Source organism: Malus sylvestris, chromosome 11 (genome assembly GCF_916048215.2).
Source record: "Malus sylvestris chromosome 11, drMalSylv7.2, whole genome shotgun sequence".
In the NCBI taxonomy this organism is placed as follows: domain Eukaryota; kingdom Viridiplantae; phylum Streptophyta; class Magnoliopsida; order Rosales; family Rosaceae; genus Malus; species Malus sylvestris.
In genome coordinates, this window is record NC_062270.1 from 35,216,157 (window position 1) to 35,276,349 (window position 60,193).

Sequence of the window (60,193 nt, forward strand, 5' to 3'; positions counted from 1 at the left end):
GAGCCTAAGTGATCTTGAAATTGAAGAACTGCAAGGGTTCAAGGACTTGGGGTTCACATTTGACACGAAAGAGTTGAGCCCTAATGTGGTGAACATACTTCCCGGTCTGCAGGAAAAGAAGAGGAGTGAAGATTTGAACTCGATACATGTTAGGAGGCCTTATCTTTCCGAGGTGTGGTTGGCGCAAAGCTGCGCAGCCCCGCCACCTCCAAATTTGGGTGCAACTATGTCTACTGAAGATATAAAGGAACAAATCAAGTTCTGGGCTAGATCTGTGGCTTCTAATGTGCGCTAGGGATTTTTTTTCTTCTGAATTTTAACTTGATTTACATGCTAATCGATTATGTAGTCCGATTCATTTAAAAAAGTAACATCCAATAATCTACCCAAACCAATTAATCCAACCCAATTTGGTCAATTTCAACAACTCGATCAAATTGGATCATTGGATTAAAAAAAAAAATCATGTGTGAGACAGAGAGGAAGATGGAGTTGCTATTGTATAATCTCAATGATCCACCCTCACGCGACACTTTCAATTGTATTATTTCACTTAACATACACTTATCGTTTTCATTTTGTGAAATAGTGTTTCAAAAACCAGTCCTGTAAAATGTTACCAAATGAGCATAAATGTTTCTAATTTACGTTCATGGGCATTTCTGTTTTCATAGAAAACAATTAGATGATCAAAATGTCTAATTTGGCTAATTCACGCATAATTTTCAGCTTTTCACACTCATCTCTTTATTTATCATCATCAAATTAAATAAATAAAATTAAAACAACTAGACATATAATACAAATACATATATATGGTTAGGATCCAGGGCCACTCTTTTAACACACATTTTTTATACACCTTTTTATATGGCTCACTCCGTAATATATTTATGCGATCAAATTTTTTAGTTTTATGTCTTACTTCAAAGACCATGTCTACTAAAATTTATCCAAAACCCAAACCATATGTCTATTGGATTGAATTTAGAGTTTCTTTGAAGAACCGTATTTTTTTTTTTTCAATACAAATGAATGTCTTAGTGGTTTTGGATTTGTCTAATTTTTTTGCAAAGATAACTAATGAATAATGTACTCTAAAATATAAGAGGTTCGAAATGTTGAAATTCATTACAACGTGAGCCCTACAATATATATTACAATGTTCACATGAAATATGGTTCAAAATCTGGAGGGGATAACAGATATTTTCATAAGCCCACCAAAATCCAAAATATGCAAAAGAAGATGTCATCTTTGGTTGATGAGAAACAAAAAAAACCAAAAAACACAGCCGCAACTGAACTCCTCAGTAGCTCAGCTCTCTCTCCCTCCCTAAAATCCCTCAAATGTTGCAGACCCAACACCTTCTCCTTTCCAATTTCCCCATCTTTCTCTCTCATCCCCAAACCAACTTTCTCTCACCTCCCAATCTCTCACCTTTTCCTCTCACTTTTCTCCACAAACCCACCAGTCTCTGCCCTGTCTCAGCCCATTCCAGAGCCGGACCCGAACAATGGCTAGCCGAAGCTCCAGAACCCACCACCGCGACCCCATACACTCCCTTAGAATTTGCTCCAGACGGTCCCGAAGAATTGCCACCGTCTTCTTCTCCAGTGTTTGCCACCAATGATGACCCTTCATCTCTCCAAGTGGCCACCAGTGTTCTTCTCACAGGTGCCATCACTGTCTTCCTCTTTCGCTCGCTGCGACGCCGTGCCAAGCGTGCTAAAGAACTGGTAAAGACTGTAGCTTTCGCTTCATTACTGTGTACAAATTACTGTTTTTTGTGTGTACTTATTGCTAAAGTTTCGAATTTTGGGAATTGGGTTTTGGTGGGAATTGCCTTTTACTTTCAATTACAAGTTTTTTGAAGTTTTGGGGAATGCTTTTAAATTTTATTACAAACAAATCACTACTCTAAGCTACACAAATTGGAGGGAGGGTTTGAATCCAGAACGTTGCAGGTTGAAGAGGAAGCCATATCTACCCGAGCGATCCACCACTTGCCAGGAATGATTTTCATTGATTATATGTACTTTAATTTTAATGTGTTAATTTTGGATTTTGAGAGATTGTGATACAATTTGCCATTCACTTTAAATACAATTTTTATGTGTTAGTGTGAGCCAATTTGTGGGCTTTGATGGAGTGATTTTGGTGCCTAGAAATATAGGTCATCTGGAGTGAAGAAGTCATTGAAGGATGAGGCTTTGGATAGCTTGAAAGCACTGTCTACAGGTTCTGTTGAAGCAAAGGGTCCACCGTCACCTGTTCAGGCGTTGTTGGGTGGAATATCAGCCGGCGTCATTGCACTTATTCTTTATAAGTTCACTACTACAATTGAAGCATCTCTCAACCGCCAAACTATTTCTGATAATTTTTCGGTTTGTCCCTTCATTGCTCGTGTCCTTGATTTTTCTGTTCTGGACATATTTTTGTTTAACTAACACAATGGTTCTTATGAGTTTACGCTACTATCACATTTTCTCTCAATTCCATAGGAAAGAATAATGATCCAGATAAAATCTATTGCACTTTTACTGCGTCTGAATTCTTGTTGCTTCATTTCTTGTGTACTGGGATTACCTGTGTGCTCTAAGTTCAGCGTAAATACAAAATAGAATTGTAGGGTTAAAAATGTTAAGTTTTAAATAGTTCGAACAATTGCTGGTGATACCTTACACGACTTGAGGCACAAAATGCTCACTCTTTTTTCTTCTTTTTTTGTCCAATTGAATGTGATGGTAGAAATATTGCACTCCAAGACCGCTTTTCATTTGTATTCTTGTTGGTGTGTGAACTTGGCTAATTTTCATTGAATCCATCCTGGCCTTTGAACATTGTACTTGTGTTTCTACTTTTCAGGTTCGTCAGATTACAATAACCATAAGGTAGCTCCTACTACTAATTCCTTCTGGTTTTCCTTGCTTTTAATCGATCAGAAAATGATCACCTTTTTTTTCTTCTGTTGGCAGGACCATTATAAATGGGTTATGCTACCTTGCAACATTTGTGTTCGGCATCAATGCTGTGGGTTTAGTCCTTTATGCTGGTCAGCTCGCCATCAACTCTATCATGGAAGATATAAATGAAGACACTCAGACTCAAGGTGAGGAGCAGTCAGGCTCACTGAATTCAACGGTTGAAAGCCCCACAAATAGTGGTGAGAACAGCAATAAGGATGATCAAGATTCAGATGGAACACAATAGAGTAGAACCAACATTGACGCAGAAGCAGGTTTTGTCATTTCAACTTATTTCTAGGTAAATATACTGTTTGAAAGAAATCTGTGCCATTTCTGGCCTTGTTATTTTTCGTGATCAATCTCTCTGCACTCAAGATCCTATTCAATATTAATATATGGTTGTCAAAGATGAAGCGGTTCTTAGCAGCTGCCATGAATGTTTGTGTATCTTTGCTCATTGATTTTTACAGAAAGAAGTAAACGAGAGTGCACAAATCAGTTTTCTATGCTCAAAAGTGTAAAAATGATTGAAATTACGAAAATCACCAAATCACATCACGTCAAAGTTTGCTATGAAAATTTTAAGATTGGAATTAGAATACAAAACATGTGATTGTCTCTCTCTCTCTCTCTCTCTCTCTCTCTCTCTCTCTCTCTCTCTCTCTCTCTCTCTCTCTCAATTGTTACTCCAAAATCTTCTGCTAGAGTTTAACTTGTTGCCTCTGAATCTAATCTCGTACTTGGTTCTGGTGGTTCTTGAGTTGTGCTTCCATGCATGTGTGATCTTTCTTCATGTTGCTCATTAGCCCTTTCGATTCTGTGTTTTTCTTCGTCAAATTTTCTGATCATATTATCACGTCTCCCAACTGGTCGGAACTGATGCAAAGGAGTGGAATTTGAATCAAGCCTGTGCAAAACCAACACCATGGTCACTGAGCAAACAAACATTGGAATCGGACCAAAAATCCAAAGCAGCAAAGTAGTGGCAAAGTAGATAGCTCTTAGCCCCAAAGTCCAGAACAAGCCTCCACTTATCACCGCCTTCTCGACATGCTCCTGAGGAATATCACTGTCTGGCATACTGATGAGGAAATTGGCATGAACAAAGTCTCTTATACAATGTAAAAAAGAAGCTAAGGCCAGCAGGAAGCAGGCCAGAATGCTAATATATTTGACGGAAACTAGCGTAGGACTTGTGTCGCCGTATGTAATACTGCTCGTGAAGACATTGTGCGAAGAGTTTCCAATCCATGCTCCGATGAGAGAGCTTAAGGCTAGAGAGGTTGAGGCTAAGAAATTTGCTGCTGTTGTGGTGCTAGAGATTACTGCTAGGGACATACCTCTGTCCTTTGCATCAACCTGCAATTAATTAAAGACCAAATAGAGTTATATACTGTGTTTTCTCTTGCCGGACTTGTCTGACAAACGTTGATATTGTCAGACTGTGAATCTGCATCCCGCATTCTAAGCAAAGAGAAAGATAAAAAGTGGAATATATACTGACCTGCAACATTCTCTCAACCCAAGCTTTTCTGCAGTGGTTTTCATTGCCAATGACTGTAGTTTCAGGATGTCTTAGGTATCTATACAGAAGAAAAAGATGGTAGCAAAGCATGATTAGCAACCCAGTTGGGACCAAGATTAAATCTAAGTATTCCTTCTTCCAAACCATTCTCTCTCTCTCTCTCTCTCTCTCTCTCTCTCTCTCTCAACTAATATGAACAGATTAATTGTTGGGTTTGGTTGGCTTTTTAATAAAAGTATATATATTATTCTGGCTAAACGTTAAACTCCACAAGTATAGTGGATTTGGTTAAGTAGATAAAATTGGCTTTACTTTTGAAGAAAGAAGTTGACCGACTTCTCAATTAAAAATTAATTAATCGTGTATATGATCCATATCGTGACTAATAAGAACTTAGAAATACCATGCATGCAGCTGTTCTTTTACTTCACGGGGAAATGGAAGTCGTACGAGAACATGCTTTAAGCTCATTGCATGGCGGTGATATTGTCGAACTCATCACGTAAATATTGTTCTCATATTTGAGTGGGCGATGTTACTCACATTTCGCTCTCCCTTCTCGACTCTTCTTTCTTTTATTTTGGAATGTTGCAAATGATTAAAATTGTTTGGATCACTAGATTAACTCTATAAAAAATCAATCAAATCAACAATTGTTTAATCATTTGATAAAATAATTAGTCTATTTATTGAATAACTATTTCATGAATACAAGATTTCGAATTTGGTTTAATTTTAGAACAGGAAATCTTTAAAGAGTGACCAAGAAAACAGACAATTTTGATCATCTTGCAACATTGTAAGATGAGAAGAAAAAAAAGTCAAGAAAGTAGAACAAGTAAATAAGAAGGTTGCTAGCATTTCCCATCTAAGTGAATCAAACCAAAGACTTTATCGAACAAAACATTGACAACTACTACTAGACCTTAGAGCAAGTCCACCGGAGTAAACTTTGCCCAGCACCCAGTCCAAATATCAAACTGAGGGTTAGGGAATTCATTCCAGCTTGTCGAGTTGCCTAGCACCCAGCCCAAGCCAGACAACAGACCAGCCCATTTTTTACAGACCCAAGAGCCGACCTATTTGGCTGGCGCGTGGACTGGACTGGCGCTTGGCAGCAAGTAGGGGACAAGGGGACAGGCGCTGTCAGCCCACTTGTGCTGCAGCGACGTGGCTTGCTCAGAGCCGTTGGATTTCCAACGGCTAGTTTTTCTAGACCGTTGGATTTCCAATGGTAACAAAAATTTAAATTTTACTTTTAAATTGGACCATCCGATCACTGATCAACGGTCCACATTTTTTACCCCAAGATAAATAAATAAATAAAAAAAAGGGCCCAACGGTTAGATTTATGACTGTTGGCCACATGGCAGATCCTTGGCTCTTGGATTTGAATATTTTTCAAATCCAACGGTCCAGATTAATTAACTACATTAAAATTATAAAAAAATACAGAATTTTTTTTAAAAAAAATATAGTAAAATTTTAAAAAAGTTATTTTTTTTTCCTATAAATACCTAACCCTCATTTTCCACCTTACACCACATTTCAATATTTTCTACACTTTCTATACTATCTACATTTCAATATTTTCTACACTTTAAGAGACAAAATGTCTTCGTGGAAATCTATTCACAAAATAGAACGTTCGGATAATGACACGTGGTGTAACGAGATTGGTTAAAAATCTTATCTGAAAATAAACCTATTTTATTATTTTATTCTTTTAGAAAAAATTTAAAAATATTTTAAATGGGCTAGGTGCCAGCGCATTTTGTAGGGGTGGAGATCGTTTGTGCCAGCGCATTTTTTAACTGGTGGAGATCCTTTGGCTTATTACTGTTCATTGGAGTCTATTACTGTTTATTGAAGTGGATAAATGGGCTAGGTGCTAGCACAAGGTCCTTAGGGGTGGACTTGCTCTTAGGAAATTTGACCTACCAAAATTTTTAAAACAGTGCATTTTTTTAGTAGGATTACATTTCGGCCGGAGGTACACAGGGCTCAAGGGAATTTCTGTATGGGTTTTTGTGAGCAAGTGTACTGATTAATTTGTATATCTTTCTACATTTGTGGAACAAATCAGTTTAGGGGTCGCCATGGAAGATTTTGTGAGAAACCGTATTGAACTTCGAAGGACCACCTTCACACGAAGGATATGGATTTGGTTTGACGGACTGCCGTGCATACAATATTGGGAGCTGTTAGTATTCGGAAAAAAAGTCATCATGCACGTTAAATTTATAAAAACAAAAAGAAATACGTGAAAAAATAATGCAGAATGACATTTTTGAAGAATCAATAACAAGACCGTTATACATTCTCTCAAAATTAATTTCTTTTTGAATTCAAAGTTCAAGTGGAAGAATGATACAGTTTTCTATATTTGGGCTGATGATACAGTTTTCTTAATTAATATGGTAGGCTTAGGTGATCTCTTTCAGGGCCGATTCTAAGATTTCGGATGTTCTATGTGCGAAATTTTAATTAAGAACCATTTAAAAAAAAATATTACGAATTGAAGTGTGTATCGCCCGCACTCTCACATGGTCGGCCATATTCCCTTCGAATTTAGATCCCCTTCTCTACATATAGGTTTTCTTACTACTCTATTGTTGGGCTTGTCTATGTTGTGATATTTTACTTTTAACAAAGAAATTGTTATTAGCACACCAAAAATCTCATTTTACACTTCTCACAAATGTATTTTTCTTTCTAATAGAAAATTTGGAGTGCACAATAAAATTTTTGAAGTGTCAATAATAATTTCGTTTAACAAATCTAAACTGCGTGAATAGAGTTCAACTGCTCTGCGGGTGAATAGAAGAAGCGCATCTACACTAGCCAATATGGCTAAGTTGATATCTGCAAATAGCACAACATGTTTGTACACAAACATATTCAGTGTTAAACAAAGATACCCCGATGTGTTGTGTGAAACAACATGATACAACAACAACAACAACAACAAAGCCTTTTCCCACTAAGTGGGGTCGGCTATATGAATCCTAGAACGCCATTGCGCTCGGTTTTGTGTCATGTCCTCCGTTAGATCCAAGTACTCTACGTCTTTTCTTAGAGTCTCTTCCAAAGTTGTCCTAGGTCTTCCTCTACCCCTTCGGCCCTGAACCTCTGTCCCGTAGTCACATCTTCGAACCGGAGCGTCAGTCGGCCTTCTTTGCACATGTTCAAAATCACCGGAGCCGATTTTCTCTCATATTTCCTACAATTTCGGTTACTCCTACTTTACCTCGGATATCCTCATTCCCAATCTTATCCTTTCTCGTGTGCCCACACATCCCACGAAGCATCCTCATCTCCGCTACACCCATTTTGTGTACGTGTTGATGTTTCACCACCCAACATTCTGTGCCATACAACATCGCTAGCCTTATTGCCGTCCTATAAAATTTTCCCTTGAGCTTCAGTGGCCTACGACGGTCACACAACACGCCGGATGCACTCTTTCCATCCAGCTCGTATTCTATGGTTGAGATCTCCATCTAATTCTCCGTTCTCTTGCAAGATAGATCCTAGGTAGCGAAAACGATCGCTTTTTGTGAGCTTCGCTAGATTGCTCCGGTCATTAGTGTGGATAAGTATATAAATGGATAGAGATAGGAAAGCAAACACAAGATGTACGTGGTTCACCCAGATTGGCTACGTCCACGGAATAGAAGAGTTCTCATTAATTGTGAAGGGTTTACACAAGTACATAGGTTCAAGCTCTCATTTAGTGAGTACAAGTGAATGATTTAGTACAAATGCCATTAGGAAATATTGTGGGAGAATGATCTCGTAATCACGAAACTTCTAAGTATCGGAGTGTGGTGTCGTCTTGACTTGCCTTATCTGTCTCATAGGTAGATGTGGCATCTTCTCTGGAAGTACTCTTCCTCCATCCAGGGGTGGTATCTTTAACTGGTGAAGATGCACAAGGTAATGTATCAATTTCACTTGAAGCTTACTTGTAGTTTCAGGCTTGGTCAAGCGCGATACAAACCAGGTAGTAGGAGTCCCCCAAGTCGCCGAGCTAGGGGGTCTGCTGAAAGAGGTGACAAACAAGGTAAGCAATCAGAGCTCCGACTGATTGTTCACCTTCTCCCCATCTTGCAGCAGCATGAAGGATAAAGAGAAGAAAAATGAGAAGAGATGATATGAGATACTTTTGCTTTTGAAGAAGTAACTTTCCACAGGCTTATTCTTGAACTGAGCTGGAGGGTTTTCTGGTTTCCTCCAGAGTATAAGGCCGACTGAAGAATTTGAGGGTCAAAACAAGTCCATCAAATCTAGAGTACGTTCCACCCTGCTGATATGGGATACTTTTGCTTTTGACAGAGTAATGAATGTATCGGCACGTGTGCTGTTACGCTTGTCTCCACATGCTTCCTTGTATCCTTCGCACTTGCCCTATCTGTTCCTCAAGCAGATGCGGAATCTTCCCTGGAAACATAAGATGTTGAAGATGAGTACTCGAGAGCAATGCCAGGTAAGTAATCAGGTAAGGGGTTCCAGGCAGTCAGTTCCTGGCTGGAAGCTTGATTCCAAGTGCTGACTGATTGCTCTCTTTCTCCTTGTCTTACAGGTAAAAACAAGGCCAAAAGAAAAGACAGGGAAAAAGCATGATATGGGATACTCTTGCTTTTAACCCTGATGATATGAGATATTCTTGCTCTAGTATAGCTTGTTTGCAGAGGTATTATCGGGGGGAAAGAAAGCTGAATATTTCGAAAGGCTTCGTTGGGAGTGCCCTCTCAGATATGATGAAGGGTTGAGCATTTTTGCAGGTCTGCCTGTCCGTTGGGGATGGAGGTCGACATATATAGGAGTCTCCCTAACAACAAGTAGTAATGCTATTCCTTTACCCTGCTTGGTCATAGCACGGTAGTGGGAGCTGCCAGTTTCACATGTTTTAACTCTGTCAGAGCACTTTGAAAAATTGGTCTGTGGTATCTGGCTCTCGAGATTCGGAGAACGATGCCTCTTCGATTTTTGAGAAAGCAATCATGCTGGGGGTATGACTCTCGAGATTCGGAGAGCAGTGTCTCTTCGATTTTTTAGGAAGTAATCATGTTGGGAGTCTGGCTCTCGAGATTCGGAGGGCGGTGCCTCTTCGATTTTGGAGCAAGCAATCTTGTTGGGAGTGTTGTCTCGAATGTGAGTAAAGGTTGGGCATGTTTGCTAGTCTACCTTGCCACGAAGCACAAAGGTTGACACACAGGGACTTTCCAATTATCCAGCAATGGTACTGTTCCTTTACCCTCTCTTCGATTTTGAGAAAGTAGTCATGTTGGGAGTCTGGCTCTCGAGATTCGGAGGACGGTGCCTCTTCGATTTTGAAGCAAGCAATCTTATTGGGAGTGTTTTCTCGAATGTGAGTAAAGGTTGGGCATGTTTGCTAGTCTACCTTGCCACGAAGCACAGAGGTTGACACACAGGGACTTTCCAATTATCCAGCAGTGGTACTGTTCCTTTACAGTTGTGGGTAATAATATGGTAGCTAGACCTTCAAAATTTATGTGTCTAAACTTTTGTTAGTGCTGTTTCTTTGCTATTCTTTTACCTTTCTTGGTCAGAGCGATGTAGTGGGAGCTGCAAGCTTCACGTGCTCAACTTTGGCAGAGAACTTTGGCAAAGTTATTTGTGGTACCCATGAGCTATTGTTGCGTGTGGGAAGTGGGTGATTGAACAGTAAGATTCATGTGCTTTCTACTTCACCAGAAGTCTTCGACAGAATGCCCATAATTTCTGCAAAGCTGAGTGTGCGTGTGACAGGTGCTGACAAGGCTAGAAAAGTAGGTGCCTCTTCGATTTCTGAGATCGGCCATCGTGGTCTCTGAGCAGCCCATCTTTTGAGAAAGCGAGCGCCTCTTCGATTGATTCGGAGAACGATGCCTCATCGATTTTTGAGAAAGCAATCATGCTGGGGGTCTGGCTCTCGAGATTCGGGGAGCAGTGTCTCTTCGATTTTTGAGAAAGTAATCATGTTGGGAGTCTGGCTCTCGAGATTCGGAGGGCGGTGCCTCTTCGATTTTGGAGCAAGCAATCTTGTTGGGAGTGTTTTCTCGAATGTGAGTAAAGGTTTGGCATGTTTGCTAGTCTACCTTGCCACGAAGCACAGAGGTTGACACACAGGGACTTTCCAATTATCCAGCAATGGTACTGTTCCTTTACCCTCTCTTCGATTTTTAAGAAAGTAGTCATGTTGGGAGTCTAGCTCTCGAGATTCGGAGGACGGTGCCTCTTCGATTTTGGAGCAAGCAATCTTATTGGGAGTGTTTTCTCGAATGTGAGTAAAGGTTGGGCATGTTTGCTAGTCTACCTTGCCACGAAGCACAGAGGTTGACACACAGGGACTTTCCAATTATCCAGCAGTGGTACTGTTCCTTTACCCTTGTGGGTAATAATATGGTAGCTAGACCTTCAAAATTTATGGGTCTAAACTTTGTTAGTGCTGTTTCTTTGCTATTCTTTTACCCTTCTTGGTCAGAGCGATGTAGTGGGAGCTGCAAGCTTCACGTGCTCAACTTTGGCAGAGAACTTTGGCAAAGTTATCTGTGGTACCCATGAGCTATTGTTGCGTGTGAGAAGTGGGTGATTGAACAGTAAGATTCATGTGTTTTCTACTTCCCCAGAAGTCTTTGACAGAATGCCCATAATTTCCGCAAAACTGAGTGTGCGTGTGACAGGTGCTGACAAGGCTGGAAAAGGCTGGAAAAGTAGGTGCCTCTTCGATTTCTGAGATCGGCCCTCGTGGTCTCTGGGGAGCCCAGCTTTTGAGAAAGCGAGCGCCTCTTCGATTTTTGAGATCGGCCTTCGTGGTCTTTGAGCAGCCCAACTTTTGAGAAAGCAAACGCCTCTTCGATTTCTGAGATCAACCCTCGTGATCTCTAAGCAGCCCAGCTTTTGAGAAAGCAAACGCCTCTTCGATTTCTGAGCAGGCGCCTCTTCGATTTCTGAAGCTTCGTCGAGTGCAGATTTTTATAGGGGCTGGCATTAAGTTCCAAAGCACACTTGAATCTCCACCAGTAGAAGCTTCATTCTTGCACTTCTAAGATCTTGATTTGTCCGACCTCTTCTCTCTTCAACACCTTTGAAAATGTCTGGCCCCTCCGACCGTCGTTTTGACTTGAACCTTGTTGAAGAGGCAGCCCCGCCTTCTCCAGACAACATATGGCGCCCATCCTTCGTCTCCCCTACTGGTCCTCTTACCGTTGGGGATTCCGTGATGAAGAATGATATGACCGCTGCGGTGGTGGCCAGGAACCTTCTCACTCCCAAAGATAACAGACTACTTTCCAAACGGTCTGATGAGTTAGCTGTTAAGGATTCGCTGGCTCTCAGTGTTCAGTGTGCAGGTTCTGTGTCTAATATGGCCCAACGCCTATTTGCTCGAACCCGCCAAGTTGAATCATTGGCGGCTGAAGTGATGAGTCTCAAACAGGAGATTAGAGGGCTCAAGCATGAGAATAAACAGTTGCACCGGCTCGCACATGACTATGCTACAAACATGAAGAGGAAGCTTGACCAGATGAAGGAAACTGATGGTCAGGTTTTACTTGATCATCAGAGATTTGTGGGTTTGTTCCAAAGGCATTTATTGCCTTCGTCTTCTGGGGCTGTACCGCGTAATGAAGCTCCAAATGATCAACCTCTGATGCCTCCTCCTTCTAGGGTTCTGTCCAGTACTGAGGCTCCAAATGATCCCCCTCCGGTGCCTTCTCTTTCTGGGGCTCTACCGACTGCTGAGACTTCTCCTAAGCAACCTTTGTGAAGGCTCCCTCTTGTGTGCTTATTTTGACTCATGTATATGTACATATTTGTAGCTTATCGGGGATATCAATAAATAAGCTTTCCTTCATTTCAACGTATTGTGTTAAATACACCAAAACCTTCTTCGCTAAGTTCTTTGAATTTTCTTTTGTTAAAGCTTGTATGTTGAAGCTTTCTGAGTGGAGCATGTAGGTTGGGGTAGTGTTCCCTTAATTTCCCGAGTGAGGAAAACTTCTCGGTTGGAGACTTGGAAAATCCAAGTCACTGAGTGGGATCGGCTATATAAATCTTAGAACGCCATTGTGCTCGATCCTGTGTCATGTCCTTCGTTAGATCTAAGTACTCTAAGTCTTTTCTTAGAGTCTCTTCCAAAGTTTTCCTAGGTCTTCCTCTACCCCTTCGGCCCTGAACCTCTGTCCCATAGTCGCATCTTCTAATCGGAACGTCAGTAGGCCTTCTTTGCACATGTCCAAACCACCGTAACCGATTTTCTCTCATCTTTCCTTCAATTTCGGCTACTCCTACTTTACCCCGGATATCCTCATTCCTAATCTTATCATTTCTCGTGTGCCCACACATCCAACGAAGCATCCTCATCTCCGCTACACTCATTTTGTGTACGTGTTGATGTTTCACCGCCCAACATTCTGTGCCATACAGCATCGCCGGCCTTATTGCCGTCCTATAAAATTTTCCCTTGAGCTTCAGTGGCATACGGCGGTCACACAACACGCCGGATGCACTCTTCCACTTCATCCATCCAGCTTGTATTCTATGGTTGAGATCTCCATCTAATTCTCCGTTCTTTTGCAAGATAGATCCTAGGTAACGAAAACGGTCGCTCTTTGGTATTTCTTGATCTCCGATCCTCACCCCTAACTCGTTTTGGCCTCCATTTGCACTGAACTTGCACTCCATATATTCTGTCTTTGATCGGCTTAGGCGAAGACCTTTAGATTCCAACACTTCTCTCCAAAGGTTAAGCTTTGCATTTACCCCTTCCTGAGTTTCATCTATCAACACTATATCGTCTGCGAAAAGCATACACCAAGGAATATCATCTTGAATATGTCGTGTTAACTCATCCATTACCAACGCAAAAAGGTAAGGACTTAAGGATGAGCCTTGATGTAATCCTACAGTTATGGGAAAGCTTTCGGTTTGTCCTTCATGAGTTCTTACGGCAGTCTTTGCTCCTTCATACATATCCTTTATAGCTTGGATATATGCTACTCGTACTCCTTTCTTCTCTAAAATCCTCCAAAGAATGTCTCTTGGGACCCTATCATACGCTTTTTCCAAATCTATAAAGACCATGTGTAAATCCTTTTTCCCATCTCTATATCTTTCCATCAATCTTCGTAAGAGATAGATTGCCTCCATGGTTGAGCGCCCTGGCATGAACCCGAATTGGTTGTCCGAAACCCGTGTCTCTTGCCTCAATCTATGCTCAATGACTCTCTCCCAGAGCTTCATTGTATGACTCATTAGCTTAATACCCCTATAGTTCATGCAATTTTGTACGTCGCCCTTATTCTTGTAGATAGGCACCAAAGTGCTCATTCGCCACTCATTTGGCATCTTCTTCGTTTTCAAAATCCTATTGAAAAGGTCAGTGAGCCATGTTATACCTGTCTCTCCCAAAAGTTTCCACACTTCGATTGGTATATCGTCTGGGCCTATTGCTTTTTTATGCTTCATCTTCTTCAAAGCTACAACCACTTCTTCCTTCCGGATTCGACGATAAAAAGAGTAGTTTCTACACTCTTCTGAGTTACTCAACTCCCCTAAAGAAGCACTCATTTCATGTCCTTCATTGAAAAGATTATGAAAATAACCTCTCCATCTGTCTTTAACCGCGTTCTCTGTAGCAAGAACATTTCCATCCTCGTCCTTGATGCACCTCACTTGGTTTAGGTTCCTTGTCTTCTTTTCCCTTGCTCTAGATAGTTTATAGATATCCAACTCTCCTTCTTTGGTATCTAGTCGTTTATACATATCGTCGTAAGCCGCTAACTTAGCTTCTCTGACAGCTTTCTTCGCCTCTTGCTTCGCTTTTCTATACCTTTCACCATTTTCATCAGTCCTCTCCTTGTATAAGGCTTTACAACATTCCTTCTTAGCCTTCACCTTTGTTTGTACCTCCTCATTCCACCACCAAGATTCCTTTTGGTGTGGGGCAAAGCCCTTGGACTCTCCTAATACCTCTTTTGCTACTTTTCGGATACAACTAGCCATGGAATCCCACATTTGGCTAGCTTCCCCCTCTCTATCCCACACACATTGGGTGATTACCTTCTCTTTGAAAATGGCTTGTTTTTCTTCTTTTAGATTCCACCATCTAGTCCTTGGGCACTTCCAAGTCTTGTTCTTTTGTCTTACTCTTTTGATATGTACATCCATCACCAACAAGCGATGTTGATTAGCCACGCTCTCTCCTGGTATAACTTTGCAATCCTTACAAGTTATACGATCCCCTTTCCTCATTAGAAGAAAATCTATTTGTGTTTTTGACGACCCACTCTTGTAGGTGATCACATGTTCTTCTCTCTTCTTAAAGAAGGTGTTGGCTAAGAAGAGATCATATGCCATTGCAAAATCCAAGATAGCTTCCCCATCCTCGTTTCTCTCCCCAAAACCATGGCCACCATGAAAACCTCCATAGTTGCCTGTCTCCCTGCCCACGTGTCCATTTAAATCTCCTCCTATAAATAACTTCTCCGTCTGAGCAATTCCTTGCACCAAGTCTCCAAGATCTTCCCAAAATTTCTCCTTCGAACTCGTATCCAACCCTACTTGAGGTGCGTACGCACTAATCACATTGATAAGTTCTTGTCCTATTACAATCTTGATTGCCATGATTCTATCTCCTACCCTCTTGACATCTACAACATCTTGTACCAAGGTCTTGTCCACGATGATGCCAACACCGTTTCTCGTTCTATTTGTGCCCGAATACCAAAGTTTAAACCCTGAGTTTTCTAGATCCTTTGCCTTACTACCAACCCACTTAGTTTCTTGTAGGCACATAATATTTATCCTTCTCCTCACCATAACTTCCACTACTTCCATAGATTTTCCCGTTAAGGTTCCTATATTCCACGTTCCTAAACGCATTTTGCTCTCTTGAACTCTACCCTTCTGTCCTAGCTTCTTCACCCTCCCCCGTCTAATAGGATCAAAGTACTTCTTTTGTGTGTCCCGGGTAAAGTTGATAGGAGCATATGCTCCCAAACAACTTTGAGTGGAGTCGTTCGAAAAGAAGTTTCTATGGCCCCCTTGCTCATTTAACACTGCATCCGGGTGCCGATGGAGATACAGCGACCCTTGCTCACTTATCACTGTGCTCAGGCCACACAGCGCGCCACTTACGGGTGACGCCCTAGCTTTAGCGCGATTTTGTTCTGGATTCATTTTCATAAGGATTCGACGTGATCATGGAGTGCCGGCTGTCGACTACCTGACGCCCTCCCCCTCCTCCTTTATCCGGGCTTGGGACCGGCCATGTAAGACATAGGCGGAGTTGTGTGAAACAACATGATAAAACTTGAAAATTACCACTTGCTATGACTATGTCTATGTCTGCAAATCTCAAATGCTACTAACTCAACATGACAAAACTTGACCAATTAGCATATCGGGGTAGTTGTTTCACACTTAATTAGTGTAAGTCTCATGTTTGACTCACGTGGACGTTAAATTAAAATTATACATATTTGTGATGATTTCAAACATCTACCACTACGAGATTGTCCAATGGTTGGAGATAAATTCTAGGCCCGTATTTCACATGGCATATTCTAGGTTCGATTCTTGACGTTGTTTTAAATCACACAATAATAGATAGGAAGAGTCTAAAATGTCACTGTGAGTCTTCTCGACTTCGAAAGAATGGGTAGTGTTCTATTATAACTCTATATATATCTTATCATTTGTCACAAAAGAAATGGAAAAACATGACAAGACTTGTTGTCCCTCATACGATTGAGCATCCACCGATAAGTTTACTACATGATTTGTGGATTTGCAAGTAGAAAGTGAGGCGATCTGTCCAATTCATGGGGAAATCGCAGACAGATAATAAGGCCAACCAAAACCTGCTTTGCTCTTCTTTACAGCTCTTCCCATCGTAGATCTTCCCTCCCCAACATTTCATGTTTTTGGTATTATTCGTTAATTATTATATTTTTATACGTTTGTTGTTGGTGTAACTATCTATAATGGCTGTCAACTTTTTTTATGCCACCACCTACAACCAATGTGAGTGAAAACAAAACAACTTTTCTTCTAGTGTAATAGTATTGAGTGTTACGCAATTGAAACACTTGTGCCATTAAGTGCTACGTAGCATTGAAGTTAACTATGTACTTATACAAAATCTCACTTTACTCTTTACACTTTGTTATGTCTCATTTTACTCTTTACAATTGAAGGAGACACAAATGATGAATACAAGAAATATGGTAACACAAGACAAGAGTGCATGAGATAAAATAAAATTTTATAAAAAATATAACCAAAATTGTCTTATAAACTAAATATTTTTGTTAGTAGATCTCAGTCATTGAATTATTTACCCAACATCTAACATTCAAAACCATACCATAAAAATATATCGAAATATACTAAATCATTGCATAACACAAATTACATTGCTATAAGCTAAAAATAAGCCTAAATAAAATTTCCAGAAAATTGCAAGGTGGAGCTGAATTCCCCTATCGAAAGGGGACTAAGATTCTCTCCTCTCCTCTCACATTTTCTATTTTGTCTTTCTCTTTCTATAAAAAATTAATACAAGATGTTAACGTGACTGTTCAAATAGGAAGGAATGGAAGACGAGTAAAAAAAAAAGGAAGAAAATCCTACTCCAGTAGTTCTGAATTAACTTTGGCTGTAGATAAACCCGATTATTATAGTACACGTGTTTCACCACCGTTCACCATTTACATCATGTGTTTTTACTTTCAACATTCAATTCACCAAAAGCAGTAACAAATTTTACCAAAAAAAAAAAAAAAAGGCAGTAACAAAAATACAAACACCCATCATTTTGTGACACAACAACCCAAGCAATTGGTATTGGTTGTAATTTGTAATTCTACAAGAAAATGAAAAACATTAGAAGAAAAAAAGCTTACGACCCGAAAAAGACTTACATGGAATGATTTGTAGTCATTATGAAGTCTCAATTTACTAATACAAAGTTATATGTAAAATTCTCTGCACATAACATGTTATTGGTGACTCATTACAAACACGTTCCACACATATGCACCCGATCTCCAGTATGACTCCCGTATGACCTTGATAAGCTAACTCATTCATTTCAAAATTAGCTTTCCGAAACAGATTGGTTTGGTTGTAACTTGTATGGATGGATCATTTACTGAAAAGCTCGTCCAATTAATTTAACAGAACATGAGGATCGGAAATAAATAATAAAATTATAAGGGCAGCACAAAAATGAATTTATAGAAAATCATCCCTACATAAAAATGTACAAACGAAAATAGAGAGCAATAATTTAGCACTCTGCAAAACCCTAGTCACTCCCATCCCATACATATAATCGTACAAACTTCCTACATATTTTTTTTTTTTTTTCACAATCCAAATTAATTATCTCCGGCTCAAAACCCTACCCCAGCCGCGCCAACGCCCATCGCAGCCTGCCTCTGCTGCTCCAGCTTCCGATTCTTCCAAAAACACGTCTCCGGCGCCGCCGCTAGCTTAGCCGCCGACCTCATCGGCTCCGACTTGCAGCGCGTAAGTACAAACGGCTCGTAACCAGCGGACCCCACCAGCTTCTGTCCGATCATTGTCGCCATCGACACGGGGCCTTCCTGAACCGGAAATGAACAAGACGACCGCGGCGGCTGCATCATTACCTGCTGCTGAACCACCGGCGCCAAAGGAGGCTTCGAGTCGATGCTCACCCGCTTCTTCGCCTCATTCGGAACGTCGATTTTCTTGACGTGTCGCTCCGGCAGGCACCGGATGAAGTCCGTGCTGCATACCCATGTCTCCTTGGACACCTCCATCGACAGCTTCGGCTCGCACATCATTAGCAGCAGGCAGTCCGGCAAGACCGAGTTTTGACCGACCTGCTTCGACCCAGTACCCAAATGCATGTTCGGGTTTTCGAGTTCTGGTTCCGGCTCGGGATCCGATTCGGGTCTATCTGCCATCACTGTCTCTGTTTCTTCTTCCGTCGACTCCTCTGCAACTTCAGCCTCCGTTTTCTCTTCTTCTCCTTCCAGTTCTTCTGACTGTACAGAAACAATGGAAGGTTCTGGAATCTTCGCCTCACTCACTTCCTCCTCTTTCTCTTCATCTTCTTGTTGTTCTTCAAGTTCCAAAATTTCCGGATCTACGACAACTTCTGTCGAACACAAATCTTCCGACACTGCTTGCTGTCCCGTCACATCCGATTTTCGTTCCTCGTCTTGTTCGAAGAACTCTTCTTCCACTTGGCATTCGACTTTCTCTTTAATGTCTCGCACTTCCTCAGAAATTTGCAGACATTTTTCCGAGTCCTCATCCAAATCTTCTTTCCACTCCTCGTCTTCTTCGAAGCCCAAGCTTTCTACTAGTTCTTCCGAATCTCCATGCTCTTCGCCTTCGCGAACCCATTCCTCACACTCTCCATCCTCCCGCTCCGCCGACTCAGCCTCCGCCGCCGCTTCCACCTCCAACCCCGTTCCCATTTTCTCAACGACTTCTCCTCCAGCAACTTTCTCTGCTTTTACATTACTACCCTCATTGTCATCCTCTTGATCTTCTTCATTTTCCTCGGCAGCAGGCATCTCCCAGAATCTATTAGCAAGTGCAGCCATTTTAACCGGATCAGATCTACACCTCATAAGCAAAAGCGCATTCTTCGGAGGAACACAAATACTCACTCTCCCTCCTTCCTCCTCCACCGCTCCACCACCCCCATTGAATCTCTCTTCCTTGAACTCAATCCCTTCAAACACCTGCCTCCGCTGGCTACGGCCGCCGCTGCTATCACTCCCCCTCTCCGTCCTCTCCTGGTCGTCCCCCACCACCAGCTCAATCTCCCTCCCTTTCCCGTCCCCATCTTGCAACGCCACAAACCACCTCGCAAAAACCGCACCGCAGGAAGACGACCCTCCACTCTCTGATCTCACCTCCTTGCTACTACTACTACTCTCTTCTTTCTCCTTATCAGTCGCCAAACACGAAGACCGGTTCGGAAACAGGCAGTTAAACTCCGACCCGAAAGCCCTCAGGGCCTCGCAAATCGTCAGGGGAAGATGAACCCACCTCTGGTTTCTCTGCCTCATGCATTCCTGCTGATTATTACTATTGCTACTACTTCCATTGATCTGGTGATTCGGAAAGTGCAAGCTTTGGAAGTTGTTGTTGAAAAGCTCTTGACTTTGAGTAGCTGTATTGTTGTTGGAGCTCTCTGTTCTTCTGAAACTCGCTTCGGTTCCCCTGCGTCTGGATCTGGTAATTATCCTCATTCTCTTGCCCTGTTTCTTGGTCTTCACCCTCACCTGTCCAATGCACGTGACTTTAGGGGAGGAGGGTTCTGGGTTTTCGAAAGCGCACCCACGTTTTTTGTTTGTGCCCCCGTTCGGGAACATCGGGGAGGCTTGGCCGCCCTTCATGCTGCCGCTGGTTTTGAGGCGGCGGCTGAGGGAGGAGGATAGGGAGATTTGGGAGTTGGGGTCTGCTCCTCTGGCTCGGCCGGGGCTGAGGAGGGACTTGGAGGAGAGCTTCATGGAGGAGGAAGAGAGGCGGGATGTGGTGAAGCAGATGAAGAGCTCGCTGGTGGCCGTACTAGCGGTGCTGCTGCTGCTTTTGGTGCGATGGGGTCTCTGATCTGACTCCATTGTTTCTTCTCATTATAATTTTTACTGAGCTGTGGGGGGTGTGGTGGCCGCCAACGGCATAAACAGGAAGATATGGCTGTGACGAGAGGCTATGATTGATGAAGCTTTGTTTGGTTTGTATGGTGGGTTGTGCTGCTTTCCCTGCATATAGGGAGAGGGAAAGATTTATTGGTAATGGAAGGGTGACAGAATGGGGTTTGTCTTTATCATAATGTAACTGAGTGAGTGTAAGGATGTGGTTACAAGGGTGAAACTTTTTATTGTGTAAAAAATACGGTAAAAAATATCAAATGTTATAATACAATGAATAATGCTAAAGAAGATTAAATTTATAGACAAAATTTGCAACCTAAATGATGTGTCACCAATAAGAATGAACAAGTTTATCAATGCTTAAGTTATAATCTAATCATCAACTTTCATGTCATTTAGTTTATAAAATTTTATCTCCATAGTATTACTCTAATACAATTAGTTGAATGTTATTTTATTTTTTATTTAAGTTTTCAACTAATTATATTACGACACTTGGTGTTTAGGATCGTATTCCGGCTCAATACATGGGCTTCTTCTTGCTGTGTATGCTTTACAACTACACGACAATAATACCCTTGGTGGTGTTTTCATACATGCAATAGTCTGCAATACGGATTAATAGTATTCTTATTTATTTATAAGTGAAAGATCTTAAGTTTTTATCTTCATCAATTATTACGATAATCTCATTATGACTTAGCCCAAATCTTTTACCCCTTGAATATATATATCTCGCGGTATTCAAATTAGACGGTGTGATCAAATCCACATAATCCTATTGTAGTTAAACTTAACTTAGCTCGTATATGGATACTCTTGATCTTGTTGATTGAGTAATGCTTGTCATATGACATGTTTATATTCTCTGTGTTGTGGTACGTGCAAACGTCAAGTTAATTGATAATTTATTTTGATAAATTATCTCATTAGAGGTTAGTTAAAATATTAGTGTCACATCGTGTGAGATTATGTGTGATACAAATAGATCACTTTACTATTAGTACTACAATTTAACGGTATTTTTATTCATTTACAAATAAAGTATTTTAAATTCGAATCTCGTACATAATAAATTTGGTAATATATTCTTTCGCTCTATAGTGTGAATATATTAGTGCACAAAAAATTGTGATGCAAATATGTTGTAAGCTTAATATTACCCTCATAGAATGTCACTTAGATGCTGTGTTGAGTTGTGTGTAGGTAGATGGATAGTTGGGTAGTTGGAGTACTTTGGGTCGTTGGAGTACTTCATAGGTTGTGGGGGATGAGTGAGCATGCATGGGGGCGTTGCTTTTTAAATTTCGCCTTTAGGTGGAGAATCTTGGTACCCAAATGTGAAAGTCAAGGAAAAAAGGGTAATAACAAAGACCATCCAACGGACGAAAAAGTGGGGGAGAAAAGGGTAATATCTTACTCAAATGAGGGGCATATAAGCACAAAAATTCTTGAGTGTTTCCGAGCATTGTTCACTTAGTATTACGGTATATCAATATTCTTTTTTATTTGTAAATAAAATGTCTTAAATTTGATTCTCATTAAATGTGAATTTAAACTACATTATTGCTAACCCATTATGAGGCTTAACCCATTCTCATGTCCTATTAGTGTAGATAATATCGTTTGTTTAAACATTCAAATTATCTGATATTCACTATACATATTTACTATTTAAAAGCTCTATAATAATTCCACAAAGCATTTGACAACTATTTGCAGCGAAGTTATTAGAAAGTGGTGTGATTTGTTGGTTGGTTGTGGTTAGCTTACCGTTATTTTTTTTTAACAAACGATATTATATACATTAAGGGGATGGAGTGGGTTAAATATTAGAATGAGCTAGTAATAATATGGTTTAAATCCGTCTTTAGAGAGAATCAAAGCTAAGACCTCTTGTTTATAAGTGAGAAAATAACACTAGATCATAGTACTAAGTGACAATTTACCACTATAATATCAATATGTTCTGAGTTTAAGCTTTTACTTTTTCTTTTTCTTTTATTGTAACTTAATATAGTAAAATCACTTATAATTAAAAAATTTAGTCGAATATAACATGACAGGTTGGATTATTAGATATGTTATAGAATAGGTGGATTAGATTGAACTTGAACATATCCATAACCATGAACCCTAACACTTGGATTGAACCCTTAACCATGAACCCATAGCAACCTGGCTAGAACTTATACTAGGACATCAAAATTTCCCTAGGTCTAAGGACTCCATATCTTTTCTAATAGTCTCTTTAAAAAAATTTCTAGGTCTTCCTCTACCCTATTTTGCCCTGAGCCTCCATTTCATAATCGCATCGTCTAACTGGAGCATTTGTAGATCTTCGGTTCACGTGTTCAAACCATATTAACTAATTTTCTCTCACATTATCTTCAATTGTGGTCACTTGTACTTTACTCATGATATCCTCATTCTTAATCTTATCATTTCTAGTGTGCCTACACATGCAACGAAGCATTCTCATCTTCTACATTCATTTTTTGCACGTATTGCTTTTTGACCGCCCAATATTTTTGTGACATATAGTATCGATGACTTTATTGCCGTCCTACAAAATTTTCCTTTGAGCTTTAGTGGCATACGACAATCGCACAACACATCCAATGCACTCTTTCACTTCATCCATCAAGCTTGTATTCTATGACTAAGATCTCCATCTAATTCTATATTATTTTGCAAAATTACGTTCACTCTTTAGTACTTCCTAATCTCCAATCATAACCTCTATCTCATTTGAATCTCATTCCCGCTAAACTTGCAATCCATATTAATTAATTTAGCAATGGGTAGAGAGATACAGCATTATTTAAACTAGGATTTTAAACTATTATGCAACGATCTTTGTTGTTGTTAATACAATCATTATATACAAGGTCATAATTTTCAATGTGAGATTGACATTTTCAACATAAACACAAAGGAATAGCAAATTTGTGATGGAAAAGTTTTTCTCCTCTAATTATTTATAATAAAATATTCTTTAACTTAAACATACATGATTAATTTGAAATAACGTACCAACCCGATCTCCATGAACGAATATCTTCCAAAGTGATGAGTGTGATGTAAAAAAGGGTTCCTCAAGCAACGTGGAGAGATGATGGGCAAAGTAAAGGTAATAATAAAAATAAGAGAATTTTAACGAAATTTTTTTGGTATTATTTATTTTAACGAAAAATCATATTTTCATACTAAAAAGTCAACCTTGATATTATTCATTTTATCATTTATTTTGTTTTTATCGTTAAAACTCAAAGTTTTCAAACACTTTACACTGGTTTTTCACAAAAATAGAAGACAAGTGAGTGAGAGACAAGTGTGTCTTGAAAATATCAAATCACCAATTTCACCGTCCGTGTGGTGTCGCCACTTTCTCCTTTTTATCCCACACTCACTTGCCGTTTTGATTCCCTTCCATCTCAGCCTCGGCAGCTAGATGACAAGGATGCAGTGGCAAATCTTGATATTACATGAAAAAAGGTGGGCCTTTTTGAAAGCGAGATCACATGGGGGGCTCCACACAGGGAACGGTGTGAGAAACAGTGAAGAATCCAAAAGGGAGCACGTGACCGGAATACGATTACTATCATCATCATCATTATCAAGCTTAATTAGCTATCTTAATTATGGTCTATAATTAGGGTGGAAAATTTGTTGACCCACGCGAGAAAGTAGAGCGTGGACAACAATCTGTCGTCTGGAGTGTCTGTGTACTTAAGGATTCGGTTTTACGCGCGTGGGTTTGGAGAGTGGGTGTGAGTATTGCAGAGCCCAGGGTTCAAGTGTATATATTCTCACGCTTCACATAGAGAAGCGCACACAAGCAGCGCGTGAGGAAAAGAAAGGTAAATAAAAGATAAGGGTTATTATCCATTGTGGGAAGGACCACAAAGAATAATGATATACTTCTTTTTAATCATTAAATCAATAAACTCTGTAGAACGTGTGTTGACACAAATAATAAATCACACTATAAATCAGAACTTACACAACTTTATACTTATAATCAGAATTAATATATAAATCACTCTATACTTTTTTTTTATGGTCAATTTACAGAACTTTATGCTTATAATCAGAATTGATCTATAAATCACTTAATAAAAGTATCTCTACAAACAAATTAATTAAAACTAAAGTTGTTTTAGTAAATCAACGGTAAAAAATAGATAAATAGCTCGTAATACTAAATTTTTTGCTAAACAAATCATTTATCTATTTGCTACAGTTGATTGGTTAAACGAACATCATCATTGTCGCAGTCCCTATTTTCAAGTTGCCTCTACACTCCCACGATTACTACAACCACTACCATCACCATCTTAGAATTGACCACCCTCACCATCACCCTCACCATCTTTGTCACTGCCACCACCAGCACTCACATTCGTATCTCACAACCATAGATGCAGGTCAGTATTGTTTCTACTAAACCGTTTAGTACATAAAACTTTAAACAACATGTTAATTTAGTCATTACACAGAATCACAATACTTTTATATCAAACATTAACTAAAAGTCGTGGCATTGTGTTAGTGCATATATATATATATATATATATATATATATATATATATATATTGTGTTGAGTTAACATGGCATGTGCCTCTTGGATGAGTCTCAATATGATAGTGTAGCTTCTTCAACAGACAATTGCTGCAACAATTTTCCTTCTCTCATAGGCAGGCAAAGAATCTAAAATATAAAAAGGCCAAGCTGCCAACAAAGCCTCACAGAATCAAAAAAGCAAAAGCATGAGTCATATGATTAAGTTGGTCATGGTTTCTTCAAATGGAGGTGTTTGGTTTGACCATTACTATTAGCAGTACCAGAAGCAGACAAAACCAGTATCAAAAGCAGATTACGACTTAATTATTTCTTAATTTAAGCCCTAAAGTCAGGTGAGGACAACTGTAATCGAACAAATTAAAGCTTGGTCTTTGAGGTTTTCAATACATGTTTGGACCCAAGATGATTAATGAACATGTTGCTATGTTAACCTACCTTCAATACCAGGTCAGGTGGTCCATGGCTCTAGCCTGTACCTGCACTAAATGTGGTTGTACATTAGGACCAAGATGTTCTTAAAATCACTCGGAATGTCAGAATAAACATGTGAAAGTCTTCTAAAGGTTCTTCGAATGTTCGGTACAATTTTTTTTTTTATGTTCATCAAGTGTTTGATGTAATGTCTGCTAGGCATGTTTCGATAGGTTGTATCGACGTCACTTGACAAAATCTTTTGATATCATCCGTCAGATTACTTCGGCATATGTCTATATCTATTGACATGTGCGCAACATGGTTTGCTTACGCCAACAAGCCCTCCTAGTGTTCAAATAAATGCCTTAGCATTTAAACTGAAATTCTTTTTATGCGTTTCGCACTCTGTTTCTATCTAAAAAACTTGAACTCTTAATACTGAAACACCTCAAGGTTCGAATCCTAAATTCGCCAATATGCACTCTCCCTATAGTTAAGGGGTAGGGTCTCGGTTCCCTATGGATATAGGTCATCCATACCCTTACCGTTAGTACTATCAGACTCGCCCATATGTGATATGGCACTGTTTCATTAGGATAGTGAGTAATTGCTTGAATATTGATATTTAAATTTTGTCATTTACGATCGACCAACGCAGATTTCTCACTTAGGTTTCAGGTTTAAACTCTTGGAAGCTCAAAATCTAAGCTTGCAGGGCCATTCATACCTTGGAGAAGCCGGCCGTGTGATCAAAACTTGCATACAGTTGAGAATATATTCACATTTTTAATAGCACTCGTAATGTCCCGATGAAAGCCAAGACTTCCATATAGTGGGAGATGAACTTTCATAACACAAATATACTATTATCATTACGTCACGTCCCATGTAAGTAGATCTCTTATTCGTATTTTGGTTTCACATTATGACAACTATACGCTTGATATTTTAGCCGCTAACATTGGTCAAGATCTAACAATTATAAGTTTCGGTATATAGTATAATTTTCATTTTAATTTGGAACAAACGATATGAAAATTGCCTAAATTCATCCAAATCATGGAGGAGAAATATTCGAACTTGGGCCGAAGACATTGCTTGAACTATTGGAAGTTTTAACGAAAAATCCACGGTACTGTTCACTTTAACGAAAAACCACATTTTTACACTAAAAAGTCAAACCTGGTACTATTCACTTTACCCTTTATTTTGTCCTTATCATTTAAACTCAAAGTTTTCAAACCATTTTCATTAGTTTTTCTTTAACTATTTGGGCTAAACTCATGTCCTGCACACGTTCCAAGGAACACACAACTCGTTCCGGCCAGGGCACAGCTGAGTCCCAAGACAAATACGAAATTTCCATTTCTGTACATCATTCATAGCTTGGAAGCAGCATCAGTATGGAGGAAATCACAGGACATTGCTGGCTTTTGGTCTTGTAACATTGCTTGGGCGTGCCAGAACTTAAAGAAATCTAGCCAGCTTCTTCCCTGGACCAGTTGCTCCATCTCCTGCAGTTTGACCTTTAGACATTGCACTTCTTTTTCTAAATCTGTCCCCCTTTTCTTCAGTCCCTATATTTTCAAAATGTAAAGAATAATAGTTACTCATGATCTTTCTAACTTAGCAGATAGAGAGAGATAATTAGGATAGTAATTTTTCAGACTCTCGGTTTCTTCTTATTACGCACTTCTCTCGTTGTTTGTCCGTTGATTCTCCTTTGATATGTTTAATCAGAAGGCTAGAACGGAAGGAATGAGTGTAGGGCAGAAAAGAGATCACGAAAATCACTTCCCTGCGGTTGAATGTTGACTCAGACAACAGCTGCAAGCCTGCAACTTGTGCTCTAAATTTCACCAAGTAGGGAAGATTTTTATTAAAAAGTTGATGATCACATGAAATTAAACGGCTAAATCCTAAGGGGTCATCTTTTAGTAGTTTTCGACAGCTCTTGTTCAACCGCAAACTACTTAAGGCTTAGGGCCGACCCGAGGGCAAGGCGAGCAAAGGCCGACGGTCTTGAACTTCATGTTGCAGAAAGAAGTCACATTAAGAAAAATGCGTGGTTTACAAGTAAAACTCGAACTATAGTTCGCCTAGCGCTTCTAAACCCATTGGAACTGCCTCTATTATACTTGGTACTCATATTTTTCCTCTTTTTTGTGGCATTACATATACGTTCCTTTCAAGAAATCGCAAACTGAATCCAAGAACCAAAGCCGTCCTCCGAAAAGAAGTAGAGAAAGGCTTGTGGGTTACCTCTATTTCTTGCTTGCGCTGTTCCTCCTTCCTAGCTTCTGATCTAGCACTTCTGTTCACCTCATAGATAACAGCGAGTCCTGCAACCTATAAGTAAACAAAGCAGCCGCAAATCTTACGTTTGTGATTAGTTTCTAGTGGCCTATATGAAAAATCTAATTACAAAAACAAATAAGATGTCATCAAATATATATCAATGCAGAAGATAAGAGCAAACATGAAGTTTATATCTCTGAACCTGCATACCATACAGGTTTTCCTTCCTCAACGGTGACGCAATTCTGAAACCTAGAGACACTGGAAAAGCATATAGGTAATGCGGTAGCTAGTTACCGAGAAGATAACAAGTTCCCCAAGAAACTCAGCAGCAGCTCCAACAGCTTTTGCTTCATCCAGAGGACGGATCACAACATCTGTTGCGCGTCCATATAGACGTCTTTGGAGATTCGTTGTGAAACGATAGTTCGCCTGATTACAGTAGCAGGGGTTACTGCATTATACATCAGTTTAGAACAAGAAATAGATTGGATAAAGAACACAAAAGTTGAAATGGCACCATCCATGGGAATCCATATATTGAATTCTGAGGGCCTTCGAAATTCAATGTAAACTAGAGCATTAGTCACTGAACTTAGGAACCGGGTTTTAATTTGGTCCTCAAACTCAGTTGTTCGATTTAAAGGTGCATAAACTTTATAAATACAGAAGAAAATTGTTGGAAGAACGAAAACTATGTGATCTTGCTAGTTATGTTTGGCTGATCCTTGACCATTGGTGAAAATTGACATCAAATACTAACAAAATACATCAATTGATTTGAGGTGTTTGACAAAAGTCCCCAACCAAAAAGGAAGAACCCGCTTAAAAACTCGAGCTTCTAGCAAATATCTATCAACTACATGTAAATTAGGCTACAGTAGTACTCCTCTTTTGAACCCAAGTTTGAATTTTCCTTCCCGTAATTTAGTTTAGGATTAAATTAGACCATCGCTCGAATTAAAAAGCAATTACATCTACAAGACAGCGGGAAACAGAGAGTAGACGTACCTGGGCGAGGCCGATGATGTACTCGCGGAACCTCGGGTGCAAACCGGCCTCGGCTTTGAGCCTATTCGCGATGGGTTTCGAAATAGTTCGTACGGCTAGTGTTCCAAGCTTAAACAATGGAAACATTCTTCTCCCTCTCTCTCTCCCTGATTCAATGATTTGTAATGCGTGTGTGCGTATAAGATTATTGGGTGTGTAAAATATTTTGGATGCTTGACGAGCAAGAAAGAGTGCGAGATAAGAGAATGATTAGCGGGATGGAAGGTAAAAAACTGCTTCTCTGGCAAGTCAATGGTAACTTAGGTTAAGAAGAAGACTCTTCTTATATTTTTGACCAATTCACAAATAGGTAATAGATTTAGGGTAATGCTATCCACGCATGTCTTCTTAATTTTCACACATCCCTCTCAATTTTCGGCCGTCGGATTGAATACTTGAAAAAGATCACGGCCATAAATTAATAAGGGTGTGTGTGAGGTAATAATGGGTGTGAACAACACTATCCTAAATTTATTATACCCAAAAAAAAAAAAGGGGAAGTCAGAAATAGATTTATGGGCAGTGTTAGTGGCCTTCACTTGTTCTATTTCTCCCCAAAAAGTAAAAATTCAAAAATAGATTATCTGATTTATGCAATTTGGATAAAGCGATATTCAAAACTACTTTAATGTACAGGATGGAGATTGAACTCAGTTGTAAGGAGGCAAAAACCACCATCTTTCTGTTGGGTTTGTTTTAACTTTTAGTTACGTTGAAAGGCATCCTATTACATACATGCCCTAGTCCTAACTCGTTAATATAAAGCCATGTTTGGTGCCTAGGATTGGATTGTGTTGGACAACTCATTTGGTTCAATGTATGTTAAAGTAATCGTTTTGTCCACGATAAATGAAATAGATGGGATAGTCATGAAAAAACTCTCTCTTCTACTTCTCTACAAAGTGGTAGGTCTAGGCTTTCTTGATAACTAATTCATCTTCTACCTCCAACTTAAACAAAATTTAGAGTTGACGTCTATTTCTACCTTCAACATATAATGAATTCTCCGATAAAATACATATAATGAATTCTCCGATAAAATTCAATCCTAGTCACCAAGCGTGGCTTAATGGTTCTATATTTTTCTGCATCATAGGGAAAGAAGGACTAATTAATTGGTACAAAGCATGTACCATTGCACCTTGAAATATATAATGATATGTACAAAATTGATTTCATTTTATTGGTACTGTTTTCCAGTCGCATTGAGCAAAAGTTTGCAATCACAATGAAACATTGCACGTCTCTTTAAACCGATATGTTGACGACAAACTAATCTCGCCCGATCCTTCCCTATTTTCACCAAAAAAAAAAAGCAGTATGTTTAACGTAAGCTATCGACTAACGATTTTGAGGAAAAGGCTAATGACTTCAAAGTACATGGATATATAAAAACTTTCAACTAAAACTTGCAACTCCTGTACAACTTCCAGCTTTTATTGTATGGAGAAGGCCTAGGATGCTCCAAACAAATGGTATGAGTGTAACCAAGAAAGATGCTAAAGGCAAATAGAGTGGTAAATGGCAAAAGTGTAGGGGCAAAACCAGTACAGGCTAGTGTAATTTTCTTCAGTCAAATTCGAGCACTATTTTCCCGTGGATCTGCTTCTTCTCCTTTGCCTCGTGAGCCTCTATCACTTGAGTGATGGGAAACGTCTTCTCCACTGGTATATTCAACTTTCCGGTTTCAGACAGCCTTCGGATCTCATCTAACCCTTCTGAGTCGGCTCTCATATAAGTCCACCAGTACTCTACATCATCAACAGAAAAAACACAACCTGTGTAAATAACAACCTAAAGATGCCTTCGACAGCTTCCATATGTTTCTATGGGTTCCTTTTGCTAACTTTAATGAATAAACACCTATTGTCCAAACGCAAGAACTTTAAATGTATAACCTAAAACAGCTATACAGACAGACTGCAAACATACACTTAGGCCTGATAAAGGGTAATATCATAACATGCGTTTAGGGCATCAGATGTCACTATACAAATAATGGGCTTAAAGTGTGCAGCATGATGAAACATGTACCAAAAGAAATGTTGGATTTACCTATTCCGTGAGAATACCGGTACTTAATCTGTTTCTTCAGTAAAGCAGCTGTAGCAACAGGAAGCCCAATAGCTATCCCATACCTATCACTCAAAGATGCTGCGTCACCCTACAATAAAACAAGGATAACAATCCTTATGAGCATCTGTGGAAAAATTCTGAAAGGAAACATCAAAGGTCCCTATGAGAGAAGTAATGCTAACAGTTCCCATCTCCTACCTGAAGTGTCATGTAGTGCCCACCTCTCTTTAAAAAGTTTATGCATATTCTTTCGGTCTCTGGCCCTCCAATGGTATCCAATACAGCATCAAACTTCCCCCTTATTGTGAATTCAATGTTCTGTAAATTAAACATGTTAACTCAAGAAAGAAATCATTCTTGGTTTTAACACCCATATGAAACAAACTATTACATGAGTTTCACTCAGCTTATGAGATGAAATGAAAGCTAGGTAATAGTTGATTACATCATCACCTCAGCAGTATAGTCAACAGCCTGCTCAGCACCAGCTGCCAATACTCGATCTATACTTTTCTTTCCACAGGTAGTTGTAACATGGCAGCCTCTGGCTACTGAAATCTGAATTGCAGCCAAACCTACAGCTCCTCCACCACCCACAACTAACAGCCTTTGGCTGTAGAGATAAGATGCAGTAACAAAAGGATGCAAAACTGTTAATGACAGCTTCCACTGAGACAAGATGCAATAATCATATTATCACCACCTTCGACCATTGCAACTATCAACAGTACAAGTACAACTATCCAGCTCAAACCAAAGCCAAAAAAAAAAAAAACTAATAAAAAAGATTAAGCTGCCTCTCAATCCATGTTTAGCAAAGACACAGCAACTCGAAAATAAATGTCATACTTTCTTTTACCCCATTTTACCTAAAAATGCATGAAAGATAGTAAAAATTTGGACAAAAAAGTTCATCATCTCTAGTAAAGTGAAACACATTATGGAAAGTAACATCCAGACAAAGACAATCTTCTCTCATACTGTTAACTAGAAAAAGGGTGAAAAAGAGAAGATTAAAACAATCACTAACCCATGTCAAAATGACAATGGCTTTGTAACCCAAAAAATGGAAGAATCTGCTGACAACAGTTTTAATAGAAGAATTCATGAAATGTCAAAGGAAGGAAGTTAATATATGAGATATATTAACATACCCCTCAGCTATCCTAGCAGTACTTATGAGAGCACGCCAAGCAGTCAGAGCAGCAAAAGGAATGGCACTTGCTTCCTAGAATCACACAGAATAACATAAGGCCAAATTGCATTGTTAGAAGGCAGTTAACAGAATGTGAAATATTAAAACTCTCGTGAACATAACAATATATATCACCTCATGAGAAGAATTGATAACATAGTATGTTGACATTGCATCTTGCATGGAATTTCAACACCTATAACTCTATAAGTCACTTTCAATATTTTCTAAGACAAGATAACAATGGAAGTAGAAACAGAACAAAAAGTTTTCAAAAACCCCTACAATTCAATATTCTCCATGTCTAATATGCACCCTCCCCTTTCCATACCCTAGTTAACCTACAAGAATTTGATGTTTCCTCTTAATGCTATCTTTCCATGTTCATGAAGCAACGTGCTGCTTAATGATTAAGCTTGAATAACTCTTGAGTTCCATATCAGGTAGTTTCTACTTCAGTTCATCTAACGAATCTAAGCTAAGAAAACTGTTTGTTTCTACTTCTATTTCTGCTGTGCAAGGTGGAAAATTCAAATTTGAATGTTTGTTCTCTTGCCCTTCACTGGGTTTTGAAGCTAGTGAACCTTTCAAAGCTAATTTTTCACAAGTTAATCAAATAACAAAACCGAAAGAACAAACTTTTTGCGTAATAATAAATTTGACAGCATGAAGAATAATAGAACACATAGAGAGAAACCAAATCAATAAAATCCAAAAGGTCTCCACGAGTAACATTTTACAGTTCTTTGGTAGAAACCAAGTACAAGAATATTTACCACATGTGTAACTGATGATGGTTTTGGTGCAAGTTCCTCTTCTGATAGAATTGCATAGTCAGAATAAGTACCCCTTACAGCAGTAGGATGCAATGCACCAAAAACTTCTTGTCCCACACTCAATCCTCGAACTGAATCTCCCATAGCTGCAACTTCACCGCTAATATCACGACCCAAAATAATAGGTAAAAGAGGTCCATATAAGGAACGACCATAGCCAGATCGTATCTGAAAAAAAATCAAAAAACAGAGCACTGAATACAAAGATAATCTTATTGCAGAATATAACTGTACTAGTGATCTGCAACCTCAGGCGTATGACAAAAGTATAATCAAATAACTTTAGGAGAGTTGAATCAGAGGTTCAAATTATCAATGGACTGGTTGTCACAATAGCAAAAGAGAAAATGTAAGAAAAATTATTGGCAAAAATTTTAAGACATTAAAGAACTAAAATTCGTCGTCATAGGTCGTAGGTCGTACCCAGTGCACAAGGCTCCCGCTTTACGCAGGGTCTGGGAGAGGTGAATGTCGGCTAGCCTTACCCCCATTTATGGAGAGGCTGCTCCCAAGTTATATATTTTGCATACCAAAAATAAAAAACAAAAACAAGAACATATTATTGTACAGAAATAAAACAAGAGTAAAACATGACCTGGAGTTATAATTACTTCAGCATCATGTCGATAGTCACCAATAAAACCAGGAACCCATGCATAAACATTATAGATCCCTGGACGTATTCCACTTATAGAGAAGAAGCCTTTAAAGAACTAAAATTCGTGCTTTAACAAAATTAAATCGATGGAACACGAAAAAAAATGATGTATGGGTTTGAAAATTAATTTATATCTGGTCACTACAACAGAAAATAACTACAAACATCTAAGATCAGTAAAAAACACAAAATGTAGACTTTGTAGCAGAAAATGAACACAATCCACTACTAGCCTTAGAAGCATCATTGCATTATAAGCAGCTGAATTACTAACAAATTATATATATATATATATATATAGATACATATACAATTGGATTGCCACAAATTTAGCTCAAGTTATTGTTGGGATTTGAAGAACAAATGGAGAAAATGAGCTGAAAGTCAAACAATTGATTACCCTTACTTTCTCGGCAACCAAACAGAGCATGGAAATGCAACAAAGGGATCGATCGAAGAAAGAGGTGAAATTTGACTCACTCTGGTATCGAGGGGATTGACGGAGGCGGCACGAGCGCGGACGAGGACCTCATGGGGTTTGAGATCAGGGACTTCGACATTGGGCCGGAGCTCCAGAACCTCCGGCCCACCGAAGCGCGGCAGCACCACGGCTCTGCAGCTGGTGACGAAGCGCCGGAACCCTACCTTGAGGTGGTGATTGGAGCCGGAGACTGAGGCTCTGAAGCTGCGCGACTTAAGAATTCGCATTGTTCCTTTGCGATCGAATCCCAAAAGCTCAGTGCATCAGAGAGAGAGAGAGTGTGAGAGAGAGATTTAAGGGTTTTAGAGAGAAGGAAGCGTGGGAAGTGAATCTCGGTGAGAGAGAGAGAGAGACGTGTCTGTGTTTCGGTCCGCAGAGAAGGAGAGGGGGTTCGGTCGTTATGTTCCACAGTGCGTGGTGGCGCCTTTGCTTTGTTGGATTTTGCAGGGACTACATTTGCTTGGGCTTTCGGATTAGTATTTTTGCTAATTTTTCATTACTTTTTTTTCAATATTTCTGTTTGGTTTTTGACATACGATGTGATAATTCGTACTAAATTCATCAAATTACGAGGAGGGAGATTCGAAAACGAAATTTTGAGTGCAAACGCGAATACTTTTAACTAACTAAGTTACAAATCACCTGTCAATATTTATGTTTGTTAGTTTGAGCAAATTTTATACTAATCTACATTAGGTCATCTCCGATCATGAAAAGCTAAACGTAATCCTTGACTATGTTTTAGCCTTTCAAAAATTAATATTTAAACAATAACGTATGGCTAAATTTTTTTCATTTCCACCTATGCAAGGTTAAATCTTTCTATTTTAGCTTAAGATGCACATGTTGTGACCCGTCACGAGGATTGTTTTGGCTGGAGACGAATTTTGCGCAAATTCAAGCTAAAAGTGGCTTATAACCATTAGTAACGTCACGTGACTTACACGTGAAACTAACGAAAAGTTATGACAATTGATGCCGGAAGGACATTGGTACGAATTGAAATTTGAGTGAGGCTCAAAACCAAATTAAAAGCTTAGAGGAATTGAAATTTCCCCAAATAATTAACTGAAAGCTTTTTGATTGAACAACTGAAGGCTACAATTGAAATTATAAAATCTCTCACAACACTTTTCAACTAGTCTTGTCATTCAGAATTAGTATACAGGGGACGCTCATACTCAGTTCACACATTGATGAAAATTGTGTTGACACCAAGGGGCTGACAATTTTGTCAAAAGCAACCTACTAATTTCCTTTTGGCACGGCTGAGACCGAGCCACCGGGAGCGGCGACTGTAGCCGGCATGCTTGTGACTACAGTACTACTTACGGGGGCATTAGAATTCCCTGCACTAACAACCGTGCTGATTTCAGTTCTCAATTCTGGAGTTGTAGCTTGGGTGGGTAAAGAAGCAGCAACATGAAAAGTTGGGGGCACATGCGCTGCTTCTGCATTCTGCTGGTTTTGCATCATTTCGCCGGAAGTAGCAGAAACCATAAAATGCTCCATACTTTTCCGCTCTGCTGATATTGCCTCGTTCACAGCATGCAGTTGCTGCAACCTGTAATCTGTTTCAGGCCGACGGCAGACCTTTCTCAATGGAACAATTTCCTGGCACAGTGAATGTTAAGAACAAAAAACAAAAGGTTACGGTAATCAGTTATTGTTAAGGAATGAACGGCAGGAGAAGGATTTAATGCCAATATGGCCCCATATATTAAGTGAAAACGAAAATTTTCCCTTGCTTTTCGGGGCTAGTAGTGTCCCGTTTTTGACAAAATTGTTTTGTGGTCAAAAGGACACACCCTCAGAAAGAATTTAAAAGATAATATTCATCATAAGAGCATGTCAAGATAACGTATAATTTTCTTTCAAATTTTAAATTCAACTTTGATTTAAGGGAGCACATAGCTTTTGCAGGCTGCTTGTGTCAACACCTAAGCTGGATTTATGTATAACACCACTTTAAAAAGAATTCCCGGCAGTAACTCGAGGAAATAAAATAAGAGAGACTGAAACATGCGGAAAACAAAATCATAACAAAATACACAGGCAGTTTTATACCTCGGACTGATCATGAACATAGCGCACTAGAAACCTACATCGACATCCTCTTACATCATGTCGTCGTCTTTGAGCATCAAGGACATGGGCATCAAAATACAAGGCCTGCTCTTTACCTTCCTGAAAAATTCAAATACATACAATTCCCAAGAACTGATCAGAAATAACTTCTCTCAACTTTTAATTTCTGCCAATGAACTTCTTGTAACCATTGATCTAACATGGTTCTTTCAAAGACATTAAATATGAATGCCACCTGAAAGCATAGTATGAGATCTCCGGGGAGAACTGCAACACATTCTGATGATTCACACGGGAGAGAGCGCTGCCTGACATGCTTTCGTACGTTAACCCACTCATCCTCCTCTGGTCCAAACCCAGCAAACCGAACCAGAACTTCCTGAAACGGCCAGCAAGATTCATTTTACAACATATGTCATAGTATTAGTTGGGATCGAAGACCAGTTCAATTTGAGTTCAAGCAAATGTTTGAGGATAATAAAAAACTATAATGGGTTTTCTAATAAAAATAAGGAACTATAGTAAAAAGAGAAATTTATAATAAAAATCTATAATTGAGTCCTTTTTAACAACTTGCGGTACATGAAGGGAATCTGAGCTTAGAAAATTACCGGATTACCAGTCTCCAAATTTCTATGAGCTAAAAAGTTAGCAACATCATACCTGAGCACAAAAGACAATGAAATCCTAAGACTAATGATAATTCAGTTATGAGTCCAATTACTGAAAAAACGATAATCATTGTTGACAAAAAAAATTATATTATTGGAAGGAGAGAAACACTAACAAGCCAGTAACTGGAACTCGTTAAAATAAAGGAAAGAGATACTAACCATGCACCATCCCTCCCAGATTTAGCTTCAAACTCATGGATAGCATTTTCAGTAACACCCTTTCCTGAGCCTGGAACTGGTCAATAAATGAAAATAAGGGCAAGAAAGATCCGAGGTATGCTGAAGAGATAGATAAAAACGGGCGTACAAAGTAACACCCTCTACAGCTTCTGTTTCTATTGTCTACTATTGTCTATGTTAAGCAATGTTTAAAATGGGATTCTATTGTCTATGTTACTTCTGATGTGGCCAAGAATAATTGGATAACAACAAATAATAGAATGACACTCAAGGCGTCATTCTATATTCTCTGCGTTTAATAGTGAAAAAAGGGTCCTTCTATTCTCTGCGTTTAATCCTGGGCTATAAAAAGATAATATGATATTATCCAAACCATTTGGAGAGTTGATAATGTGTAGGCCATCTCATGTGTCACAATACGACTCATACAGAACTGAAGTTGAAAGAAAATGCCTTCTTATTGGCTATTACCTATTCACAATTCATGTATCTGTAGAAGAACCTGCAGCAGTACTACTATTCTTCTCTTTTGCTTTCATAGAAGTAGATAGACACCATTTGTACGGAGAGAAATTTCTCTTATCAATGGTAAAAAACGTTAGGCTATCGATTTTCTAAAACCTACAAACTGAACCTCCCTTGATCAGAATTTGACTGTAAATCTTTTTCTGAGTGACTTGGACTAATAAGAAATACCTAAAATAAAAGTCGTCTCCTCCATTACAACATCCCTCCTTGGCAATTCATGAATGTACATAAATGCACTCAAATGTACACACCAGTTAACGTAAATGATTATAGTAAGTTATATCAGAAGCATCTTATATACTTAAAGACCAAAAGATGGTCTTATTAGGATATACGGTTTAACATATTTCTAGAACATTAAGCTTCAATGATGTTAATTGACCACAAATCTATGCGACAAGGAAGTCCAAGATATTATGGCACATACAGATGATTAAAGAAACAATTTCAAGTAAACACCTTTAATATAGGATAACCAACACACGATCAGACAAGTGACATGAGCATATAATAACCCCAGAAAAGTAAGCCCTCAACAAAGGAAAATGAGAAAGAATATGAAACTAAAAATAGAGTAGGTTCCACCGTACCAGGAGGAGCATGTATAGGAGCAGCAATCTGCTGAGGGCCTTGAGGAACATTTCTCGCTGCAGCCGAATCATCACGAGACATAGGTGACACATCTAACTTCCCAAGAACCTTGCTTGATTTTGCCCTAATAGCATATCGCCTATTTTGGAACCAATTCCAAACCTATAAATATATGAAGATTGCAAATTAGAAATAAAGTTAAAATGTTTTTTCATATCAATTTCAAACCCTATAAAGCTGGTTCGAAAGTACAAGCAGAATAAATGAGATTCCTTTACAGAAAAATGGAAAAAATTTCATACTTGTTTCATTTGTACTGTAATCTTGCCCTTCCGCTCTGGTGATTCACTACACCAAAGAAAAATGTCTCATATTTTTTTAAGCTTAGAAGAACATAATCTATTCAAATTCTGAAACAAGGCACACCTGAACTTATCTGCAAGGGCCATAAGCACTTCACGTGATGGCATTGTGTTATTGTATTGTTGCAGAATAGCTTCCATCTCCGTAACCTAATTATGACCAATTCGTACATGCTGTCATTAAGGTTTAAAATAGCAACTACCTTGAAGAAAAATTATTCAGTAATCATCCATAATAATCCTCTGAAGAATGGTTTTTGTGTGGGAAGAAAAAGAGAAAAAATAACAATGTACCACAACCCACTAGGTATTATATGCAATTACCCAACAGCTCCTGATAAGTGTGCACTGCAACCAATAACCCACTGGGAGGAAGTTCGTTTCTTTAATCTCCATGTTTGCTTTTCAATTTTTTAATTTGTTGCCTTAACTTTCAGCAACAAGCTTTACTACAAGACTAAGATCAAGCACCAGTGCACCACCATTTAAAAAAATTAAATCCAGTATGAAACATGAAAAAGGGTACAAAGTCTTTGACTTCATTTGGTGGTTCAAGTCGTTTATTGTGCATTCCATATTAGTTCCATTTAATTTATAAACATGTCCTGCAAAGCATTCAGATTCACTTTCATGCACTCACAATATAATTTTGTTTCTTTATATGTTTTTATATTTCTCATTATTCCATCTTAGATGCATTCGTTCTATTTTCGTTGGCATTATTCTTTCTTTCAATATAGCACGAAAAAAGTTCTACACAAAACACGTAAAAAGTCACTAATAAGACGCGCGCAGCATGCATAGAAAAAGACAATAAAGAAAGCCTTCGAACACATGGACAAAGACATTAAAGGAAGCTTTTCGCGCACTGGAGCACGTACATGGAGGCTAGTAGTTAAAAATGTCAGAATCCAATCATATATGCATATGGAATATGGATATGCAATATGCATATATAAGAGGTAGGACCAGTTAAAAAGTGAAAATTTCCTTCGTGGAACTTCTCCATTTCTTATGAATAATTACTTGTATACCTACATTGCTTATGTTGTGATTCCATCAACTGATTTTAAAGTATTTAAACATTTGATTGTGTGGAGGAAAAATATGATTACCTGTTCAACAGAATTGACATCCAAGGACAATTTTATGCAAATATGGATGCATTTTAAGTTTTTAACTAATACAGAGCTCTCATTAGGGTAAATTAACAACCAATAACGGGTCTACAATCCAAACTGGACTTTATGGTCCTACCATGCACATACCATTACCAGATTCCAATTTGATATTGAGAAGAGAGCTAAATGTTAGAAATAAAAAAAGGTACAAAAGGTTTATTTCAGATGTACTCTAAATGTTCAATCCCAAACCCCTCAAATGCAAAGGCGATCATCAAGGGGTGCTTTCAGTTTCCACCTGTGCTTTTAGTGAAACAGCAATAAAGTCGTGAAAAGATGCAGGATTTCAGAAGCCAGGCCTATTCCATTTTACATACTTTTGTTAAGTATCTATACCACGGGGAATGCGCACAGGAAGAGCCCGCCAAATCCAACAACAAACTGACTACACAAAGGCATTATTTACAACAGACCAGCAAGACAAACCATCCGATCCATATGAATTACACCACGAAAAGCTTATCAAACAGGGTTTTAACAACATTTTCAAGAAACAGAAGATCGATCAACGGAATTCTAAACATTCAAAAATTTTAAATTTTTTCAAGAAAAAACTGTGGTACCATCACAAAAAAAAACCTAAACAGGAATCAAAAGCACAACCCAAAAGCTCGGGGAAAAAACCCCTGAAATCTAACAGACCCATTTAAGAATCACGACTCTGAGTTCGAAATTTGACATTTTCTACTTACACATACAAAATTTCGAAACCCCCACTTTCCAAAATCCAACTCCAATACAAAATTCAGCACACGCGCAAACATGAGAATAAAAAACCTACGAAAACCCAACAAGAACTCCACCTCTAATTTCGAAATGTAGCAGATTCCCAAACACAAACAACAATCCTAATCAACAAAATCGTCAAAAGATGAACAAAATTGAAGAACAAGAGGAAGAAGAAGGAGAAGAGAAGGTACCTCGGACTGGACGAAGCGGAAGGCAGGGCCTCCGTTGCTCGGAGGCCGACCCATAGCAGCTCTCTCTACGCCTGGAACTCCAACGAGCAAAGGAGAAACTTCAATTGATATGTTTATTTTGTGCAGAAGAAGCAAAAGGGAAGTTGGAGACGAAGACAGGAGAGGTGGGTTTTCGAAAAGTGCGTTATGTGAGTGTGAGGGAACAGACAAATCGCAACAATTTATACTCGCAAATTCTGGGAAAGGAAACAAACGTTACCACCGAAATTTAGAGAGAGAGAGAGAGAGAGAGAGAGAGGTGGGTTTTTGGTTTGGGATGTGCTTTTGGGATTTGGATCCTCTCCGACGCAATTGGTCGGATCCTTTTGATCGGTGTTTGTGGGCTGTTAGATTTTTATTCAACGGCTACAATTATTATAACTTTTAGAGAGCTCCATGTTTGTAGCCGTTGGATAAAAATTCAATGACCCACAGACACCGGTCAGGAGAATCCCGACCAATTGCCTCGGAGAGGATCCAAATTCGTGTTTTTGAAGCCCAAATAAAACCAAAATTTGGGGGCAAGGCTTTTAGCTTTTTAACTAGTTTTGGGATGTCATTTTCATGTTGCTACGTACGAGTCCTTTAACTGTTAGATTTAACTTCATAATTATTAAATTTTTTATTTTAATCTTAGTCGTTCATTTTTTTATCATGAAGATGTACTTTCATGGGAGAAAAATTGCTACTTTTGCAAAAAACCAATAAGCCAAAATGTGTCTTTTACAATTTTACAATTTTTACCTTTTATTTCTAGATATCCTTGTATTTAGAAATCTATTCAAAATGGACCCTTATGGTAAGGATCCCATCCTTAGGATTACTTTCTTTAAAAGGCAGTAAAAGAAAGAAATGGAAGAAAAACTAACTCTAATATTTGTGTATAAAATCCACTATTCTAAAAATCATTGCCTAGTACCACCTAGACGCTAGGTGGCTGGCTACCGCCCCAATTAATGAAAGGCGTTTGAAAATTAAGAAACGACACCTAGATCTGCTGAGGCGGCCGTCTAACCTGCCCAGACCTGCCTAGACACCCGCCTAGGCCGCAACTTATTTAGACAGAAAATAGATAACTTCCATTTTGCATTTATTTTTTTCCAATAAATTGTAAGATACTTGTTGCATACTTAAATGAACACACATTATATCCTTATTTCACATGTTTTCTTTGTGTTCCAATACTTTATAATATATATGCATTCTATTTTGTAATTTATGATGAAATTATATATTTTTTAAGTATATGCATACGCTTATTTACATGAAATATGATATATTTACTTAAATCTGCCTAATCTGCCTAAGCGCCTAGACGCTAGATCCCAACCTGTCGCCCGACTAACGACTAATGCCTAACGTCTTTTAGAACCTTAATAAAATCAAATAGGATGGTGCTATTCACATACCAATTTTACCTTCTACACGCCCTATGTTAATTCCGTTGATTCTTTGCACTCCATACAACTCAACGGTGGAAATTAAAAGGAGTATAAAAGATATAAAAAAAAAAAAAAAAAAGCATATGAATAGCGCCACCCATGAAACATATAAGGGAGTATCATTAGTTTCTTATCTAAAACCGTACTATTTACAATTCCGTTTAGCGGTTCGATGAACTGGTGAACCAAACCGGACCATATCAAAAACGTCGATTATATTAAACCTAACCGGACCAATACTTCATACCCCCATTCCTTAAAAAGTAAACATGGCCTTAGAAGAATACATGGGAGGTAAGCAATCACACTGGCAAGCCACCCACAGCAGCGTGAAATTACCAGACAGATAAGTGACTAATCATCCACATCAACCCTTACCGGAAAAGCACAAACACTAGCTGAAAGAACCACCACCAACAGGTAAATTGAAGCAAACGGACAGCAACGCGATATCTTATTTATTCCATTATCGCATAACGTTAAGGTTATGTTACAGTACATGTATTTATATATGCTCACTCAATAAACAGCACGAATAAGGTTCGTTAGTACTTAATTGGACACAAGGGCACAGAACCTTCCAGCGCTCTCTTTCCTTTACAATACGACTGAACTTTCCACCTAAGCTCCGTCATCATCGACAGTGTTCACCCTCTCACATTCATCTATCCATTCGCTGTATCTGTAATCGAAAATTTTATGGTCAAAGAACACAGGTAAAGGAAAAGAGAAACTATGTTTTAATAAACCCACCAGCCGGAAAATAATAAGAGCATATTCATATGAACTTCTACTTACATGTCTATTGGTTCAGTCAAAGCTGAAAAAAAACAAACAAAAAATATATCAATAATTACGAATACATATGGATGTGGCAGTCCATATATGAAAAACAAGAGAAGTATCTAAACAAAGTAGCGAGTTAATACCAAATCCACCACTTTTTCCTACAACCTAGAGGAAGTTCCTATCCAGTTTACCAATTTGAGGTTGATAGACATTCGAAACAAAAATTTTAATCAAGTTATCCACAAATTTCCTAATGCCGTCCTTTTTCTGTCCATATACCATTACAATCCATACCTTGTGATCAAAATATTCACAAGTCTGTTCAGAAACATATTTCCATTTTGAATGATTTACCTAAACCTCCCTACATCTCCTACATCTGAGATTTATGTGTAATAATGATCTCTCCATCCTGTTATACTAACACTACGCCTCAATAGTAAATTAAGACGAGAGTAAAGTATTTGACATACCTGTGATGGTTGTGCTGAAATTCTCTTGGCAAATGCAACAGATAGCCTCGCCAATCAAGTTTTTCATGTCACTGAAACCAAATAACTTACTTAATTTCAATTCAAGACAAAATGAGAGAAAAATACATGTGCAAGTACACTACCCAATCAGATGCTAGATTGTAAATGAAACTCAAAACTGGAAAAGGAAATGAAATACAGTGATCCATTATCCCCAACAGCAAAGACCAATTTCTCGCACCATATATGACAGACCACAATTCTCATATGTAAGTGACAAAACCACATTCATCAGCAGTACCATAGAACATACAAGAACCAGCGGAACTCAATGCTTCCTAAAAAGTTATATACACCAAAACATGAGCAAAAAACAGATTAAATAAAAACTTACATGCGACACTCAACGCTGCTCCCATGGTTGCAGAAAGGGCAACAGAAAACTGTATCCAGCTTGTCCGTTCGCTTCCTAGCTGCAGGCTTTGCCTTGGCCTTTCTCTTGCCCATTTCTCAAAAAAAAATTCTGTCCTGTTGTCATAATTTAACCCGTCAGTTCGCATACAAGATACTAACAAAAACATACAGCCACCAGTTCACCTGAGCTCCCCACAGAGATAGATGGTGCAATCCCTACCATCATTTTAGAGAATATGATCCAATCAACAATTACATAAACCCTTTGTGTGCAGCGGAGTGCCGAGTGCGCATAGAGAGGTTTTAAACTATTTCGTGTAAAAAAATTATCGCAATGCTGCGAAATTCAAATGCATGAAAAGTACAAGGAGAAAGCGACTACGGGGTTTCCGACGACATTAAGCCCTAAAAACCATTGGAATTGAAAGAAAAGTGTTTGTTGTTAATTGTATCAAGAACGAAATTTTACAGCAGAAAACATGCTACCCAAATTCCAAATTTCACAATATATGAAATAGAAAAGAAAAATTCTAAAAGGGGGCCAAAAACCCTAGAAAAATTACAGTGAAAGAAACAAAATTGAAGTCAGAAAAGGGGAAATTAAGAAACGATGAAGAAAGAAAGAAGACCCCAAATTTGACAGCAGCTTAGAATTATGTGAGAATTGAAGTAAATAAACCCTAAAATTACGAATCCTAGATCGGAGATTGAGGAGGGAGAAGGAAAGATCGTACCTGGGAGTGAGAAGGCGCGCTGCTGAATCGTATGATTGGTCTACAAAACACGCTATATTTCCTGCGGGGGAAGACAAGGGCGGTCTCTACTCTCTATTTATAGGCAAACGTTGCGGTTTTGCCACGTAAGAAATATTTTTCAATTTTAAAGAGCTAAAAGTCAAATATGTGTCTCAGACAAGGAAGAAAATATTGGTAATATCGGAAATATCGGTAGTCCGAAAACACGAAAATATCGATGGAAATATCGGGATAATATCGATATCGATAAAAATTACATGGAAACCACGGAAATTGTAAGAAAAACTTGGAAATTTTTATTGAAACTTTGCAAGATGTTTATTTAGTCAATTATCTATTAGTTTATCACAAAAAATTGGAAGGAAATGCATTGCATGATGGATTTAACTGATTTAAGTTGATTATATAGCGAGCTGGCAAACATTGTGAGTGTAGAAAATATATAATAATTAATGAAAGAAGTTTAAACACACCATAATCATTTATATATAATGAATTAGTATAATATTTTACACTTTATACATTGCATGGTAAGATACATGAGTGACTAAGTACCACATAGAGTTCCTATGAGGTTCAAAATTTTCACTATCTTCATCATCACTATGTGTAGAGTAAGTGTATTGTGAATAGTAGTTAGCAACCATGGCAATGGCTTTCAAGAACCGAAACCCAAAAGTCAATAGGAAACCGAATACTTCGGTATTTTTCGGGATTTCAGGATTACCAAACAAATGGGATTTGGAAACCAATCCCATATCGAAAATTTCGGTATTTTTCGGGATGGTTTTGGTTTAGGACTTTTTCGGTTTGGTTTGGGATTTTCGGGAATTTTTTCCAACCATACATGTAAGTGACCAAATAAAAAATAAAAAAATTAAAAACCACATGTCATTGACTAAGTAATTAATTGACACAATTTAAAATATAATACCACAAAAAATTTGGAATATGTGCAAATTTATTTCTTGCAAAAAGAATTCAAAACAAAACTATATATATAAATAGTTTAGCATGTTTTCACAAAAATGTAAGTGGTATAGTGGTCAAGTCGCTGAAGGAGTTAGATGGGAGGGGTTCAAATCCCTTTATGTGCATGTTTGAGACTTTTCAGAAATTTTCAAATATTTTTAGGTTCATCTCGCGATATATTAACGATAATTAAAAAAATACTCACGAAATATCGTTATATGAAAAAAACGATAATCGCCGATATTATCGTTTTTTAAATCTATGGTCTCAGATAACTTGTGCGAAACCGGTTTCATCGCCTCGTGAAGTTTTGAACTAATAATGCATTGTTATGTGCCAATTTTTATGGAAGTATGAGATGTTATGATAAACGATAAACTCACTTCGTGTAAATCATTTATTGTGGAACTAAATCATTTTACATGTATTAATAAACACTAATAAAATTTAAAAACAGATAGTGTCTTGGAAGAAAATTTATTGCGGAATTAAATCATTTATTTTCGGTTGAAGTGGTTTGAACATATGAAACAAAGATATACAGACGTTCTGGTTATAAGATATGATTACGAGACAGATGCTTAGGGTCAAAGGGGTAGATAAAGACATTAGAAGACTCGAAAAGAGACTCTAAGAAAATACTTGGACTACTTGGATCTTACAAAAGACATGGCACAAAACCGAGCGCAGTGACGTTTTATAATTCATGTAGCTGACCCTACTTAGTAGAATAAGGCTTTATTGTTATTGTGGGAAGTTTGCACGTTTTAATAACTTTCTCATGTTGCACTACGTGACTGGTGATACCACCTCCGTAGCGTCCCATGTATATGAAAGTTCTACATTCCTAATGCTTAAGATGCAGTACAGACATTGCAATAAGAATACCGAAATGTATTAAGAAAAACGATCAATAATCATCATGAAAGAATCAAATTACTAACAGGGCAGTGCTCTCCATTCTGGATCTCGACATCAAGAAACTCGGCTGCAAGATGCAGAAGTGCCCTTCTGGACCCTTCCCCCTGCTTCCCCAACCACAGATATCATGAGGACACATCATAATACTTCAAGACGAGATGTTCCATCACTGAAAGAATGATTTTCACAAATATGTTCTTCTAACTCTTAAGTTATAAGTTAATAAATAAATAAACTTAAGACCAAATTGACATAAATACAAATAAAAGTCAACCTTTTCTCAAGTCTCGGGGACAAATGCCACTTATTTCAGTACGAAATCAACGACGCGTTCTACCGGGCGAACAAACTCGTCATATACAACATTTCCCCATCCATTTACCTGCCATGAAACTGGACTATTAGAAATCAGTGATCCTAACAAGTTAAAGTACCAATCGTAAGATAATATCCAACTACTGAAACACAACTAACGAATCAACTAAGAAATAATAGATACAAAACTGTTTGCCAACAATGCCAAGCTCAGAGATCGAGCCTGTCCAATGACAATATGACGGAACAGAGAGTAAAAGAAAAGGAACTAAGGATTAGCAGCGTAACACGTCCAAGGGCGCTTTTGTTTCCTTGACCGACACCAACCATTTCACAATCCATGGCTACTTCTACGGTCAAGCTGTCAAATGGTTCATGAGTTCAGTGATATGACCACTTAAAGTTGTTAAAGGAATGAAAGGAAACCAATCTCAAATTCATGATCCAGTTACACGAAGTTGCATTCTAGTAAAACATATCTATCTTCTGATGAATGGATAGAAAGATACAGTAAGATTAAGTGTCTCTCCTTACTTGAGTAGAAAATGAAAGATATAAGTTCTTTCTTCTGTTAAAATTGAAACCCTTGAGTGGTTCAAAATTTCACAAAATTGGAGTTCATTCTATGTCAACTAGATTTCGACTGATAACGAAACTAGTCAGCATAGCTTTCGAGGTCTATCTAAATGTTTAATGGAGACGAACTTGAACAAAATTAAACGGGGTGATTGTGAAGACAACCTGAAACAATTACTCTTTTTCATAAACAAAAAGAAGAAAAACCTCACCTCTCAACAAACCCAAAAATCTTAACTGTGAGGATGTGAAGATAAAAGAGTCTCACATCGTTGAAAGGAAATTCCTTACAAGAATTAAGATGTCCAGTTACTCTTTATATTGCCAATTCCTCAGCTTTCTTAATAATATAATAGTAGGTTGGCCCACGTGCTCCACGTTACATGATTTATGTTGTCAACAACAGCTTGAAAATTCGTCACACGTTAAGGAGCGTGTGAGGATATGCAAGTAAAAAAGTTCCGCATCAGTAAAAGAAGAAAGCAAATTCGCTTGAAGGGGCATGTAAGGATGTGAAGGTAAAAGACTATCACATCGTTGAAAGGGCCTTACAACGACTAAGACCATCCGAATGAAGACCATATGGCTCGTTTTAGCCCTTTGGCCCTTCAAGAAATTAATATTTTAATGAACAGTACTGTTGACCCTAAAAACTACCAAGCCTACGTGACGCGCATGCCGAGTAATCTATGAGCTAACTACGTCTTTCGGTTGAATACGGGGCGTGCCAACTCATCGGCCGAGTTCAGGCGATGAGTAAAATGTGTTGATGTTACGTTGGGTGCGCGGTTGACTTTTGTGTCTTGCGATTGCGACCGAGGAAAGAACACGTCTTGGCCTCTTGGGTTCTAGAACCTGAAGACAAGGCTACTATTCTTACGAAGTTCACAAATCGTCGTCGTTGGATTCGGTCACAGTGATGGTATTCGTCAGAGTAAACTCAGTCGAATCGACACCAAAGTGTAAGGGCACAAATACTCAAAGCGGATATAAGTCTTAACAGTAAACGTGGTTTGGCCGTCGAAGTGCCGAACTCTAAATCCTACTTGAGAGTATCCAATCATAAAATAACTCAGCGTGCAATGTGCCGAGCCCAATAAACTGTAACACCTCACTTCGCCGAGAAGGCTGATAAGATGAACTCGACTAATAAGGATTCAGAAATCCTTCTTGACCGAGACTTGGATAGATAACCAGTCGCCCTCGATGCAGTGCTATCTATGCCGACTGAAGATGCTACGAGACCAGCTGATTCTACGGTGACAGTGCTGTTTATGCCAACTGAAGATATCACCGGTTGCCTTCACAGTACTATTTATCCAAACTAAAGGTGTGTCAGCGAAAAGAGAAAAGAAAAAGTCTCAAGGTTGTTGAGAGAATTTGAGCAGGGTAGTTGTGTGTTGAATTGGAGGGCCTCTTCTGTTGCACCAAGCCTTGTATTTATAGGGACGAGTATGCGGTTGATAATTTTGTGGACTCTAATTGCAACTCTACCACCTCATCCCCGTGCTAATACATGATATCACCGCCACTTTTTAACTCTTGATAAGCCAATCCCTTTGCTAACAATTATCACAACCTGAATCGGTGATAGCCAGGCTCAAAATTTCAAATACTTGACCACGTGCATACATGGTGATGACTCTGGGAAACAATTCCAATAATTCATGGTATGCCATCCTTATCTCCTGCTCATTCCATGCATGATATAACTCACGTGGCATATCCCTATTTGATCGGCCAAGTGAAAATATTACAGATGCCTCCTCAAGTTGAACCCCATCGAGTATATCATTAGTGAAATTAGACTTTTAACTGCCGTAGACTACATGATAAGATGAAATATAACTATAATCATGTTGGAGAAAAAGTCTATTTGTTGACGTAAAAATACTTTAACATAAACTCCAAGATAATCACTCTGATGGAAAATATCTTGATATCAGAATAATTATCGTGAAATAGATTAAAAATATCTGTAATTCACTTTTCATCCGACGGTTGGGAGTTATGCCCACCTAACGGCCTTGATTGTACGGGCCGATGATGTAATTTTGGGTCCAAACACAGCCCCCCAGTTTCCTTGAGCTTCGGCTCGTAAGCCGAATGGCTAAGGAAACTAAACATTTGCATTTGAACTTGGCTACTACTGAGTACTTCCACCAAATAAATAACATCCTTGAACTTGTCAGAGGTGACAAGAACAACTTCATTGGTCTGAGCCATTGAAACCTTTGTGATGTCTTCCTTCAAATATAGTAATGCTAAAACTGAAAGAACTTCTCCACCGAATAAGATGTACTCCGCCGAACAAGATGAACTTGGCTAGAAACAAAGGAACCAAATAATATGGAAATAATATCTCACTCGTTAACTCATCCTCATATTGTGATTTATCGCCCAGTTGAATATCGACTTTCTCGGCTTCACCAATCTGAAGCTTCGATTGTCATCGAGTATAAGTTTCGAGTTAACAAACGAAGCCCGTCGATACAACATGGTGTCGGCCGTTGCAATCTATCTAAATGATCAACCATCACCAATAATCAAAAGACTGAACAACCAACAAGACTTGGTCGTATGTGAGATTTGGCCGAGCAATATGACTGAGGACATTAAAACCCGAGAATACACTGCTGATATTAACCACCACTATTGACCAACTTTATTTGGCATGGAAAGTGTTTACCACCAAAATAGATACAGCTTCGCTTAGTGAAATAAGCGGCGAAGGCGAGCCTCAGTAGCCACTTGGTGCAGAAAAAAAAAATCATGATGTTACAACACAGGCGGTCTTCCTTGTTGAATTAAGCATGCAGCAAATTAGCAGATAATCTTTCTCAATCAATATTTGCTTGTCGAGCACGAAAAATAACTCAGCGAAAACGAATCACCAGTAAGCCATTCCACCATCAAATCTACTCATCCATGCTAAGTGGCATTGGCATAAATACAAATCCCCCACCGAATGCTAATCTCTTTAAGTAAGCATGCCGAGACCTCTTGATTCTCGGTAGTTCGACTTGCCATCCATTCTCGGTCATTTGTGGAAATACTTTCGAAAAATGTATGTCTCTGCATGTGAACCATGATCACGGATGACTGTTAATGAAATTCCCCTGAAGCTATACGACCGAAGATAACTTTTTGAGAAGAACCACTAATCCGACGTTGACTGGTAAGCAAACGACCGAATCCACACCACTAAATTAACAAAATTTGTTCTGCTAAAGCCGAATACTGGACATCGTCATGGTTCTCTCGGCCAATACAATATCAAATGAATTCCATCACTAAATCTTTGCATGCCATGGTCCCGACGACAAGGCCTCGGCATAGAGACAACAGTTGTCCTAGCCGAGGGCCTCGAAACCAAATTGAATTAGTTCACCACCATTCCAATTCTTGTTATACTGAATACTCAAAGGCATGCTATGCTAACATAACTCCACCAAATTAACAGCAGCACCCTGAGACTTATACTTGGTTTGATACTTAACTTCAAATTGAAGAATCCCAGAATGCTTTATTGGATAAAGCATTATTCGTTTTCTTTTATTCCAGAAACCAAAGGTGCTGAGTGAGGATTAGGCTATACGAAGGCCTACCACCTAGCATGGGTGGCCTACTGCAAACAACTTTTCTCGGCTCGGCTAAAAAACAACTTTTTAAGCCAAGCCCGCCATATTTTGGATTGCCGCACCATCTTGTTGCCCCCTATATTTTCTTATTCATCGGCTTAATTAGCCAGATGATCAAGAAAATAATTTATTCCTTTTTTTTTTAGCAAAAGAAAATGTAGACGGTTGAATCATAATTAGGAGGAGGCCAACAATGCTTTATTCCGAGCCGATATCTTTTTATATCAAAATTTTCAATTTGATTTTGCTTTAGGCCGAATAAAGAATCACTTACAAATACTTTTGACTTGGCGAAATATTTTTTATTCTCTGCTGCCGAATGTGTTGAACAATTATTATACCCCCCAGGCATAATTATTTCATTAATTTCAGCTTTTAATTCAAACAACTTAGCCAAACGAGATTTCTCCATATTGGCTTTATCACCAATAATCATATCGATTGGCGTGGTTTTTCCGGCTAGGCCTATGTCTTCAATTACCATATCAATCGATGTGATTTTATGGTTTGAAGTCGTGTATTGGTCTTGTTCGTCATTGGAGCACTCCTCTGACGAATCATTTTCTGAGTCAATTTGTGGCTCAGAAACTTGAACATTTTCTTCTAGGCCTACCACACTTTCAGTCTCGATCGAAAAAATAGGTGGCCTTTGTTCTTCGGCCAAATTAACAATTTTCTTAGGCCGAATATTGGTTGTGGCAGGAGCGGAAATTTGCCCCTCGGCCTCTTGCCTTTAAAAAATTCTTCCCAATCTCTCGAAGAGTTGTTTTTGCTTCTTTAATAGGCGATGTCACTTATCCCACGAAGCCTGATCGAGATAGATCATGTGAACTTCGTAATTTTAGCATTGGGTCTCTCTGAGCGTGCCAAAATGTTGACCCTAAAAGCTACCAAGCCTACGTGGCGCGCATGCCGAGTAATTTATGAGCTAACTACGTCATTCGGTTGAATGCGGAGCGTGCCAACTCGTCGGCCGAGGATTAAAATGTGTTGATGTTGCATTGGGTGCGCGGCTGACTTCTGTGTCTTGCGATTGTGACCGAGAAAGGAACATGTCTCGGCCTCTTGGGTTTTCGAACCTGAAGAGAAGGCTACTATTCTTATGAAGTTCACAAATCGTCGTCGTTGGATTCAGTTACAGTGATGGTATTCGTCAGAGTAAACTCACGCTGAATCGACACCAAAGTGTAAGGGCACAAATACTCAAAGTGGATATAAGTCTTAACAGTAAACGTGGTTCGGTCGTCGAAGTGCCGAACTCTAAATTCCACTTGAGAGTATCCAATCATAAAATAACTCGGCGTGCAATGTGCCGAGCCCAATAAACTGTAACATCTCACTTCGCCGAGAAGGCTAATGAGATGACCTCGACCAATAAGGATTCGAAAATCCTTCTCGACCGAGACTTGGATAGATAACCAGTCGCCCTCGATGCAATGCTATCTATGCCGACTGAAGATGCTGAGACCGGCTGATTCTACGGCGACAGTGCTGTTTATACCAACTGAAGATATCACCGGTTGCATTCACAGTGTTGTTTATCCAAAATGAAGGTGTGTCAGCGAAAAGAGAAAAGAAAAAGTCTCAAGGTTGTTGAGAGAATTTGCGCAGGGCAGTTGTGTGTTGAATTGGACGGCCTTTTCTGTTGCACTGAGTCTTGTATTTATAGGGACGAGTATGTGGTTGATAATTTTGTGGACTCTAATTGCAACTCTACCACCTCCTCCCCGTGCTAATACACGATATCACCGCCACTTTTTAACTCTTGATAAGCCAATCCCTTTGTTAACAATTATCACAACCTAAATCGGTGATAGCCAGGCTCAAAATTTCAAATACTTGACCATGTGCATACATGGTGATGACTCTGGGAAACCATTCCAATAATTCATGGTATGCCATCCTTATCTCCTGCTCATCCCATGCATGATATAACTCACGTGGCATATCCCTATTTGACCTGCCAAGTGAAAATATTACAGATGCCTCCTCAAGTTGAACCCCATCGAGTATATCATTAGTGAAATTAGACTTTTAACTACCGTAGACTACATGATAAGATGAAATATAACTATAATCATGTTGGAGAAAAAGTCTATTTGTTGACGTAAAAATACTTTAACATAAACTCTAAGATAATCACTCTGATGGATAATATCTTGATATCAGAATAATTATCGTGAAATAGATTAAAAATATCTGTAATTCATTTTTCATCCGACGGTTGGGAGTTATGCCCACCTAACGGCCTTGACTGTACGGGCCGATGATGTAATTTTGGGCCCAAACAAGTGCATAGTCATATTTCTTATCATCTCCAACCGATGGTTCAAAGGGCCATAGGCCAAACATAGCCTTGTGATAAAAAATCATCTCCAACCGAAGGTCAAAGGGCTATAGTATGAAATGTGAATAATTGAAATAAAAGGAGGTAAGATAGTATGAAATGATGAAAAATATGTGAGAAATGGTACAGGAAAAAATTAGAAATTAAAAAAAAAAACAAAGTGGGCTAGCCAGCGGGTTGGCTGAAGATGGCCAACTAGTTGGCTCTTTGGCCCTTTTTGTCCGTATGGCCTACGAGTCCTTTGGCCTAACCCTTGGTTGAAGATGATTTTCGAGCTATTTTTGGCCCTCTGGTCCTCTGGACTTTTTGGTTGAAGATGATCTAAAAGATTGTGTTGCACCCATATTAATAGTTTTATGGTAAAACCAACATTCTTCAACATTCATACAAAAACCCAAACGCCCACCCAAAAACAAACATTTGAAAGTTCTTTTTTCTTTTCTCCAACATTTTCTCAGCAACCAAACACACCATCAAAGAAGAAACATGTTCAAATAATTACCCAGAATCATCACTAACTGGAGTGAGTGGATTAATACGAGATGGAGAATCATCACCCAACTCCTCATCCGATCTCCCCTTCCGCTTCCCTGTAAATAAAATTATAAAAAATTATAAAATCTAAAAAATTTAAAAAAAAATCATGGCTTTTGTTCTCATTAAAATTAAACCCAAATCTTCACCCAAAAAAAAAAAAAAAAACCCCCAAGAAAAAGAAAGGTGCTTTTGTTAGGTACCTAAGAATTGTTGTGGTAGTTGGGGCATGGCTCTTGAGCTTCTGTTGGAGCTAAGGCCAGTTAGGGTTCAGTTGAAGCTGTTGGTTATGCTTCTTTTTCATCTTCTTTCTTCTTCTTCTGCCTGGAAACACAATAAATATGCGATAGAGACAGTGCTTCACAGTGAGTGTCTACACGTCTGAATTGAAATGGCGGCCCGAGTAGTCGTAAACACTAAAACAACGACGTTGCAAATTTAACCTTTATGTTTTGGTAAGTTATCACTTTGGTCTTTTACATTTTAAACTCATCAATTTAGTCTTTTATTTATTTTGTTATTCATCGTTGTCGTCCAACGCTGGAAAAAAAATCTGTTAATTTGCTGAAGTGACAAGACCAACAAAGCCATTATTTATCATTGATGTCATGAGTAGGCCACACTGAATTTTAAAGGGCCAATCATTTGTCTGCCCCATGTGTCCTAGGCCTTCATGCTCATACACATATCAAGGTGTCATTCAAACCCATGATATGCCACATTGCCTTTCCCAACTCAAGAAGGTAGGGTCGACTCTTCGAAGTCTACCTAACATGGCATGCGGCCTCATCTCATAGCTACATGTGAGGAGTCTCGCTTATAAATAGCCAAGTATTGAAATATACTTCTCAGAATTCTTTTTATTCTATTGGTTTTGGTTGATATTGGTCGAACTTGTTAAGATAACGGTTTGGGTTCGAGAAAAATGGTAATTTGATCATTAAGATTAAAGACATTTTGGTATTTTAATACATAACTAAAGAGAACTTGGGTCATGATTCAAATCCTTCTTTATTTTACAAGCTCAACGTAACTAAAGATAAATTAAAGAAATCATAGAATGTTGTAGTTGACTTACATGAATAGCAAGGTCGATGACTAATTATGTTGATGCACAAAACCGGAGGGATCTTGGAACAACGTAAATACGACCGTGAATCTGCCAGAAGGGGAATAACACAAGATGTATCGTGGTTTACCCCAATGTTTGGGCAACGTCCACACTGATATTGTATTTCTCTGAGAGGATGAGAGGGTGAGAACCTCTGAGGGTGAGAGTAAGGCTTCTCATGGCCTAAGAATTGGCCTCCCCCAATGAGGAGAGTGAGGAGTCATTTTATAGAATAAGGGCTCCTCACTTATTACATATTTGCCCATTCCTTTATTACATAATTACATTTGAGTCCTCCAAGTATTTATACAATATCTAAATACGGAGGCCCTAAGTATGGTACAAATAGTAGTCCCACAAGTCTTCAGTCAAGAGAGTCTTTTGGCTGGAGACTTGAAATTCAATCCATGTGCGCGCCGAAGTAACTAGATGTCATCTTGAACTGATACTTGATATGAGGTGGTGCTCAAAGTGAAATGATGCTCAACTAGAATTAGCACATGTTGTGAGGCTGCTTGGTTTGTGGCTTATGTTGCCTTGGTTGGCTCGGCTTGTGGCGTTGAAGGTGATGGAGTCCCTTTTATAGAATAATGGCTTGCTCTTCAATACATAAATGATGAGCTAGAGTCGATGCTCGCGGCGAGTCGGTTGCTCGGCAGGCGGCGATGTTCTCTAATGATGGTGAGGGAGTCCCTTTTATAGAATAAGAGCTCATTCCTCAATACATAAGTGATGAGTTAAGAGTGATGCTCGCGGCGATGCGGTTGCTCAGCAGGCGGCGATGCTCTCTAATGATGGTGAGGGAGTCCCTTTATAAGATAAGATATCGCTCCTCAGTATATGAATAATAGGTGCTCTCTAATGAAAGTGAGGGAGTCCCTTTTATAGAATAAGAGCTCGCTCATCAATACATAAATAATGGGCTAAGTTCCCCCAGTATTTTTCATGAGGCCTAGTTGAAGCCCAATATATGGTACATAATGTAGTCCCCCAAGTCTTCGGTCAATAGAGTCTGTTGGTTGGAGACTTCAAATTGAATCCATGCATGGGCCGAAGTGACGGTTGTTCGGATGCGGTATTTGTATACCCTGCACTGAAGCTTTGTAGGTGAAGCTTTGCAAGTGATGCTCATGGATGTTGACATGAGTGATGCTCATGAATGTTGACATGAGTGATGCTCATGAATGTTGACATGAATGATGGTCATGAATGTTTATATATGATTATCATGAGTGATGCTCATGAATGTTTATGTATTAATGACATGAGTGATGCTCATGTATAATTTTGGAATACTGGACGTACTTTTGATCACCTAGTAGGTGATAATAGCGGCAGGTTGCCAAATAATTTTGGAGTACTGGGCGTACTTTTGATCACCTGGTTGGTGATAATAGCGGCAGGTTGCCGAATAATTTTGAAGTACTGGGCGTACTTTTGATCACCTGGTTGGTGATAATAGCGGCAGACTGCCGAATAATTTTTTGTAGTACTGGATGTACTTTTGATAACCTAGTGGGTGATAATAGAATGCCTGACTCTTTTGGGCATATGGGCCTTCGCCCTCCATATTACAATCCAGCCCATTATTTTGGCCTTGCCTTTTTTTTAATTTTTTTTATTACCCTCCGATGGGGTTTATACAGATGTCTCCGAAAGATAAAAGAAATAAATCACATCATTCAAAAACAAGAAAAGTAAATCACATCATTTTGGTGGGTTGGTTATTCCTTGCTTTTGCTTTTGCTTTCTCTTTTCCATTTCCTGCATGTTCTCCTGTAAAATGTAGCAGCTGCCTGGATAGCCTTGACACCACCCACTTGCTTTTCTTGCTTTTCTCTAAAGTGACAGCTGCCTGGACAGCCTTTCCGACACCACCCATTTGCTTTTCTCTAGCTTTCTCAAAGAATGAGAATATGCATGATGGTGGGCATCTTCGTCGACAAAAGCAAAAGTAGACAGGATAGCAATGCGACTGGAAATCACCATGCCCGAGCTGACCAAACGAGCCATATCCGCATGTGAAAAGATCTCATGCATCCCTTCCCCATGTCAGTACCTTCCCACCTGAGGTTAAGGCAAGAACGTGAGCGGTGCCTCTTCGGAATTCATGCATGATGAGGTCACGAGTGTTCTGGTCCATGTCACCGTGGGTGGCGGAGATAGTGTGGTCGCGGCTTCTCATCTTGTCAATAAGCCAGTCCACCTTGATCCTGGTGTTAATGGAAATGACATTCTGGGTGATGGTCAGGGTCTCATACAAATCACAAAGGGTCTCGAGCTTTCATTCTTCTTTATCAACATTGACATATAACTGCTTGATACCCTCAAGGGTGAGCTCATCACGCTTTACCAAGATCCTCACATGTTTGTTCATAAACTTCCTTGTGATTTCGAGGGCTTCAGGTGGCATGGTAGCAGAAAACACCCCAACCTGAACCTTTGATGGCAGGAGCTGGAAAATGTCGTAGATCTGATCCTTAAAACCACAGGAAATCATTTCATCAGCTTCATCTAATACAAACATCTTGATGTAATCTGGGCGAAGTGACTGCCTTCTCAACATGTCAAACACACGACCAGGGGTTCCAACAACAACATGAACACCAGCTTGAAGAATGCGTTGATCATCACGAACACTTGTCCCACCAACATAAGCATGAACCCTTACGTACAACTAGGGAAACTCCGACGGAGAGCTCGAGAGCCTAGAACTTCAGGCTCCGTCACGGCGAAGAAAGTGGTATGTTGGTGGGATCCCAGTAGTGGCACAACGCCGCTCATTGAAATCGCCCTGCATATTTTCCGATATGAACGGTGTACGACACAGAGGGTAATTCTTCTGATCATACCCGACCCACCGATCTACGCACCTTTTGTGGAAGACGTGACGACAATTCGTGAGCCGTCGTATCTCGTCCTCGCCCTCGAACTTGTACAAGCACACGATGCACGACTCCGGGGGGTCCATCAGGTCCGAGAACTTCACCAGTGGTAGAATTTCCCAGATCAAAACTGCAAAGACGGAGTGGAACTCCGGGAATCGGGCCGACGGGTCGGACCAGGCATTGTCCTGTTCGATGAAATATTAGAGACCCAACAAGGAGAAGAAGGCGGGGATGAATTTTCGGATTAGACCCAACAAAGAGAGTGTTTGGATGAAGAGCTTTGGGAGCAGAAGTTGTGTGTACCCAACTGGGAACCCCATAAAAAAGCTTCGAGCTTTGAGGTTTCGGGTTGTGTTGTTTTTTGTTTGGATAGTCGCCAAATTGAGGGGAAAACGAGAAAGAGAGAGCGATGAAGAGACTGGAGAGGTCTTGTGGGTATTTTGTTACCGAAGTTGAGATCACAGGGCATGTCCCCATTGAAGCTGCGACGTCTCCGAGGGCATGGTGGGCCAGACTTCCACCCATAGTAAAATATCTTTATGGTCACCTTGTTGATCCTATTTTCTCTTCGTTTGAAGACGAAAGGAGTAATTTTGCCTGAGGAATTGTGAGCTTCCCACCCAGAAACTGTCTGTGCGTGATTTGGAGTCGTCTAAGCCATGGGGGTCAAATTGGCCTTTGATCTTAGGATCTCTTAATGGAGCTGAAGATCTTGTGGAGTGGGATGGTGGAAGTAGTAGCTAGTCAATTGGGTTTTGCAGATTCACGGCGGAGGTAAAAAAAATGAAATAGAACCAACACAACTTTTCGTATCAATTCCCACAGACGGCGCCAAATGTTAATGCACAAAACCGGAGGGGTCTTGGAACAACGTAAATCCGACCGTGAATCTGCCAGAAGGGGATAATACAAGATGTATTGTGGTTCACTCCAATGTTTGGGCTACGTCCACACTGATATTGTATTTCTTTGTGAGGGAGAGAGAGCCTCTGAATAGGAGAGTGAGGCTTCTGAGGGTGGGAGTCAGGCCTAAGAATTGGCCTCCCTCAATGAGGAGAGTGAGGAGTCCTTTTATAGAATAAGGGCTCCTCACTTATTACAAATTTGCTTATTCATTTATTACATAATTACATTTGAGTCCCTCGAGTATTTATACGATATCTAAATACAGAGACCCTAAGTATGGTACAAACAAATTATTATATATAGTTTTGAAGAAATTTGATCTTTCAACCACAATACTAATCCACTATAAGCATTCACATTGGTTTAAATAGGTGATAAATTCCGGCCAAGGTTTTTTAAAACAAAATTGGAAATAACCTGTTTTTGATTGAAAAAAAACCTTGTAGGCAGTATCTGGTTCCAAACAATCGGATAAGAAAAAGGTGAAGATTCCATATCCTTATATTCCTTACCTTTTATAATGTTCTTGACAACTTACACCACCCAATTTTCCATAAACATTGAGTAATGTGCATTTGGGGATCAATATGTAATTTTCTAGGAATAGCAACAAAAGTAAAAGAATAACTTTTTTTTTTTTCCTGAAAGAATTGTTACACTAAAGAAGAAAAGAAACAATTTTACAGTTACACAATGCAAAAGTGGCAAAATGTAGTAAATATAGAGAGTGGAGAAAGATATTGGGATTTTGGATCGTATCCGGATTGTAATGTTCGGAGCTTAAGGATTAAGAAATCCGAGTCCTTAGTTTGTGTGAAAGAGAAATCGGATCCCTTGATTTGTGTGAGGCAGACCATTTGAATGAGTTAATTGACAGAAGGCAGAAAAGGAAAGTCACTTTATTTACAATTACAAAAAAGAATTTAGGCATATCTTATTGTCGAACTCAGTTTGAGTGGTTCCCGTATTGCTTGATCTTGAACTCTACATAATGAGATCCGTAGTGGATCTTTGTCCAGATATTGGCAACTTTTGATGCATATGCACAGTGCATTTACAAAGATGGAAGCTATTTTGGGCATTTGCGTTACGATTTTTGCGAGGTGAAACCCATAATTGTCATTAAAAAAATTCCATTCAATAATATAAATATAAATGAGAACAAATTCAGTAGGATTTTAGCAAGTGAGAATATGGTTTTGGATTGTGTTTGCATAGTTCCATTTTTTTATGATTTAAGAAAATTGTAGTCATCCACCCATTGTTTGATCTTGATACAATGGTGGACGGAAAGGTACAACATTAAAGGTTAAATAATCACCTACCGTTAGATTAAAGTCGAATGATGGAAGATCATAATTTCCTTGGACCATGGGGTGTAAGAGAACAATACCAACAACTTGCATACCATCATCTTACCATAGCAAAAGTAATAATCTAATCATCAAGAACCACATCATTTTGTTTGCAAATGTAATTTAAAAAATTTGACCTCCCTATCATCATTCAAAATTATTTACTTCGATATAAAATTTCACTAATATGGTCCAAAATCAGCGGCCTAAACTTAAAGTGTGTACTTTGAGCAAGGTTCTAAAAGACGCTAGGCGCTAGTCGGGCAACGAGCTAAGGCCTAGTGCCTAGGCGGCTAGGTAGATTTAAGTAATTCTATTGTATTTCGTGTAAATAATTATCTGTTTATACTTAAAATATATATAATTTCATCATAAACTATAAAACAAAATGACATATATATTATAAAGTATTGGAACATAATGAAAACAT

The 60,193-nt window shown here is 38.9% G+C and overlaps 9 protein-coding genes and 1 pseudogene across 14 annotated transcripts in view; 2 read left to right on the plus strand and 8 right to left on the minus strand.

Moving 5' to 3' along the window:
• LOC126588711 (uncharacterized) overlaps positions 1–600 on the plus strand; it is a 1,561-nt gene extending 961 nt beyond the window's left edge. The window contains exon 2 of the mRNA XM_050253815.1: positions 1–600. This exon is cut by the window's left edge and continues 134 nt beyond it. Within this exon, the coding sequence (XP_050109772.1) occupies positions 1–295 (295 nt within the window). The 3' untranslated portion in view covers positions 296–600.
• Positions 601–1,194: 594 nt separating this feature from the next.
• Positions 1,195–4,004, plus strand: LOC126591460 (uncharacterized). 2 transcript variants are annotated; one of them, XR_007612397.1, is made up of 5 exons: positions 1,195–1,739; positions 2,169–2,387; positions 2,869–2,894; positions 2,979–3,267; positions 3,857–4,004. XR_007612397.1 is itself a non-coding variant. In XM_050257155.1 (4 exons), exons 1-4 carry the CDS (start codon positions 1,350–1,352, stop codon positions 3,211–3,213), a joined length of 870 nt encoding a protein of 289 aa, XP_050113112.1. In that variant the 5' UTR covers positions 1,195–1,349; the 3' UTR covers positions 3,214–3,382. The 2 variants fall into 2 exon arrangements, 1 of the variants encoding a protein (XP_050113112.1); XM_050257155.1 differs by lacking the exon at positions 3,857–4,004 and having other exon boundaries at positions 2,979–3,382.
• LOC126591461 (uncharacterized) lies at positions 3,647–4,641 on the minus strand. The gene is made up of 2 exons (XM_050257156.1): positions 4,474–4,641; positions 3,647–4,328 (listed from the first exon to the last, which is right to left on the minus strand). The coding sequence occupies exons 1-2, from the start codon at positions 4,639–4,641 to the stop codon at positions 3,678–3,680; spliced, it is 819 nt and encodes a 272-aa protein (XP_050113113.1). The 3' UTR covers positions 3,647–3,677.
• A 13,073-nt stretch (positions 4,642–17,714) lies between these two features.
• LOC126590519 (uncharacterized) lies at positions 17,715–20,319 on the minus strand. Its single transcript, XM_050255955.1, has one exon. It carries the CDS (start codon positions 20,130–20,132, stop codon positions 17,901–17,903), a length of 2,232 nt encoding a protein of 743 aa, XP_050111912.1. The 5' UTR covers positions 20,133–20,319; the 3' UTR covers positions 17,715–17,900.
• A 5,842-nt stretch (positions 20,320–26,161) lies between these two features.
• On the minus strand, positions 26,162–28,897 carry LOC126590520 (uncharacterized). Of its 2 annotated transcripts, XR_007612086.1 has the most exons (5): positions 28,477–28,897; positions 27,763–27,897; positions 27,430–27,516; positions 26,861–27,016; positions 26,659–26,744 (listed from the first exon to the last, which is right to left on the minus strand). XR_007612086.1 is itself a non-coding variant. In XM_050255956.1 (4 exons), exons 1-4 carry the CDS (start codon positions 28,600–28,602, stop codon positions 26,547–26,549), a joined length of 546 nt encoding a protein of 181 aa, XP_050111913.1. In that variant the 5' UTR covers positions 28,603–28,897; the 3' UTR covers positions 26,162–26,546. The 2 variants fall into 2 exon arrangements, 1 of the variants encoding a protein (XP_050111913.1); XM_050255956.1 differs by lacking the exon at positions 26,861–27,016 and having other exon boundaries at positions 26,162–26,744.
• A 778-nt stretch (positions 28,898–29,675) lies between these two features.
• On the minus strand, positions 29,676–34,176 carry LOC126591107 (uncharacterized). 2 transcript variants are annotated; one of them, XM_050256673.1, is made up of 8 exons: positions 33,761–34,176; positions 32,563–32,790; positions 31,746–31,819; positions 31,045–31,204; positions 30,790–30,909; positions 30,571–30,679; positions 30,067–30,266; positions 29,676–29,808 (listed from the first exon to the last, which is right to left on the minus strand). In XM_050256673.1, the coding sequence occupies exons 1-7, from the start codon at positions 33,986–33,988 to the stop codon at positions 30,085–30,087; spliced, it is 1,101 nt and encodes a 366-aa protein (XP_050112630.1). In that variant the 5' UTR covers positions 33,989–34,176; the 3' UTR covers positions 29,676–29,808; positions 30,067–30,084. The 2 variants fall into 2 exon arrangements, with proteins under 2 accessions (XP_050112630.1, XP_050112629.1); XM_050256672.1 differs by lacking the exon at positions 29,676–29,808 and having other exon boundaries at positions 29,882–30,266.
• Positions 34,177–34,825: 649 nt separating this feature from the next.
• On the minus strand, positions 34,826–40,594 carry LOC126591117 (protein SAWADEE HOMEODOMAIN HOMOLOG 2-like). 3 transcript variants are annotated; one of them, XM_050256684.1, is made up of 9 exons: positions 40,286–40,594; positions 38,249–38,334; positions 38,125–38,170; positions 37,822–37,984; positions 36,683–36,752; positions 36,461–36,512; positions 36,085–36,228; positions 35,829–35,948; positions 34,826–35,387 (listed from the first exon to the last, which is right to left on the minus strand). In XM_050256684.1, the coding sequence occupies exons 1-9, from the start codon at positions 40,337–40,339 to the stop codon at positions 35,010–35,012; spliced, it is 1,113 nt and encodes a 370-aa protein (XP_050112641.1). In that variant the 5' UTR covers positions 40,340–40,594; the 3' UTR covers positions 34,826–35,009. The 3 variants fall into 3 exon arrangements, with proteins under 3 accessions (XP_050112641.1, XP_050112640.1, XP_050112642.1); XM_050256683.1 differs by having other exon boundaries at positions 36,683–36,758; positions 40,286–40,591; XM_050256685.1 differs by having other exon boundaries at positions 34,826–35,375; positions 36,683–36,758; positions 40,286–40,584.
• Positions 40,595–42,191: 1,597 nt separating this feature from the next.
• LOC126591324 (transcription elongation factor 1 homolog) lies at positions 42,192–44,286 on the minus strand. The gene is made up of 5 exons (XM_050256973.1): positions 44,177–44,286; positions 43,423–43,556; positions 43,029–43,099; positions 42,565–42,586; positions 42,192–42,448 (listed from the first exon to the last, which is right to left on the minus strand). The coding sequence occupies exons 2-5, from the start codon at positions 43,533–43,535 to the stop codon at positions 42,388–42,390; spliced, it is 267 nt and encodes an 88-aa protein (XP_050112930.1). The 5' UTR covers positions 43,536–43,556; positions 44,177–44,286; the 3' UTR covers positions 42,192–42,387.
• Positions 44,287–46,089: 1,803 nt separating this feature from the next.
• Positions 46,090–56,799, minus strand: LOC126590444 (uncharacterized; annotated as a pseudogene).
• On the minus strand, positions 56,788–58,027 carry LOC126590445 (eukaryotic initiation factor 4A-2-like). The gene is made up of 3 exons (XM_050255906.1): positions 57,950–58,027; positions 57,488–57,687; positions 56,788–57,280 (listed from the first exon to the last, which is right to left on the minus strand). Exons 1-3 carry the CDS (start codon positions 58,025–58,027, stop codon positions 56,899–56,901), a joined length of 660 nt encoding a protein of 219 aa, XP_050111863.1. The 3' UTR covers positions 56,788–56,898.
• Positions 58,028–60,193: the final 2,166 nt, after the last annotated feature.

Coding starts and splice junctions, on each gene's coding strand:
- LOC126591460 (XM_050257155.1), top strand. CDS start 1,350: ATGTTGCAGACCCAACACCTTCTCCTTTCCAATTTCCCCATCTTTCTC. Junction 2,388..2,868: donor CTATTTCTGATAATTTTTCG/GTTTGTCCCTTC, acceptor TCTACTTTTCAG/GTTCGTCAGATTACAATAAC. Junction 2,895..2,978: donor CAGATTACAATAACCATAAG/GTAGCTCCTACT, acceptor TTCTGTTGGCAG/GACCATTATAAATGGGTTAT.
- LOC126591461 (XM_050257156.1), bottom strand. CDS start 4,641: ATGGTTTGGAAGAAGGAATACTTAGATTTAATCTTGGTCCCAACTGGG. Junction 4,329..4,473: donor GGGTTGAGAGAATGTTGCAG/GTCAGTATATAT, acceptor AATTAATTGCAG/GTTGATGCAAAGGACAGAGG.
- LOC126590519 (XM_050255955.1), bottom strand. CDS start 20,132: ATGGAGTCAGATCAGAGACCCCATCGCACCAAAAGCAGCAGCAGCACC.
- LOC126590520 (XM_050255956.1), bottom strand. CDS start 28,602: ATGTTTCCATTGTTTAAGCTTGGAACACTAGCCGTACGAACTATTTCG. Junction 27,517..27,762: donor GGGAACTTGTTATCTTCTCG/GTAACTAGCTAC, acceptor GTTTACTTATAG/GTTGCAGGACTCGCTGTTAT. Junction 26,745..27,429: donor AGCGCAAGCAAGAAATAGAG/GTAACCCACAAG, acceptor TTGAAAATATAG/GGACTGAAGAAAAGGGGGAC.
- LOC126591107 (XM_050256673.1), bottom strand. CDS start 33,988: ATGCGAATTCTTAAGTCGCGCAGCTTCAGAGCCTCAGTCTCCGGCTCC. Junction 31,205..31,745: donor ACTGCTAGGATAGCTGAGGG/GTATGTTAATAT, acceptor TTATCTCTACAG/CCAAAGGCTGTTAGTTGTGG. Junction 30,910..31,044: donor CTGTTGACTATACTGCTGAG/GTGATGATGTAA, acceptor TTTAATTTACAG/AACATTGAATTCACAATAAG.
- LOC126591117 (XM_050256683.1), bottom strand. CDS start 40,339: ATGGGTCGGCCTCCGAGCAACGGAGGCCCTGCCTTCCGCTTCGTCCAG. Junction 36,759..37,821: donor TCCTATACATGCTCCTCCTG/GTACGGTGGAAC, acceptor TTTATTGACCAG/TTCCAGGCTCAGGAAAGGGT. Junction 36,513..36,682: donor TCTGGGAGGGATGGTGCATG/GTTAGTATCTCT, acceptor TTTTGTGCTCAG/GTATGATGTTGCTAACTTTT.
- LOC126591324 (XM_050256973.1), bottom strand. CDS start 43,535: ATGGGCAAGAGAAAGGCCAAGGCAAAGCCTGCAGCTAGGAAGCGAACG. Junction 43,100..43,422: donor AGCAGCGTTGAGTGTCGCAT/GTAAGTTTTTAT, acceptor ATTTGGTTTCAG/TGACATGAAAAACTTGATTG. Junction 42,449..42,564: donor TTGACTGAACCAATAGACAT/GTAAGTAGAAGT, acceptor TTTCGATTACAG/ATACAGCGAATGGATAGATG.
- LOC126590445 (XM_050255906.1), bottom strand. CDS start 58,027: ATGGGTGGAAGTCTGGCCCACCATGCCCTCGGAGACGTCGCAGCTTCA. Junction 57,688..57,949: donor GCCCTGTGATCTCAACTTCG/GTAACAAAATAC, acceptor TTCATCGAACAG/GACAATGCCTGGTCCGACCC. Junction 57,281..57,487: donor CGTCACGTCTTCCACAAAAG/GTGCGTAGATCG, acceptor GTTGTACGTAAG/GGTTCATGCTTATGTTGGTG.